General features: G+C 37.6%; 3 protein-coding genes across 9 annotated transcripts; 1 reads left to right on the top strand and 2 right to left on the bottom strand.

The window, feature by feature from the left end:
• Positions 1 to 5,680: 5,680 nt before the first annotated feature.
• LOC129731072 (dolichol-phosphate mannosyltransferase subunit 3) lies at positions 5,681 to 6,961 on the bottom strand. Its single transcript, XM_055690820.1, has 2 exons — positions 6,632 to 6,961; positions 5,681 to 6,567 (listed from the first exon to the last, which is right to left on the bottom strand). The coding sequence occupies exons 1-2, from the start codon at positions 6,779 to 6,781 to the stop codon at positions 6,433 to 6,435; spliced, it is 285 nt and encodes a 94-aa protein (XP_055546795.1). The 5' UTR covers positions 6,782 to 6,961; the 3' UTR covers positions 5,681 to 6,432.
• A 6,405-nt stretch (positions 6,962 to 13,366) lies between these two features.
• Positions 13,367 to 38,142, bottom strand: LOC129717542 (major royal jelly protein 1-like). Of its 7 annotated transcripts, none has more exons than XM_055667514.1 (6): positions 38,017 to 38,142; positions 16,020 to 16,171; positions 14,746 to 14,990; positions 14,485 to 14,672; positions 14,260 to 14,427; positions 13,367 to 14,192 (listed from the first exon to the last, which is right to left on the bottom strand). In XM_055667514.1, exons 1-6 carry the CDS (start codon positions 38,125 to 38,127, stop codon positions 13,425 to 13,427), a joined length of 1,632 nt encoding a protein of 543 aa, XP_055523489.1. In that variant the 5' UTR covers positions 38,128 to 38,142; the 3' UTR covers positions 13,367 to 13,424. The 7 variants fall into 7 exon arrangements, with proteins under 7 accessions (XP_055523489.1, XP_055523491.1, XP_055523490.1 ...); XM_055667516.1 differs by having other exon boundaries at positions 16,020 to 16,174; positions 38,017 to 38,127; XM_055667515.1 differs by lacking the exon at positions 16,020 to 16,171 and having other exon boundaries at positions 38,017 to 38,129.
• An 11,383-nt stretch (positions 38,143 to 49,525) lies between these two features.
• Positions 49,526 to 64,628, top strand: LOC129717541 (LIM domain-containing protein jub). The gene is made up of 6 exons (XM_055667513.1): positions 49,526 to 51,252; positions 51,307 to 51,796; positions 63,016 to 63,156; positions 63,221 to 63,390; positions 63,454 to 63,682; positions 63,742 to 64,628. Exons 1-6 carry the CDS (start codon positions 50,233 to 50,235, stop codon positions 63,984 to 63,986), a joined length of 2,295 nt encoding a protein of 764 aa, XP_055523488.1. The 5' UTR covers positions 49,526 to 50,232; the 3' UTR covers positions 63,987 to 64,628.
• The last annotated feature ends 7,461 nt before the right edge of the window (positions 64,629 to 72,089 follow it).

Here is a 72,089-nt window from a genome sequence, read left to right on the forward strand (position 1 = left end):
CTAATGCTATTGGCCAGACTATAACGACCACTTCCAAAAATTAAAAAGGGGGAATATGTCACAAAATATCAAAAAATTGGTCGCAGTGACGAAAATACCCAACACGGAAAAAAACGACGATCTAATTTTACGCGATTTGCTCCAAATTATGCGATTTTTTTACGTGATTTGTTCAAAATTACGCGATTTTTTTACGCGATTTTTATTTTGCGCGCACGCATCAATCGCGTAAAAAGAGAATCCAGTGTATAGGCTTTAGGCCCAGTATTCACACTTATTATTAAAATACAATAAATTAAACACAAAAATACAATCACTTAACGCTCATGAAGTTGTCCTCCTAAATATAAACTTAGTCTGTTTTTTATGATTGCAGGCGACATGTCGATGTTAACAATATGCTGTAGTTCATTGAATGATCTCATGAAACGGCATGTAGGTTCATGATGTGAATAATCCGAGCTCGTTGCGGAGGATTGAACACTCTTGTATAACCGTATTGCTATTACGATGTATTCGAGCTGTAAGGGTTCGACTATCACTCCTTCCTATTAATACATTGGTGAAGAATACTATGTCAGCAATCCTATGTCGGCAATGCACCGTGTCAATATTAACTAATGCACACTATTCTTGATAAACAGGTAGTTGATCACCATTGCATCTAAGGTTCCGTAAGGCAAAACGCACGAACTTTTTTCGAATTTCTTCAATTCGTTGAATATGTGTTACATATTGGGGACGCCAAACAACGCTCGCAAAGTCCAGCTTGCTCCGTACTAGTGTGTAGGTATACCTGTATCCTGGTATAACCTACCAGGACTTTCTCCAGAAAACCCTGTACGCGCAATTGGCGCGGAATTAATACACACAGATTAACGTGGACTAACTGACTTTATTTTCGTACATCACTACTTAAATATACCCTACCGGTAACTCAGAGAGAGAGACTTTCTCCACTCACTGTTTACCTTACTAATCTCTTAACCTAATCTAGTACTGCTAAAGTACAGGCGGCGTTTTGTTTATAACACAAAACTTGTTTATTTTGGTCGAGTTTGTTTGCCGGTGGCACAGCAGAAGGCTGCGCGAAGTTCTTTGCCACCTATGGCATAATCTGTTGATACATAGAGTGTTGACAGAGCCGTTCGCGGTCCTCTGTCAAGGGAACCAAATGTTTCGCCTGAGTAAAGCATAGCAGAAGGCTATGCCCTCCTGGGAACAAAATTAAACTTTAATTATAAGGCTCGTGACGGAGCATTGGGTTCTTCGCAGGGTGTGACGTCACACTAGCGCTTTGTAAATGGCTAATATAGAATAAGGGTCTTTGAGATCCCGTCCGTACCGTCTCACAGAGAAAACAATTTCAAGCTGTCTGTAACTACGTTGTCAATATGATTTATAAACGAAATTTGTCGGTCAAAAGTAACGCCTACGTCGCGAACTTTTTCTTTACGTGGTAACTCAGTTCCATAGAAATGATATTTAAACTCGATAGGAGATATTTCACGAGAAAATGTCATAACTGAACATTTTTCAGCGTTAACGTTTAGACCACTATCTGAACAGACTTGTCCAAAACTTTGCATGTCCAGTTGTAATTTAGGACAATCGTCATTTTTTTGACAGGCAAGAAAATCTTCACATCATCAGCATAAATCAGAATCAAGGCATTAGTCAATTTGTCTGGAAGTTTGTTCATCACGAGTACAAATGACCATGGTCCTAAGTGGCTTCCTTGAGGTACTCCCGAATTCACAGTGAATGAAGCAGAGACGTGTTTGTTTGCAACCAATTGTAGAGTGGACCGCCAATGCCGAAGTCACTAATCGATCGAAGAATGCTGTCCGTCTTAACCGCATCAAATGCCTTGCTTATACCTGTGTGAATACAGTCGACTTGAAATCCTTTGCATATATAATCGATTACTAGAGAAGTAAACTCGCAAAGATTTGTGGTAACGGATTTCTTTTTTTCAAAATCCATGTTGCACAGAAAAAATGCGTTCAGCGACTACCTCGTAAAGAGAATCGTACAAGAGCCGTTCGAAAAGCTTAGGAGTAGCAGATTGGATCGTTATGCAACGATAATTCTCTACATCTGAGCGAGATCCTTTTTTATGAACAGGTGTGATGTGATGAAATAAGGTGTGATGTGAGAAATTTTCCAATTTAAAGAAAGTAACCGAAAGCCAGTGACTGTCGCTTCCTGACATGTATGTCCATGTTCGCCAGGTACTTTTTCATTGTTTGGCCGGTTACATCGACCTCCCGGCTAAGCGCACGCAGCGATATAGCCACTTTTTCCTTGGTCGTCCTCCTCGACATCTTTTGGAGCATTTTGTTGCTCAGTGTCGTCGGTCGTCTGGAACCGGGTTGTGCAATAGTACCAAGCTGGGAGGGAGAAACGGATACGAAGCTGTGTGAGTGTCAAAATGAACCAGAATGAAATATCATTGACTGTCAATTTGAACCAAGAAAAAAAAAGCATTTTTTGCGAAGAGTATTGTTATAACTAAAAGGTATCGCGTTGCTCGAAAAAATATTCATCGCAAACAGTTTTTGTATTCATTGTCGTTTTACAAAATATTTTGGGTCGTTTTTACGTAAAATGAAAAATTTCATAAGCTTTAAGTAATAATCATGCTAGCGTACTTCGATTAATGAACTTGCGCTTCTCATGATTTAAGGCTTTGGTTACAGATTCGAACACACTTCATCAAGGTCGAACTCCAAACTCTGAAAAAACTTTTATGCAACGGAAAATTAAAAAAACACAGACTCGAAAAATTAGTCTGTAATATTTGCACATTCAGTATTCCTTCGTTTGAGTCATGCATGCGTTACAGCAAGAAGATAGCTACACGCTATCAGAAAACGACGCATGTGCGTGTTCTCTGTTTTGAGTGTAGTATTCGTTTCTCCCTCCCAGGTACCAAGATGTTGTAGATGCCGGAACGGGCATATCCGTAGTCTACGAACTGCCGCACGATGTCTGTTCTCGACGCGACAGGGTGCCGTTCTTTGAACTCGTACACTCCTGAACAGAGTAGCTTCACTGTTTTCGCCATCACGGTTAGAGTTCGACTGATAGAGCTGCCAAATTTATTCTGCTGACTCATGGGTTACTATGATTGATGCTGCATGGGCAGTTTCGTCAGTGCGTGTGAAGGTAAATCCATGACAAATCGGCATTTTTTTTTTGGTTTTTTTTATACCGCAAACTTGGACTTGAAAACAAATTGTCCTAATTTATGAGTTATGCCGTTTCTGGAGCGAGTTGAAAATAATTTCGCAGGCTCAGAGAAATTCATCCGGAGACCCGAAGATCACTTCCCAGACCCGAAGACTTCAGGTGAGACCCGGAGAGGTGGCAACCCTAGATGGAACATAGGTATTCCTTAGGTTCTGGTTTCGAATCCAAGCTCTCGCCTATGTTATCAGGATCAGATTGAGAATAGGATTAGACTATTGCCTGTCACCCGGCTAAATACATGCGCTGCTTCGTTTAACGGAGGAAAAACCGTGAACTTCTCTTAATATTTTTTTCATCACTTGTCTCTGTACTTCTAGGAATTATACCAGGTTGTCCGGGTCTTCTTGTATGCAGTATGAAAAAAAAAATATTTTCTTCAAAACATTGGGGCTTATTACGCGTATTTCCCTGCTTGTTTCTTTTCAATGATTTCATTTTCTTAAAGTAGGGCCTTGAAATCTCAACTTTATTTCCAATATCGTTTCCTGGACATTAAATACTAATTTCCCCGCTGATGTTTTGAAGTAGAATACTTCTCTCAGGAAGTTCGGCTACATAGGGATGTGAAATGGAAATCTAAAACCGAAAAAAGTGAAAAATATGTCCAATTTCAAATGCTAATAAATCGGTTAGTATTCGATGGATTTCCTTCGTTCTTGCAGCAATAGATTGGAAAATCTTCTAAGATTCTTCCCAAAATAAGATAATTGTAATTTTATTATTCACACTATTGTACTATTGAAAATAGTCAAGCCTTGTCAAAACGAAAAATTCGACCTCTAATTGGTCGTTATATGCTTGCTTCCCAAGCACGGTCGACAGAATCATATACCTTGCAATTGAAAACATGCTATTTGGCCTATATAAGAGCCTGTTTCAGCCGGAGCCGCTCATAATAGTTCTGGACAGCGACAACAGCAGTCGTCCTTCCTTAGCAGCAGCACTAGCCCTGTGGTTGGTCACCACGTCTCAGGAGCAGCGCGGTTTTTCTCAGCGTGTGTCGCCAGACAGCCATTATTCCCCCCGTGTTGGGGCAGCATGAAGATTGCCATCAGGAAATCCAATTTTGGAAATCGAAATGCCTTTTTGAAGGCAAATAAACAAGTCATTGAAAGTTAATAATTTTTGTCAACGCAAGCAAGTATTCTGTGTTGCATCCTAGCAATTTAAATTTGTCGCACCCGTCTAATTTACTGAATGTGAAATAGCTTCCACAGTGCATGTTGTCCGTGTATCTTAATTCCACCAATGTTAGGGCAGCTCGAAGGTTGTAATTAGCAACCGATTTTGAACCGCAACATGCTTTTTTCAAGGCAAATAAAAAAATAATTGAAGGTTAATAATTTTCTGGCATCAACACAAGCAGACATTCTGTGCGGGATGCAATCAAATTCTAATGTAGTTGTTTAATTTTCACCTTATTTAGTAAACCCCCCACTGTAGGGGCAGCGCAAAGGCGCGATCAGCATAACCGACATTGAATAATTAACTGCCCTGTTAGTACGCATTCACAAAAGCAGTTAGTTCGACTATGCAGAGCTAATATGAAGTCGATTCAATCAAACAGTATAAACAGAATTTCGTCGTCTCCCAGCTGCCAAGTTGCAACATGATGCAACAAGCAACAGCGAGCAAACGAAATCGCTTGATGTTACAAACCGCAATAAGATACGGGTTAAAATCGTTGCGTGTGTGACTGACACGCAAGCAGCCGGGTTATCTTTCTTGTAAAAGTATTCTACTTCAACCTTGCGGTCGTGGCTTTGCATACAACCTTCTTGTGATTTTTTACACTGACAACTAACCGGATCGACAACCCTATCGTGAAGAAGGCGGAGCTGGACCGGGGATTATCAGCTTCGAAAATTGCGAAACAGATTGGAAGCGAGTTTTCTATTCAACTGACATCACAATCCGTCCGAAATCAATCATTAGAAAGACTAAAAATGTTATGACTGCTTGTTCTTTGCAAAGAATATCAAAAAAGATCAAACCTGGAGTGATGACTGTAATAAGGTGATTTAGTCAGACGAGATGAAAGTAATGCTATTTGGGAATGGGTCCGCACTGGAAGCTTTTTAAAAATTCAAACCTCTCCCAAGAAAAAGCAAGACGTCAATGCTTTAATTTTAACTTTGTCTTCAAGTCAAGAAATGCAGAATGTGTTACAATTAGGTAGAAATTATGAGAATTTATCGGCACACTGAAACTGAACTGCAACTAAACTAACTAACTGGAACTGAAAAGATAATCATATTTTGATATGCGTAAAAGGATAATCATACGTCAAATTGACTCCCGACTTTCGAATGATTGAAAATGAAACTTTTTATTTATAAATTACCGACGAATGGTCATTACGGTGTTAACACATCGATAAATAACAAAAAGTAGGATTTTGGTTTTAATATTGCTTTATTGATAGAAAAAACAAAAAAAAAAATGACGGTCTAATAGGCGAAAAGAGCGCAACATTGCTAAAAACGAGGAGTCAAATTGACGCAGACTATCTTTCCAGGGTTAATAACCCATCACGTTTCTCACAATCAGAAGCTAAAAATCACTGCAGATGGTTTGAAAATAATATATTGTTAAGAATAAAAACCAATTTATTATGGTGTTGTGAACAAAATTTAAAGGTTATAGATTCGGAAATTTTGACATTTGAATACTAACCATGCGTGATGAATAGAAAAAATGTGGTGATTAAACATATTTATAAGTTCGCTATTATGAGTACAGGAAAATGTAGGTGTTGCTGGATGAGTAAATGCTATAAAACATGAACTTAGCAGATTGCAATTTATAGAAAAAAAAAATAATGAACAGTTAAAATTATACGCATCTGCCAACTCTTATTAAATTCTCATGATCACATGTCATTGCTTGGAACAAGTTATTTTTTAATTTCAAATATCATATTTATGTGTATCGTTTGTAATTTTATTATGAAAATTTTATAACCTACTGAGTTTTTATCTTGCGTCTGTAATTTATTAAGTGAATAAAACCTAAGGGGCCATCCACATACCACGTGAACAGATTTTAAACGATTTTGACCCCCCCCCCCCACAAGCTGTCCACGTGGTATGTGGATGGCCCCTAAAGCTACTTCCATCTTTTCAGTTGTACCTGAGACGATAACTTTATCTAAAATCTATTAACTAAAATAACATATTAATCAGCAAACACCATTCCCTTACTCCGTAGATCCGTCTTAGCTTCCTTGATCTGGTCGAGCAGCTCTTTGGCGGCAGCCTCGCAATTGTTGAAGGTAAACGTTCGATACAGGACAACTGATGCTGAGTAAAGCTACAAGAGAAATTTTTCGTTATAGCTTCCGTTACAAATTAAACCGGCCAAGTTATTCACTAACCCCAAAGAGCACCACCAGCACCAGAGGTGAGAGCATAATCTCGTACATGTATTCATCCAGCAGCTCGTGCTGTACTTGGCGGGCGACAATGGCAAAATATACCACGGAGTACGTAAGGGCACCCACTAGCCATTCCATTAGTTTTGTCATCTTAATATTGGGAGAATAACTAAACAAACTATTCCGAAAATGGGGTGAAATGCCGGTGCGAACACGAACGCAAATTAAATTATCACAGTGGATCCGCGTATGCTTAACGAATGTCTTCTAATAGTAAACAAAACTCTGTTTGGAATTTTTTGATTACGCTTTTGCTTTTGACGTGGTAGTTTAGCTGTTTAGCTGCCTGCGATAGGACTACCAGTTCGTAGTTCTTGATGTCACGGCTAGGTTGCAACGGGAATGTGTGTTCAGCTACAGATGTCACTACTGTATGTTATGAGGGCGTGAAGATACTTAGGAGCAATCATAAGTGTAATACAAGTAGGGGAAAGTAGGTAAAGACGGACACTGCGGGTAAGATGGACACTTTTAATATTTCACAAACTAGAATGTATTATGATAGTTAAGTGATGCGAATACCTTCTTTGTAGTGTGTTAATGCTTTTGAGTTGCATCATCGGTTTTCAGCAAGCAAACTGTCAAATTTGTAAGTAAAACAAAGAATATTTTCGTGAACGCGCTATTTGATGTAATTTTTATTCCACGAAAAATAGTGAAAAAATCGTGAAACTTACGTGTTTTCATTTGTTCACAATAGTAAAGTGATTAATTAGCCTTTCCTCGGTGTTCTAGTGAAAATCCAGCAAATTTTCGATGTTCCGATGAAGCGCTACGATCGTTTGAAAAATTTACAACCAGGTCGGGCAAGACGGACACACTAAGGTAGGAAAAGATGGACACACGGATTTTCCAAGAATTTTCACATGTAGCATCTGTTTTGTACTACAGATGTTCACAAAGTACACCCGCGAGTGAAACCAGCAGATATTAATCACTTAGCAGTTTGAACAGGCCATATAGACGGAGAATTTTCGCCTTTATCGAAACCCATCCTCTCACACTGTTCACGTGATGTATAGATGGACTCTAATAACGTAGAGTAATGTATGGCCATCACTTAACACATAAATCAAAAGAATACTTAACGTACTACATCTTTTTTGTGAGTGTCCACCTTTACCTTCGTAGTGTCCATCTTACCCACTCCAAGTGTCCGTCTTTCCCAACCATGTCAAAAAACAGCAATTTGTAGTCTTATTTTTGTAGACCCAGAACACATAAAACTTGGAGGAAGTTCACTAATACCAAAAATGATTATGAAAACAAATGACCTTAAGTCTCAATTTGTATGACTACTGCGATCTAAATAGCAATACCTAAGTAATTATTTAGATTAAACCTTAGGGTGTCCGTCTTTACCTACTTTCCCCTATGTATTGAAAAGGTGTCCCGCATAATCAATAACCAAAAAAACGTGCTTAACAACCAATTCAGAATATAGTACCGAATATGAGTTATCGGTAAACCATATGGTTAATCATTCGTTTATGGTTCCTATTTATTAAGGGAGTTTTTGATTAACCTATATCAATAGAATTCGATATTAATTGACTAAACAGTAGGGTGTCCCAAAAAAAATCGATGTTGAAAAAGTCAAGGTACTCAGCCCTAAATTGAAAGATTATGTTATTTATAGCATTTTTGTAGAACATTTCGACTTTCTTAAAATTTGTTTTCAGGTTGCCCAAACGTGATTTATGAAAAAATGACTTTTTTAAGCTACAAACTCACTCTTTTGCACTTTTTTCAATTCTATTCGATTTCTAAATTTTTCCATATATTTTTTTATTTTTGTGGGGTTGTTTTTGAATATTTTGCATGGTTCAGTTCAGCATTGCATTCAGTTTTTTGACTCCCAGAGCCCATTAAACATCATAAATAAAAAATTTTTTCTAATAATTTTTAGATAACCCTTCAAGACACAAATAAAAAAAATTTGATCAAGAACTGAAATTCTCATCGCAAAGCGGGATTTACGACGGAAATTTACATGAAAAGATACTTGATATCTTATCGGGGAACTGAGATATTGGCATTTTCCTATGGGATGGAAAACTATGCATTTTAACAAATATGTTAAATAACTGTTTTATTTTGGGAGATAAAAAATAACAATGTTCAGAAAACAAATGCAATTTTAGATGACTGATAACTTAGTAGAAGGTTTAAAAATTCGGAAAAATCCACGAAAAAAGTTAGAACGAAAATTGTGATTTTTAGTACCTTCTAAAAGAAAACTCAATGTTACTCGTAATATGTAAGAGATAGAAACATGATGTCTTCGGTAAAGTTTCTTGTTTTCAGATAACCTAAAACTTTGTCGAAGACACCTTGCGTCTATCTTTTTCTGATTAAAAAGTAAATATTTTATCTCACTCATTAGTGGATTTTATCTCACTCGTTAGGATTAATCACCAATCTTTAAGATGCATTTTTGAATATCCTGAAACTTTCCCGAACATACCTTATGGCTATAATCAACATTTGAATCACTATTTAGGAAATTATACGCACAAACGGCAAAATTAAACACTGTGCAATGGAGATATTGAGCGTTAGTGGCATTTTTGAGAAAATGCATAGTTTTCCATCACATGTAAAAACGCCAATATCTCAGCCCCTCGATAAGATATCAAGGATCTTTTTTGCCTTTCTCCTAGAAAGGTATAGCAATCACTTGCAAAACCGAAAGTATAAAAGTGCTCCAAAGGGCCGAATGGCATATATCACTCGACTCAGCTCGACGAACTGAGCATTTTCTGTATGTATGTGTGTGTATGTGTGTGTGTGTATGTGTGTATGTGTGTATGTGTGTGTATGTGCAGATTTTTATTCTCACTCACTTTTCTCAGAGATGGCTGGACCGATTTTCATGAAATTAATTGCAAATGAAAGGTCTTGTTGTCCCATAAGACCCTCTTGAATTTTATTGTAATCGGATTTTAGTTTAGAGGTTATGTATCAAAATGTAAAAATCATGAAACATCATTATCTCGAAAACTACACAACCGATTTGAAGAAAATTGATTTCAAATGAACTGGCTACCTTAAAAACCCTTAACTTTTGAATTTTATAAAGATTGAACTTCGGGTTCAGAAGTTCTGATAAGAAACGTGTTTTGAAGACTGTTTAATCTCACTTATGTTTCTAAAAGATGGCTGGACCGATTTTCATAAAATCAGTGTCAAATGGAAGGTCTAGTTGCTCTTAAAACCCTATTGATTTGTTTTGCAATCGGACTCTTGGTTTGTCTGTTATGTTTAAAAATGTAAAATCCAGCTATGAAAAGTAACATATTCCGAAGACTACTGGGACTCACTCACTTTTCTCAGAGATGGCTGACCCGATTTCCACAAAATTAGTGTCATTTAATAAGTCTAGCTACCTCATTACACCCTATTGAATTTTACTGTAATCGAACTGTAACTTCGTCTGTAATGTACCGAAATGTGAAAATCACGAAACTTCATTATCTTAAAAACTACACAACCAATTAGATCAATATTATTATCAGATGAGTGGGCTAGTTAAGGGTTAACTGATGAACTATGATTAAACACGTGGTTTCAAAGTTTGCCTGCCCTATACGTTCCCATTTCATTTGATTATAATCGAACTAAAGCAACCGTTATGTATTAAATTGTTAATAAAACAACGAAAGTCTATTATCTCAAAGATTACATGACTTTTTTGAACATAACTAGTGTCATACGAACGAATCATCTCTCAAACCTACGAATAACCAACTCAATAACAATTTGATATGTGGCTCAAAAGTTATGGAAAGAAAAGAAATTCAAAGACTATTTAAAACTATACTTGTTTTCATCGAACTATTTGAACGTTCCAAATTCATTGATTCCTTGCGATGTGTTTAAAGTCTGCAAATGCACGACGAATCGGCCATAGGATATGATCAAAGTCAAATAACAAATCGTTTAAAATGATTGGTTTTATCGAAATGACAACATCCTCGACTTTTGGCTTTTGTACATCGCCTTAATTCTGAATATATATATATATATATATATATATATATATATATATATATATATATATATATATATATATATATATATATATATATATATATATATATATATATATATATATATATATATATATATATATATATATATATATATATATATATATATATATATATATATATATATATATATATATATATATATATATATATATATATATATATATATATATATATATATATATATATTGAGTGGTATTCGGCCATTTTCAGCAATTTTCTGGCATCAATCTCGGAAATACCCATATTGTGAGTTATTTAGTTATTTTGGTTGTTTTCCAGAAACTAAAAGTGGTCGTCTTTAAATTTAAAATGGTGTCCAGGGTCAATGTTTGGTTTCTATGCATCATCTCAATTACGAAGATATCCATATTGAGTATTATTCGGTCATTTTCGACTGTTTCCTAGAAGTTGCCATTTAGCAATTCAAAATGATGCCTGAGGTAAATTGTTAGCTCATTGCATCATTCTGGTTCCAGCGATACACAGATTGAATGGTATTTGGCTATTTTTGGCTGTTTTTCACAAACCGGAAGTCGCCATCTTGGATTTCAAAATGGTATGTAAGATAATTTCTAGCCTCTGAGCGTCATTCTGGTTGAAGAAACACCCATATTGGATGTTATTCGATTATTTTCGGCTGTTTCCCAGGAACCGGAAGTCGCCAAATCAAATTCCAAAATTGGGTCTGTGGTCGATTACAGCTGCTGTGTATTATTCTAGATCCGGAGATTCTCATGTTAGACGGAAATCGGCAATTTTTGGCTGTTTTTTAGAAACCGGAAGTCGCCATTTTGGATTTCATAATGGCATTTGGAGACAATTTCTGGATTTTAAACGTCAAATTGGTTAAGGAAAAACTCATATTGGGTGGTATTTGGTCATTTTCAGGTGTTTTCAGAAGCTGGAAGTCGCCATCTTAGAATTCAAAATACTATCTGTGGTCGAGTTTAGCTCCTGTGTATCATTCTAGATCCGGATATTATTATATTGGGTGGAAATCGGCCATTTTTGGCTGTTTTCCAGAAACCGGTACCATTATGGACATATTTGTTACCTCTAAAAACATTCACAAACCAAATTTGGTTGTATTTTTTTGATTGGTTCATGAGCTGTGCAAAATTTGTGTTTCAAAAGAGAGAGGGGTGTTAAAACATTATGGACATATTTTTTACCACTAAAAACATTCCCCTGCTAAATTTGGTTCCATTTGTATGGAACCCCTCCCTTTTAGGAAAGGGAGGGGCGTCCAACTATTAGGGACATATTAGTTACCCCTTAAAACATCCACATGCCAAATTCGGTTTCATTTGCTTGGCTTGTTCTTGAGTTGTGCAAAAATTTATGTTTCATTTGTATGGGACCCCTCCCTTCCAGAAGAGGAAGGGGTCTCAAACTATCATACGAACCTTTATCGACACCAAAAACCCCTACATACAAATTTTCACGTCGATCGGTTCGGTAGTTTCCGAGCCTATATGAATCAGACAGACAGACAGACAGACCGGACTGCATTTTTATATGTATAGATTACAACATCAATGTTTTAGAACCTAAAGAGTGAATATACATTTATTGGATTGAAGCATTCATGTAAATTTATTTCTACAAATAAAAGAGTGAATGAGAAAGGCTGGGTCTGACCGCTAGGTGGATTAATTTAGGTTTTCAAGTAAATTTTCGTCTTGAATCCCGCTTCGCAATTTTTCAGTTCTTGATCAAAAAACTTTTTTATATGTGTTTTGAAAGGTTTTATCTGTAAATTATAAGAAAAATTCACTTTTTGTGATGTTTAATGGGCTCTGTGAGTCAAATAATTGAATGTGATGCTGAACTAAACCATGCAAAATATTGAATATTTAATTTATAAACAATCCCACAAAAATAAAAAAATATATGGAAAAACCTAGGAATCGAACAGATTTGAAAAAAGTGCAGAAGAGTGGTTTTAAAAAAGCCATTTTTTCATAAAGCACGTTTGGGCAATCTGAAAACGATTTTTTAGAAAGTCGAAATGTTCTACAAAAATGCTATAAATAACATTATCTTTCAATTTAGGGCTGAGCACCTTGACTTTTTCAACATCGATTTTTTTTGGGACAGCCTACTAAACAGTTATTTTGCTCAAAATGAGGGCAGTATTGACAATATTGTTTCACTTAGACAGACTGTAGCACTTTTTATTATAAGCATGCCAGATTTGATAAAAGTAACATGAACAAAATGAAAAAAATACTTATTTGGCTTTCTCTGTCTTATATCAAAAATATCAAACATCAATCTGTATAAGTTGCCCGACGTTTCGGCCTCTATTGATGGCCTTTTTCAAGAAAAGTTCTATTCTGTCGTATTTCCAACGAAAAACAACTTTTCAATCAAATGCGAGATAATTTAACTTTCCTTGAAAAAGATCATTAAATTAGATTGATTAGATTGAGAAAGCGAAATAAGAATTTTCCACAGTAAAAAAAACTCACCTAATTTGGTGCACACCATTTTTTGTGAATATTTCTTCTGCGTTCCACTGCAAATTCCGTCACGGATTTACCGATAAGAGTTTCGAGAGCTAAACTTGTAGAGCGAGCGGAGTTTCGGAAAACAATGGAAAACACTAATCCAAAACGGTGCTTAACCTCTAATTTGACTCACATTGTCTTAAGCTAGCAAACGCTGCCGTTCGCTCACCGACTGCCTTTGCACGTCCGCGCCCCGTCCAACAGTTCCGGTATCTGTATCGCTTGTATGCGGAAGTTCGTCTCGTTGAAATTCAGCGAACCGGTCATAATTTTCTGAAACCGACAGGTCAGTACCCACAGCTCCTCAATACCCTTCCGATTGCGGATAACCTTCAGGCCGCTAGGAAACTGCAGTGTCTCCAGATTTTGCGACACTATCCGAAAGTTGTGCGGATTGTAGTTTGTGGTCGCGTCCCAGCACGCAATCGACGTCTGGCTCAGAAGGCCGAAAAAAAGGTTGCCGTTACTGTCCATGGCTTCCGGAGCGCTTTGCGTTGTTCGTCGCCCAATGACACGGAAAGCTCGTGGCATCGCGCCCACGTCTTGCTCCCACATGGTGTCGTTATGCAGCACCGACGTTCGGACGGCATTCTCCGAGATGGATGCCAATGCATGGAAAAAGAGCAACCGATCTTTGAACAATGCTGAGTTGAAGGAATTCGAACTACCATAGGCTGAATTGAAGGTGAAATCACTAGCAGGAATCTTAGGACTTAACGCCATGGTGAGCATTCCATCCATCAGGTCGAAACTCTCGTTTGCGATTGTAAACGTACCATAGTCCGGATTGGGATTCATTAGCCTGTTAGTTACACGCCACGATTTACCACGGGACATATCGTAAACAATCAATCCCGATCCAGTAACATCAGCCACGTAAATCATAGTTCTCGAACAAGATCCTAGCGGGGGCGGATCACGCACATCAACCAACTATTTACAAAAGAATTATGGAATCAATTATCAAAACTTGGTTGAATAAAAAAAAATCATTTCTTACTATGCTAACTAGAAGCGATAAATCACACACAAGCTGTGCGGCCGGAATTTCATATCGATGAATAATCTGATCTGTTCGGAGATCGAAAGCAACGATTTTCGGCAAACAAATCCGACGGTCTCCAATTTTTCCCGTATCAGCAATCCAAAGACGGTTGCAGTCGTCAATCTGTGATTGAAAAATAGATTGTTAAAGCTTTATATAATATTGCTCTATTTAACCTACCATGGTCCTGAACACAGAAACTATCCCGTTACACCTACTGTCCTCTGGATTCGATTGAATAGCCGCATTCGGATAGGGTTCTAACAACGGTCCCCCAGCTCCCACGTGGCTGGAGATAGTTGTAAGTGTTGCCGGAATGCCTTCAATGAAACGTGGTACAGTGACGAAAACTCGTGACCGCATGAGATCTGTAAGGAGTTATTAAAAAATATCTTCAATAATCGGTAATCTAATAAGGGTAGTGGAAAAAAAAACTCTCACTGCTATTGTAATCCACATCCATATCGAGTGGGACGCAGTTTTCCGGAATAAATCGACGGGTTGCGAGTGCGTTTTCCCTTTCCACCGGCGAAGAGAACACAAAATCCAACGAATTCCATTGCGAAACCCTTTTCAGCTCCTTGCCGAGGGTGTATTGTTGTGCCTTCACAAGTATGCAGCGTGCGGTGACGGCTAAACCTGCGAGCAACAGATACGATCGTATGATCATCTCTGATTGTGATACTCTGTAGAGAAGGAGAAAAAAACATGATAAAAACTAATTAACGTTCAAATCTCTTTTTATGTCGACGATCGTACGAAGATAACCTGGTACCAGTTTAGAATGTGAATTCGCAAAACCAGCACGCGTGTCATAACCTTTACAACGGTGCCACCTGTTCTGTGCATGGAAGAGCTAACAAAGTTCACCTTTCTCACGATGACACTAAATCAATCATAGATAGCTACGATTGTTAGTAGTCAAAGCAAATGATCGAAAATTTCATCTAAATCTCGACTCTCGAAGTGGACTTTTACAATTTGTTGCACCACACAAGTTATGGCTGCACGTTAAACTGTGAGTCGATGTGACCTGATGGGGATTACTGGACAGGTGATTGAGCACTTTGTGCTAATGCAAACAGAAGGTAACATATTATTCAATATCTACACATTCAGCAGAACTTTTGCATACGCAAACTTGTTCGGATGCTATATGTCGCGTCCATCATCGTTGATCAATACCTTTTAACGTGTCAATATCATCACATTTTGAGGCAAAGTCTTAGTCAAGAAGTACACACATTCTTCACAGTGTTTAAAGTGTTCAGAAAATGTAGGATTCAATGAATTGCAACTTGAGAAGATGATGTCTTTCATCAAATATTCCAAGCATTAACTTGACAGCCTAACAATAGCATAACTCGGTTAGTTTTCTACTGAAAATTAACTACGCGTTTACCAAAATACGGAAAATTGTGACAAAAGGTCTTCAAAAAATTGATTTTTTTGTTTTAGTTTCATTGAATGCAGAAGAAAAATTATAAGTGCACTTAAATTAGTTCCAGTTGGTGGACCCCTCCCAATCCGCACGAGAATCACAAATGAAAAAGTGCTTTTTTGTTACAATTGTCACCTGAATGATTTTAAAATAATATGGAAACAGTTTTTGTAATCTAGTAACTATTACTTTTTCTAGAAAAATATTGTGCGAATTTTCTAACGAAAGACACGAAAGCCAGTGACCAGAATGACAAGGTAAACTCAATGCTCACCTGATGTTTAGGATGTATCTTAAAGCATTTTTTCTCAGCTTTCCAATGATGCTTTCAAATTCAAAATCGGTGGTTGCGAACTTGCTCAAAAACACGTTTTTCTGATGAAATCCAAGATGGCGGCGAGATCCAAGATGGCGGCCAATTTTTTTCTACTTCAAATGAAAGCTCTATCATTCCTCTTAAAAACGATGTGTTGGTTACAGGGAGTTCAATGACAAATTCAAGAGAAATAAATCAATAAAAAGGTCAAGAATTGCTCAAATATCAATTTTTGTAAAAACCGTTTAACCGATTTGTGCCCGAGGGGTCCATCAATATGAACTAATCAAGGTGGTTTTCTCATTTTTTCGCTACTTTCAATCATTTAGACATTAGGCTCGCTCGCATTAGGGCTCGCTCGCCAAGGGATCAACAAGTTTTTAGAAAAATTAAAAATTAAATATTTTTATGAGCTATATCTAAAAATGTTGCTCCAAAACCCTCTACGAACAACACGTCATTTTGCAGTTAACATCTATAATCCTGAATATGATATATATAGAAAATTGTGGAAAATGACCCTCAATTAATTAAGTTCATAATCTAAAATATGCTTTAAAAGGTAGAAAAAATAAATATTATTACACTCAGAACTGCCGAAATACGCTGAAAATGTCAAAACAAAAACTGATCCAAACTAACGTTTACATTTAAAAAAAAAGGACAAAAATTGCCGATTTTTCACACGCACTGGCGAAACTACCCATGTAGCATAAATCATAGTAACCCATGAGTCATGAGCAGAAAAAAATTCACAGATCTATCAATCGAACTCTAATCGTGATGGTGAAAACAGTGAAGCTACTCCGTTCAGAAGTGTACGCGGCCAATAACGGTACCCCGCCGCGTCAAAAACGGACATCGTGCGGCAGTTCGTGGACACCGGATACGCCCGTTCCGGCATCTACAACATCATGGCACTATTGGACACCAGTCAGCGCATTGGAAGAAAGCCCGGAAAAGACCGAGGGAAAAGTGGCTACATCGCTGCGTGCGCTTGGCCTGGAGGTCTGGGCAACCGATCAAACAGTGCTTGGCGAACATGGACATACATGTCAGGCGAACATGGACGGCCAATACCCGTTCACTAGTCTCGGATCTGCAGGCAATTAAGCAGCGGCAACACCTGAATAAGATGGTAAATCGATTTTCCCGGCAATTCGCGACGTGGCGGTGATGATGGACGACGAGACCTGTCTTATCCTGGATGGCAACGACTGGTAGGGCACTTTGTATTTTACTTCCACCATGAAAGAAGTAAGGGGCCATCCACATACCACGTGGAAAACTTGGGGGGGGGGGTTGTGTAATGTCCACGGTCCTTAAAAAAAAAGAAATTATATGGGCATTTGTCCACGGGAGGGGGGGTAATAATCGTTAAAAAACTGTCCACGTGGTATGTGGATGGCCCCCAAGCACTAAGGTGATATTTCTTTCACACACAAAGTTTCCCAATACGGTGCTGCTGTGGCTGACGATCAGCGAGAAGGGGAAGTCGTCAAAGCTGTTCTTCTTTCGCTCCGGACTGGCCGTGAACGGAGGAATTTATAGTACGAAGGGGACTTTTAACCGGATATACTCGAGATCCGGTTTCCGAAGCCCGGATCACGGATGGGTATTTATTATCCGGATATCCGTTTTTTTTCTGTCAAATAAACGAAAAATGACTTTTTTCACAATCCCCCATCCCCTAGTACGTAATTATTTACATGTTCGAATACAAAATCCGGATACCCGACTATCCGACTATTCGAGAATCCGGATGTCCTGTCGGATAATATCCGGATATCCGTTTGATCCGGATTTCGGATATTTGTCGGATATCCGATGCCGGATATTTTATTCCGGATAGGCACTAGTAAGAAGTACCTGCCGTAAGTTGCGTCGTCCACCAAAAAATCCCAAAAAAGGCCGAAGACACGGTATTTTGGCCGGAACTGGAGTCGGCTCACTATTCGAGGCGATCGTTTGAAGATGGAACGGCTAAATGTCGATGTGGTACCCAAGTTGGCGAACCCGCCCAACGTTCCCAAGTTGCGTCTCATCGAGGATTTGTGGCAAGCTTGAAGCGTAAGATCTACTTCAACAATTTTGTCGCAAAATTTCAGGAGGAATTGATAAATAAAACGAAAAAAGAATTAAAAAAACATGCCTACACGAATGTTTACGTCCGCCATGGCGAATATTCCGGTTAACTGCCGGAAGGCCGCACGCAAATCGTAGATTTTTTTTGCAAGTAAGCTAACATAAGGTCTGTCAGAACTTGTTTTCAGATTGTAAAACTATGTTAGCAAACTTTAACAATCATCAATCGAAGTTACCAATCGAGGGACACTATTCTAATCACCCCGAACCTATTTTAAGCAGTTTCCATCTGTTTTGAAGGCGTTTTTTTTAGCACCCGAAGTGGCTCCTGCATGGCTGCAATATAGGTCGATTTGTTTCAATTGCAATTGTTCACAGATTTTTTTGTGATTAACGGTATTTCTTATATTCGTAAGACAGCTAGAGAATCAAAGTTTTCGTTTCCATCACTGAAATTGTCGATATTGATCAAAATGCAGAAGTTTGAGGCCTGTTTTCTTCGACTGATTAAAATAGGCGCTACTGCTTAAGCCGTTCCCTACCCTACATTCAAATGCTACGAAATTCGCTGGAGAATTCTTATGAGATGAGCGACTCGTCGCTTCCGATTTTTCTCTGCATGCACAATATGAATCCAAATGAACGTTAGATTGCGTTCAACTGTTTGCTTGCGGAGCAAGTAGGTATCATCAATGCTTACGGAAATGGTAGCATGGTGCATTAGCATGTGATATTTGAAATCACTAAGAATTATCGCGGTATATCACGGTGAAAGCACAACGTGGAATAGCCGAATTACGCCTGCAAGCAACCAACATTTGAAAGAATTGTTGCGATCGCTTGAGTGCAATCGTTTACAATTCTTTCGTGAAACACTCGCTATATGTTGCTCGCTCCACCTAAAGCAGGCAATACTGAAACAAAATCATTAAAGAAAGCTACCATATATGAGCCGTTGAGAGCAAAAGTGGTACATGTGCCATTTTTACACTTTTTGGGTTTGTTGCATAAATTGATACAGAACGCAATAATGTACTTAAATATCCAAGAAAAACCGAGATCTGATAACCTAAACCAAAGTTATAGCCAACACAGTTTTTGGTAATTAACATAATCACCATTTCGTTGAGAGCAAAAGTGGTACATGTCCAGTCTGTGCATGTTAGATGAATTGTAAGTCGAGGATCTTAGGATAAAAAACAATCATGTCTTCAGCAAAGTTGGACAAGTGATTGAGTACTTTCAGATGAAGATCTGTCTGCTTTGAAACTTTTCTCACTAGGTGTACCTGTGACTATTTTGTAACAAAAAATATTTTACCTATTTCAGTATCAACTCGTATGCTGTTACCAGAAACATATACAATAGCACCACGAAGAAACAATATTCCTAAACAAACAGATCATCATTCTATAGTACTCAATCACTTGGACAACTCTGCTGAAGACATGAATGTTCTATGTCCTAAGATTAGAGAGCATCCTTAATGCTCACACTGGACATGTACCACTTTTGCTCTCAACGTTTTCTCGTTGTCATTATTTTTCCCATAGAACAAAAATGGTACATGTTTTTCCCTTGAAGTTTGTGTAAGTTTCTCAACCAGAACTCGTTATGCTTTCATGTACCGTCTTTTGAAACCTTTCCAGCAATTATTTAGTGCAGTTATGCTGGAAAAAATCGTTGAAAATAATTTACTATTTGAGTGTTTTCGTTTATCGCGTCTCCTGAAAAATTTACTTAATGGCACATGTACCAGTTTTGCTCTCAACGGCTCATATTTCTTTGCTATAAGTTGTCTCTTGCATGCGTGAGAATGTGTAACTTTTATTAGCGATGGTTTGCTGGGATTGAAAGCTTATGAATAGCAAGTTCAGAAATGATACCCGAATGATTGTTATGCGACACGATTCTTTCCATCCTTGTCACTAACTACTAGTATTTATTTCTATACTTCAAAATAGCATTTGTTTACTTCTAAAACTTTGAAGAACTTGCCCTCCCCCCTAATCGAAATTCTGGCTACGCCCATGTATAGGACTGAATAGTATTTGATTATTTAAGCTGCTGCAAAAACGGAGGAAAAAATGTGTTGTGTTCAGATTAGCAAACTTTAACAATAATCAATTGAAGTTTTCAATCGAGGAACACTATTTCAATCTCCCGGACATATTTTTGACAATTTTCATCTGTTTTGCAGGGACCTTCTTCAGCACCGAAATGACGCCTAAATTAGGTGATTTTTTTCTACCGATAATTATTCACAGATTTTTCTGTGTTGAACGGTATTTTATATATTCGTAAGATAGCAAGGTAATCAGAGTTTTCGTTCGTTATTAAAATGGTCGATGTTGATCAAAATTCAGGAGTTCGGGGCTCGTTTTCAATGACTGGTTATAACAGGCGCCGCTGCTCACGCCGTTCTTTACCATCGAACGAAACTTTTAAATCCATGATGGTTGCGAGAAATACAACTATCTCAAACGAGGTAAAATTGAGCGATCAAACAGGGAACTTACTTATTCCATTGTAGATTCGGACTCGAATTCACCAAATAGAAAACTCGAAGAGCTGGCAGAACATTTTCGTTCCGAATTTATGCACAGTCCCGCATTGAGTTTACCCTAAGACAAGACGCGACAGCTGGTCACCGTTACATGCAACCAATTTGAACCGGCTGCTGATTGGCTGAAACCGATAAAGCAATCGTCACGTAGAAAATACAACGAGGTTACTTTTCACTGTAAAGCAGTGATGCTGGAGAGTCATAATTTAGCTATTATAATTGTTCATAAATAATGATGCAAAAGTATGCAAGGTACATGATATTACCGAGTAATGTATTTCACTGTTATAACTTTAAAAATGCATTGATTAATCGTTTTTTACTATTTCGGTTGAAGTCCAAGAAACTTAGGAAGAAAAAATTTGGGTACCAAGAAACTTAGGAAAAAAAATTTTGATAGTAGAAGTATGCTTTATTGAACATAAAATAATAAATAAAAATTGAGTATTATTCGCCTATATATTGCAATTTTAATTTGTTTTATTTTCATCGACCCGCAGAAGTTGTTAAAAATAATCATTCTGGCATCAACGGTATGGAACGTTCAAAAAAATTTCGACGGGGATGACGACCGTTACGCAAAAAAAAAAAAGAAGCCATCTGTCGCGTCTTGTCTTAGAGTTTACCAATATGCACCACCTGATCAATCAATAATATTATAGTATAGTCACTAATAATAGGTTATAAATTGCGTTAATATAATAGGAGACTATAAAATCGCGAAAACAAGGGTTACACCACAGTGAAGAGCTGGTTTCTATACAACCGGCATCAAACCATTGACGCACAGTATCGCAGGAAAATAATGCCATAATTCATTTCATCAATAAGCCATGAGTCTTAATGATACATGGTTGGTTGTAACTAGGGTAACGGGGGTACTTTGGCCAGCTTTGGGAAGTGTTCGCACAGTTCATTAAAAACAAACACAATTTTTCAACATAAATAACTACTCTATTATACCATTGTTAAAACCTAAGTGTCTTTTTTAATATACACCATTCAACAATGCAAAATATTGAAAAATATCTTAGCAATATGAAAATTTCTACGAAGAACTAAAAACATATTTTGGTCCACCAACATTTTACTTTGGCCCACCTTTATATCTACAGACGTGTATGGAAATAGTTCGGACTAATTATATTTAAGATCATCAACGGTAATTTTAGAGCAAAACTAGTGGGTTTGAGGAGAACATTCGTCTGCTGTCAATTTTTGTAAATTTTAGGTGTCTAAAAATGAAATGATTTGGCTTAAAGCGGTATGACAGGCATTCTCATCTAATTTCATATCATTAAATGTGATAAATTAAGAAGTAATTATCAGTAAATTATCACAAGTTGCTTCTTTGTTCACGTGCAACGGCCGAACGGTAATCAAAAAGTTGTCAAAACTTGGCATGGCCAAAATTTGTTTGCTTCAGAAAGAGGCAAACATATTTCGGCCATGTGTTTAACCCCTTTTTCAACTTTTTCCAACATGTTAGAGTATACCAAATGTTTCTATGACATTTCATTGATATTACTACAACAACATATTTGTTACAATAGCTTCCGGACTTACTTGTATTACTTTTACTTGTATATTACCACTTCCTCTTGACTTTGGGTTGACTCAACAATGACTTTGAATATGTATGAACTAATTCCAAAATAACACTACCTAGAGCCAGTTTTTCGCCGAAAATTATAGTGTAGTATGATTCTTAGGTGTGTTACTCAATGTTGCATGCATAATTTTCTCATATTCATTGAATTTATCAGATAAAATGCGTAAAATGTTACCGGGTGGGCCAAAATATGCATGTGGGTCAAAATACCCCCGTCACCCTACTACAAGTCGAAAAAAATCTACCGACAGTACATTTTCAAGACAGAATAGATGTGGTTCGATCACTTCGATGTCGTTGCTCCTATCCGGAATGCATATACTAGCGTTGCTCCAGGCAGTGGCCATTTAACGTTCAAACGATTGAACTGTTGTGTTCTCGATAAACAGCTATTAATACTCCTGCCAAGCGAGATTCATATCACCGGAACAGGTTGAATGAACTACCAAAAACTGTGGGAACATAATGCGAGTATCTAATCCGGTTTTTGTCAACAATCCGGTGTTTTTAAGAATATGTCGTGAATTTTCGTTACGAAGCCACGCGTATTCTGATCCAAAGCCATTCATCCGCATTCGCAGGTGATTTTAATTGTTTGTTATGCTTCCGTTTTCTGGCGGACGGCGTGGTCAACGTCGGAGGGTGGCAACCATTTATTTCTTAGCGAATAGTGGACAACTTCCTTATTCCCTCCCTTCCTGCTATAAAATCGAAGCCTGGTCCATAATTATGAAAAATAAAAAACAATTTCCAAGCTGTGCTCAGAATCGCCGGACATCTTTGTAAAAAGCCAAAAAAGTCAACGTAAAAAATGATCCAAGAATCGCTTGAATACGTTATTGAAGGCCTAACTAGGAAATGACCTCAAGTTAGGTTTAGAATTGTCAAACTACACTTCAAAGATCAGAGTAAAAGATAATCCTAAGTTAGGCTCAGAATCGCTTACACACGCTTTCAAAAGCCAAACTGCCGAGATACGCTTCCAAATGCTACAAAAATAGGAAATGATATCGAATAAAGTCTCTGCATCAGTGGATAAAAATAAGATGTTTTTGCATTAATTTCCAGGTTAAATTTGGCATGTGCAAAAACAAATTCAATAAAAATTAAAACAAAATAACGGGTCAATAAATAGTACGACTGCGCGTCGCTAACGGCGTGTACGATTTTGGCCTTCCTTTTCATCTGCAACACTAAAAAAATAACATTTTTTAGTAGCTGCGCTGGACTAGTATTTAAATTATCCTTATAATGAACGTAGCTTTGTATAAATAGCTTAAGCAGTTTTTTGTTACCATGCACGTCAATCTAACACTAGCAGCCATTGATGATAAGTCCACCAACTCTGTATTGATTTTCTCACCTTGAAAAATATGAGGAAAACCTTGAAAACCAACACTTTCTTAAACTCAAAATCGTCTAAATGGGCAATGTTTCCGATAAGTTAAATTCTTCTAGGCTTCTCACAGAACAACAAAATGCACTTAAGCAGTACCTACAGGCTTCAATTTTAGTGTATTTTCATCCGGAATCTCACTTAAGTGATTAACTTTCACTAATCACCATGACCCACTTAGATCTCGAGTCGCCGGAAATCGCTTCTAAAGATCAAAAAAATCAAAAGGCCAAAATAAAACATGATCCAAGATAAAGTTCAGAGTTTTTTTTGTTTGAATTGATTTTTGAAGTAGAATACTTCTCTCAGGAAGTTCGGCTACATAGGGATGTGAAATGAAAATCTAGAACCAAAAAAAGTGAAAAATATGTCCAATTTCAAATGCTAATAAATCGGTTAGTATTCGATGGATTTCCTTCGTTCTTGTAGCAATAGATTGGAAAATCTTCTAAGATTCTTCCCAAAAGAAGATAATTATAATTTTATTATTCACACTATTGTACTATTGAAAATAGTCAAGCCTTGTCAAAAGGAAAAATTCGACCTTTGATTGGTCGTTATATGATTGCTTCACAAGCACGGTCGACAAAATCGTATACCTTGCAATTTTAAACATGCTATTCGACCTTTAAAAGAGCCTATTTCAGCCAAAGCCGCTCATAATAGTTCTAGACAGCGACAACAGCAGTCGTCCTCCCTTAGCAGCAGCACTAGCAGACTGCTAGTAGCAGTGCACAGTGGGGCGACTCCATACAAATGCTGGTCAAGCAAAAAACTGTCTTAAAATCATATAAAATGCATGGTTTTTATATAATTTTGGGACGCTGAGTCCGAATTTGATATTATTTTTGCATGAAAATGCGTATTTTTGACACCAGGGGAATTTTCATGTTTTTTATATATATTATATGAGGCAAACTTTACGTCGGTTTCAATATTTTAGAAAACGAAATGCACGATGCTTTCATGAAAAACTTTCATATGACATAAAAAACAATATCGCACGCTAGTCTGGGGGCTAATGCGGTCTCGATCAACCAGATTAGTTGAGAGAATTCGTTATCGATATCGGATATCGTTATCGATTCGGCACATTTTGCATGTTGTATGATAAGTACAACGATACACCGTGCCCCAGTGCTGGGTCGAGAAAATTTCCAGCTCGAAAAGTTCCTCGACCTGATCGGGAATCGAACCCGATATCACAACCGTGTGGGAGAGCTAGCCGACCGACATTGCTAACCACAGAACCACGGGGACCACCATATGACATAAAAAACATAAAAATATTATTCAGTTATTGAGAAAATAAAAAAAAATCAATTAAAAAATATGCTTTGTGAAGAAAATTACTTATGACTTGTTATTTTCAAAGTGACTATATTACAATGCGTCTCTTTATCGCATTCTTCTTTTCTTTCACTTCTACCTTCATCTTCATTTTTGTGTTCATTTTTAATACAGTTTGAATATCTTTGAAGAGAGTGTTCAAAATGCAGTTATTAACGTCAAAATAATAATTCCCTAATTCCTCTGCAGAAATTATCAGGCGATTTATTATGTCATAATTTGTGTTCACACGATTGTTTTTACATGTGACTGGTATGATACAAACTTAAAACATGATTTTGGTACTCAGTGCTGGTGATCCAAAACATAAACAATGATTAGTTTTTGATTCTGCGTTGAATATCGGAATATTATTTTTTTGATTCCGCCTAATTTTTTTGAGTATTACAATGAGATTATACATTATCCAATGATGAGGATTTATTCTCCACTATTTTACAGACAACTTTTCCATAGACGTCATCAAGATTCAAGTTACCCTTGACTCTCTAGCAAATTTCGAAACATTGCATTTTTTTTTTCAAGAAAAACGCTAAAAAACGCTGACTCAGTACACTTTGAAAAATCATAGAAAATTCAAATTTTATCATAATGCTCTAAAAATTTGGATTCTGACACTTAAACAGTGTACAACTATAGGAAAATTTAATTGAAACGAAATTCGCACTTTCAATTTTGGGTCGATGGACAGCGATTCCCCGCTGTGCAGTGCAGTGGATATCAGCGATGGCGGAAAGCGGCCACAGCTGTGGCGTAGCAATGGAAAGCGCACTAGTTGCAGCGGATTCCAGCAACGATAGCAGCTGGGCCAGCTGATGCAAGGACAGTGGATACCAAAGGCAGCAGCGGCTACAACTGTGGCATGAGTATGGGTAGCGCACTAGTTGCAGCGGATCTCAGTATCGATAGCGGCTGATGCAGTGAGGCACTTTAGTGAAATGCAATCTCTGTGCGATAGTGGGCACTAGTAAATGCATTCAATGAAAAGTTGACTCATTTTGACAACACGTGAGCCGTCTAGTTTTGGGTGTTATATCAGCATTTCACTGTTTACTTTATCACAACGAATACTTCGTTCGCACTTTCAGTGATAACGCAAAGATGTAATCGGCATCTTATACGATACTAAAATGGACAACAAATTGTTCTTTTCAGGATGAAATAAAAACCTGATGATTAAACCGTTAATGTTTTCTCTTGAGTTAATTTACATTTTTAAATTTGTAAAAGTTATAAATTTTACTTTATTTCCGTGTCTCAGAACGTACTGAATTATCTTTCCCTTTAGTCATGAGCACGACATCCGAAAAAATTCCATCTCAAAATTCAAAAATTGTCAAGCCCCAACCATGACAAGCAACTTACTATATTATTGAAAATGGTCAATCCTTGTTGAAGCGCAAAATTCGATTGATCTGATTAGTCTACGTTTATTTGCTAAAAAAAATACTGACACGCAAGCAGCCAGGTTATCTTTCTTGTTAAAGTATTCTACTTCAACCTTGCGGTCGTGGCTTTGCACACAACCCTCCTGTTTTTTTTTTTTCACCAATCACGGCAAATTAGTTCACCTTTATATTAATATATGCATCGATACACGCCTCGCTATTTTCCGCCAGACGAACTGTTCAACGCTCTCAGAGTAAAAATTATTGTCTTTCTCTCTGTATTTTGTCAGTCGAGTGGTGCAATTCAGGTTGACACTGACATTCAGTATGCATTTCAAGACTTGTTTGTTAAAAATCCAGTCCAAATAATCAGGTGCCACGCGCTCTCCCTAGTCCCTACACAGAATCGCGTTAGCACGTTCCTTATGAGACAAGTCCCGCGAGTTGCAGGAGATAGGACAGCTTAACAATGTATTTTTTTTTACACCATCACGTCATCGTTTTGTATAGTAATCCATTAACAAAGTTGCGTTCGCTAGGTTTTTGCTTAAATTATTTACCACATTTTACCTACAAAGACCAGCCTCCAGAGCTAGTTTGTGGCCATTTGATATGCATATGCAACAACGGCTGCAAAACCAACGCAGCACGGTTTAAGGGCTATTCCCACTGCTTCCGTTCCGAGGCCGGGCCGGATCCGGGTCGTGTCCGTGTCCCGTCCGGGACTTTAATGCATTCACACTGCGCCGTGTACGAACCGTGCCTGCGCTGCGCTCTGGCTGAGAAAACACAACACTTTTTTAACACAACACTTTTCCCGAACTATAATTCAACGTTTGACTGTGACGGCAATATGCATGAATGCAAATGCAAAGCAAAACCGAAAATATGTTACTACTACATACACGCATCTACCCGAATGCCTTCCGTGCACTCTCCCGGCAACACAAAGTATCGTCGGCAACGATAGTTTTTTTCTCGCACGGCGGCAGCACGACGGCAACTCAGCGCTGCTCCGGTCTGGGCACGTCGCGTCGGTGTGAATGCGTTCGTAAGAACGCATGCAATCAATCTCAAACGAGCCCGGATGACACACGGATCAGCCACGGCCCGGTCCCGGATCGGAAGCAGTGGGAATAGCCCTTTAGTCTGGGTTCAGCCGGTGCTTGCTTAAGGAGGCTAAACATTAAATGCCAACCCCGGTGAAGGGTAAATTGTGTCTGACTTAAACGGGGTTCTGTTCTGACTGGTACCTACAGTAAGAACAGCGCGCCGCCCGGTGCCAAACGGCATTCCTATCGGGGCGACTGCAGAATTACACCCCTCGGGGGCAGGAGAGTCGTTTGGTTACGCCTTCCTTTGTGCATTTTCTAAGGTCACTCTAGCAGTGATTGATAATGGAAGTGTTTAAACTCTATCTGTTGCCGCTCGGATCGGGATTAGTGTAATTTAAATGTTTGATAGATCTATCGCGACCCGTTCGATCGATTTATTACACAATCAATCCAGCAATTTTAGGTCAATGGTAAATTATGATTGCGTTATCGTTCGCACGTCGAAATAAACTGGAATTTCTGGTCTTGCCATATTGTAAATTGCCTCGTGCTGTTGGTAGCACATGTTCTTTTCCAGTTATGAACAAAACTGTCACATTTCGGCAAGGTTTGCTTTCGCAAACCGGTGCTTGGTGTAAATGACTCTTGCCAAATTGCAAATGTATGCGGGCTCACCAGGTTCGAAAATGAGTTTTTTTTTTTATCAATCAGCTGTCTACCTGATAGGCGCATACGTTTCGAAAACAATAAACCGTTTTTTTTTTAAGAGGGAGATTTGTTAGTAGCTTAAGTATTTATGATAAATATTAGTAAATAATGAGTATGTGTGTCCAATCACAAATGGTGACTTCTCAACACTGTTAGAAATTTGTAATTTTAATTGTTAGGATTTGTTTGCTTTCGCAATTAGGACTTATCATTCGTAGGAATTTGAACCTACTTGTCAGAAAAGGGGAAGTAAATTTATAACTAACTTAATTGCTAACTTATTGGCTATAAAGAGAGCTTATCGTAGCAATTGAGGATTGCAACGATTTTTGTCGAAAATTGTAATAATTTTATTTGACATAGCTTCTAATAGTTCAACACCAGTAAGTCTATGTAATTCGAGTGTACCAAACCAAGGAGCACGCTTAAAAATCATTTTCAGAATTTTATTCTGAATCCTTTGGAGCGTTTTCTTCCTTGTTGAACAACAACTTGACCAGATCGGTACAGCATAAAGCATTGCTGGTGTAAAAATTTGTTTGTAAATCAAAAGTTTGTTCTTTAAACAAAGCTTAGAATTCCTGTTGATGAGAGGATATAAACATCTCGTATATTTGATGCACTTGGCTTGTATACTCTCAATGTGCTCTTTAAAAATGAGTTTTTGAACAATAAACCGATATTTGCCTAAGAGTTTAATGATTATTTTATCGCAGCTAGAGTTTATCGATCAAAGAACGAATACACAATCTAGACAATATTCTGTCGGTAGTTTTTGCGAAAAAAAACCATAAATTTTTATGTTTTACTCGAAAATCTTATGCTTTGAATTTTTTCTTTTTCCTTCTTGAAAGGTCCGTGAATTCCTGCTAAAAGTAATATTTTCACGATTTGTTCGAAATTGTGCAACAATATGAATGAGACTGACATGTTTTTTTCGTACTCCAATACATAAATCAAAGTATAAATCCATAACAATCACAGCATGCCGTTGTCTAACACAGTCATTGATTTCATTCCAAAACATTATTCGTTGCGGATTTGACAGTTCACATGGCGTGCATTTGAATCAACTGGCGACCAGTTTTTTTTTTTTTTTTCTAAAAAGTTTTCCTGCATCGTGGATTTACTACTTGGAATCATAGGAAGATTTTTAGATGGACACAAGAAGTGATTTTGATAGATTATTATGAAGGAAGCTTCCCTGCGAATGACTATCGAAAAATTGGAAGTACAAAAGCGTCGTTATAACAGCGAGTATAAATAGAAATGTTGTTCAAGCATTTCTAAAGAAAATCATTTGAATGCAATATTTTAAGCTCTTAACCCAAGGCAATTGGGGACCATCCTGACATGACTTTCGCCAGAACATGCAGCGTACAACAGCGATACGGGTATAGTTTTTTAAACACTTTTGACTATTAAGACAGTTGCAGGTGAGGTACGCAAATATGACAGCTAATTACGCAAGCCTACACCACCTACCATGAGTTTCGATTCACTTCATTCAATATTGCAACACCCAGAAAAGTTAAGCATCACCTAAAGTGTATTCTGCCAGCTACTCCTAAGATGGCAGCCCCATCAGCAGGATGTAGATATTACTTGGTAAAGTAGCATACCGATAACCAAAAATTGGGTACATGGAACGTCCGATCCCTCAATGAATCAGCGCGAGCTGGCTTACTTGCTCTAGAACTTCCATAGCAGGAAGTCGAAATCGCAGGAACTTCGATGGCCAAATTGCCTGATTCTACTAAGATTCGAGCCCACGACCGCTTACCAAAGCGGATTCTGGACCCCGCGGCTACGGAGCTTCCATAGAGAATGACATAAATAGGCTGTGAAGTAGTATTGAAACTACTGCGCGAGAGGTGGGAGATACGACGCGTGGAAGACAGCTTTGATGCTGATGCTGAGTACCAGAGAGCGCTGGGCGAGGAGAACCGCGCCAGAAGCCGCATGATCACTGCGGCTACTCGTCAGAACAAGGAGGCAAGAGTTGCCGAAAATAAAGTCCACCGTCGGAAGAAGCTCACCAGCGCAGAAAACAACTTCGCTAGGAACGAAGTAGGGGTCTTCTATATAACAGTCAACAGAGTAAGAAGCAAGAATTTCCCAATGCCGGTGATGTACAATGACAAGGACGGCAACTTTCTTACGCATAAACCGACGGTTGCAGCGAGGCGGACGAAGCACTTTCAGGCGCCATTGAACGGTGCGGAGCTAGATGAGCAAAACAGGAAAGAGATAAGGATTATGAGCGACGAATAAGTTGTGGAGTCACCAACCCAGGAGGACATTAAAAAGGCCTTTTAAGAGAGAAGCGGCGAGATTGAGATATTAACTCTGCTAGAACAAAGCACATGATAATTGGCAGGACGCTGATCCTTCCGGTTACCCTTTACAGATATGAAGCATGGACGCCGAAGGAAACTGATCGATGAGTGCTCGGAGTTTTTGAGCGTAAAGTTCTTCGATCGGAACTAGGCGGTGAATTGGAAGTTGCAGGTGTACAGATAGCAAAGCAAACGAAAAACCAACGCTAAAATAGAACGCTAAAGCCAAATTGAACCGTACTGACCCGTTTTTTCGCCCGGCAACAAATAAATAGTTTAAACAGACATAGCGAAAATAAAGTTATAACAAATTATATTAGAATTGACGCCATTTAAGTAAGGAAAACAGATTAGGACAAGTAATACTACATGCATATATACATTAACAACAAACGATATAGCCTCTTATCCTTGAAAAAGATAAAATAAATCATCGAACGTCTGATAGTTGATGCGAAACATCGTTTAGCTGCTCTAAATAGACTGAATAGCCGAAAATCCTCCCCCCGCGTATTAATAATGGTCGATAAAATTTCTGCGTATGTATTTTCAGATCATTTGGCATGGAAACGCTCAAAGATATACAACCCCTTACGAATCAAATATTTGGACCAAAAGAAGATGCTTCAGAGGACTTAAAATGAACTTCGCATAATGATTTCGAAGCATCTTCTCTGGTTTTACACGAAAGAGCACCATTGGTTTACTAATGTAGAAGCATTGGAAGGTACGTCAATCAAAATTATCATGTTAAATAGGCACCAAGAAAATAATGTATTTTTTCATTGGAGGTCAGTACTCTGCTCCACTTGACTGACATCGAGAGTGTCACAAAAATTGTTTCTAATGCTAATAACTCAACAGCCACAAAACAGCAACCAAAATTCTCGACAGATTTGCTTCATTCTGATTCTATGATTGTAACTATTGCACTATTTAGTTATGTAAAGCCTTGGTTTAAACCTATATTACGACCAGTCAGAGCTGGAAACAAGGTCAAATATCACACAATCAAGGTGTTTCCGGATTTAAGACGATGCCCCGATGCCGAAACTCAATTCCAGACGATTTTGAAGTTCAAGATGGTAACTTCCGGTTTCTCTGGAACTGTAAAAAATGACCGATTATCACATAATATGAATGCTTTTGGAACCGGGATGATGCCCAGAGACCTGAAATCGACCTCATATGACAGCCCAAAAATTGAGTGATACCATCTAATATAAGAATTTCCGAAATCGGAATGATATCCGGGGGCCGTAAAACGATCCCAGTTAGTGTTACAGGGTTGAAAGAAAATCATTAATGAGATTTATTGCTGTAATTCTATGTTAATCTTGCGGTCGCGTTTCATACACAACCTCATCAATTATTCATAATTTTCACTGCTCTTTTTTTTTTTTTTTTTTTTTAAGGGAGGATTTGTTAGTAGCTTAAGTATTTATGATAAATATTAGTAAATAATGAGTATGTGTGTCCAATCACAAATGGTCACTTCTCAACACTGTTAGAAATTTGTAATTTTAATTGTTAGGATTTGTTTGCTTTCGCAATTAGGACTTATCATTCGTAGGGATTTAAACCTACTTGTCAGAAAAGGGGAAGTAAACTTACAACTAACTTAATTGCTAACTTATTGGCTATAAAGAGAGCTTATCGTAGCAATTGAGGATTGCAACGATTTTTGTCGAAAATTGTTAATAATTTTATTTGGCATAGCTTCTAATGGTTCAACACCAGTAAGTCTATGTAATTCGAGTGTACCAAACCAAGGAGGACGCTTCAAAATCATTTTCAGAATTTTATTCTGAATCCTTTGGAGCGTTTTCTTCCTTGTTGAACAACAACTTGACCAGATCGGTACAGCATAAAGCATTGCTGGTCTAAAAATTTGTTTGTAAATCAAAAGTTCGTTCTTTAAACAAAGTTTAGAATTCCTGTTAATAAGAGGATATAAACATCTCGTATATTTGATGCACTTGGCTTGTATACTCTCAATGTGCTCTTTGAAAATAAGTTTTTTATCATAAATTAGTCCCAAGTACTTAACCTTGTCGGACCAACTTAAAATAACCCCATTCATCTTGACAACGTGATTATTGTTTGGCTTGAGGAAAGAAGCCCTAGGCTTATGAGGAAAAATTATCATTTGAGTTTTAGAAGCATTGGGAGAGATTTTCCACTTTTGCAAGTAGGAAGAAAAAATATCTAAACTTTTCTGCAATCGACTGCATATGACACGAAGGCTTTTTCCTTTTACGGAAATGCTTGTGTCATCGCAGAACAATGACTTTGTGCATCCTGGAGGCAAATCAGGAAGATCTGAAGTGAATATGTTGTACAGGACTGGACCCAAGACTGAACCTTGAGGTACACCTGCTCTGACAGGAAATCTATCAGATTTTGAATTCTGATAGACAACCTGCAGAGTTCGATCAGTAAGATAATTTTTTAAAATTTTGATTAGGAAAATTGGAAAATTAAAAGTTTGCAATTTCGCAATCAAACCTTTATGCCAAACACTGTCGAATGCTTTTTCTATGTCTAAAAGAGCAGCTCCAGTGGAATAACCTTCAGATTTGTTAGCTCGTATCATATTAGTAACTCTGAGCAATTGATGAGTTGTGGAATGCCCATGGCGAAATCCAAACTGTTCATTTGCAAAAATTGAATTTTCGTTGATGTGTGACATCATTCTGTTAAGAATAATTCTCTCAAACAGTTTACTTATTGAAGAAAGCAAACTGATTGGTCGATAACTTGAAACTTCAGCTGGGTTCTTATCCGGTTTTAAAATGGGAGTAATTTTTGCATTTTTCCATAATTTGGGAAAATATGCAATTTTGAAGCAGCAATTGAAAATTTTCACTAAAAATTCCATTGTGCTCTCAGGGAGATGTTTGATTAGTATATTAAAGATTCCATCGTCACCAGGTGCTTTCATATTTTTGAAATTTTTAATAATTGATTTAATCTCATTCAAGTTAGTTTCAATTATTTCTGCAGGTAAAAAATTCTGGGAAGAAATTAAATCAAATTGACGTGTGACTTCATTTTCGATTGGACTCACAAAATTCAAATTTGAGTTATGAACACTCTCAAACTGCTGAGCAAGTCTTTGAGCCTTTTGTTCATTGGATACAAGAAAACGTTCACCATCTTTTAAAACTGGAATAGGCTTTGAAGGTTTCTTAAGAATCTTCGACAGCTTCCAAAATGGTTTTGAATATGGTTTCAATTTTTCAACTTTAGTCTCAAAATTTTGATTTCTCAGAAGAGTAAATCTATGTTTAAACTCTTTCTGTAAATCTTTATAAAAAGTTTTAAAAACAGGGTCACGAGAACGTTGACATTGACGTCTGCGGACATTTTTCAAACGAATTAGAAGTTGAAGATTTTCGTCAATTATTGGTGAATCAAATTTCACTGGAGCCTTTGGAACAGAATAATTCCTGGCATCAACAATTGCACATTTTAATGCTTCCAAAGCGGAATCAATATTCACTTCGTTTTGCAAATCAAGCTCATTATTGAAATTTCTCTCAATATGAGTTTTGTATCTTTCCCAATTAGCCTTGTTATAATTAAAAACAGCTCATAGGGTTTAAAACTGATTCATGTGATAAAGAAAAAGTTATTGGAAGATGGTCAGAATCAAAGTCAGCATGTGTGATCAAATCACTACATACATGACTTTGATCTGTTAGCACCAAATCAATTGTTGAAGGGTTTCTTACAGAAGAAAAGCATGTAGGACTATTCGGAGACAAAATAGAATAGTATCCTGAAGAACAATCATTGAATAAAATTTTGCCATTGGAATTACTTTGAGAATTATTCCATGAACGATGTTTAGCGTTAAAATCGCCGATTATGAAAAATTTCGAACGATTTCTGGTGAGTTTTTGTAAATCACCTTTAAAATAATTTTTGTGCTCGCGTGTGCATTGAAATGGTAAATATGCTGCGGCAATAAATAAAATCCCAAGTTCAGTTTGAACTTCAATTCCCAAAGTTTCAATAACTTTCGTCTCAAGATGGGGAAGAGCACGATGTTTGATTCGGCGATGAATAACAATTGCAACTCCACCGCCGGAACCCTGAATCCTATCATATCTATGAACCACGTAATTGGGATCATATTTTAATTTTATGTTAGGTTTCAAAAATGTTTCAGTAATAATTGCAATATGCACATTATTTACTGTTAAAAAATTAAAAAGCTCATTCTCATTGGCCTTCATTGAGCGAGCATTCCAATTTAATATTTTAATTGTTTTATTTAAAATCATTGCTAAATTTTAAATTAGAAACCATTTTTCATAGTAAAATTTGTGCCTATTTGAATGGCTTCAAACATTGATTTTGCCTGCAACATGGCGTTCATAAGATCGAACATTGCCTGTTGCAAAAAGAAAGTTTACCTGCCGTAATAGGCCCCAGGCAGTTGACATTAGAAAAAATATTTTCGGCAGCAATATTAGCTGGAGTAATAGGTGTACAATTATTTTCTAGCGTGTTTTGCTTACCCATATTAACGGTCATTTTCGAACTACCAACACTAGGCGGTATAATGTTCGAACTACCTGTAACCTGTGCATAAGTTGAACGGGTATGCAAAGGAGTAGGTAAACTATGCGTCATTGGTACGCTTGGAGAATTTTGTTTTGAAGTTGGTTTTAATTGAGAAATTGAATTTTGTTTACCTTGCCTTGCCTTAACAATTGCTAAACGGACTGGGCATTGATAAAAATTTGACATATGGTTGCCGTTACAATTCGCACAGCGAAAATTTTTACTCTCTTTCACAGGACATGTGTCCTTTTTGTGAGTAGAGTCTCCACAATTAAGACATTTTTGGTCCATGTTACAGAATTTGGAACCATGGCCATAACGTTGGCAAGTACGGCATTGGGTGATATGCTTTTCACCTCCGCCATACTTCCTATAAGTTTCCCACTTTACACGCACATTATACAAAGCATGTGCTTTTTCAAAAAATTTTAAGTTGTTAACCTCATTGCGGTTAAAATGAATTAAATAATTAACAAGGGAAATTCCAGTTCTCTGACTGTTTTCGCCTCGTGATTTTTGTTTCATTAGAATTACTTGGGTAGGGGCTATGCCAAGTAATTCTGTTAAAGTAAGTTTGATCTCATCAACGGTTTGATCGTTGGTGAGACCTTTCAAGACAACCTTGAAAGGCTTGGCGTTCTTGGTGTCATATGTAAAAAATTTGTACATCTTGTCAGTTAAATACTGAACAAGACGATCACGACCCTTTACTGAGTCGGCTAATAAGCGGCATTCACCTCTACGGCCAATTTGATAGGTAACTTTAACGTTAGAAACAAACGTTGAAAGTTCCTTTTTGAATATATTAAATTCAGAAAAAATAGTTACCACAATAGGTGGAACTTTCTCCTTTTTAAAAGATTTTATATTTTGTATAGTTTCATTATTGGTAACTTCCATTTCACCAGCTTCTTGCTCAGGCAAAATATCAAAAGGATTGTCACTACAGACACTCGATGTGTCAGAAAGAGATGCCTCTCTTTTCCTCCCCGCAGCGATGCGAGGTTTCTTTTTCCGTCCAGCCATTTCAGGTGATACGAAAAAAGTTAAAACAAATGTTAAATTTAAAGTAGGTAGTCTTGAGAAAGACTGATGGGAAATAACTTTCAGGTAGTCTTTAAAAGACACACTGACAAAACACAAACTTTGAAGCTATAGGCAGTCAAAGACCAGTCCACAAGCAACCGAAAAAACGTCTGATCTGTAGGACAGTTCAAGACACACTGATTTTCACTGCTCAATTCAATGCTGTTCACAGTGATTGTTATCCAATCTCTGAAGCTTCTCTCTCCTAAAGTTTATTATAAAACTTCACAGAATTTTTCACAGAACACAATCAAGAATTTATGTATAAGCTTAAAACAGTTTTAGACACTGTGTCTAATTTACAATCTATCCTTGCCCTCCACAGTAGCAACATTGTAACGGACGCTATCAAGTCCTTGAAGTTTAAGGTCCGACGCGATCCAACGCTCCAACCGACCGGCAAAGGCAATACTCTCTCGACCACGATAAAAACAAAACGGAACCATCGGATATGCGCGAACATGCAGACCATTAGCGCCGCTGACGGAAAGCGCCTGTAACAGCCATGCAGAACAAGTGAATTGATTTGGTTTTTTATTTTTTCAAGGTCTACGTCGATCAAAAACGTTTCTTGTTGGCACGCTTCGCGAGGTGTCATATTTTTTAGGCCGAGCCGCCGCCCAAACTCATCAATAACAGTGTCAAGTGCATGCTGCTACAACTTGAAAACTCTAACATTCCGAGCACTGCTGTTACGCCATCTTCCTTTCGGGCTTCACGCGCCGTAATTTGTGTTATATCCGGTTCACTGACAGAAGAAACGCGGCGACGACTAATTCGTTGTGCATCGACGGTTCTTTTTTCCTTGGAGTTTTTGGCTAATGTAAGCGTGACCCGATTTAATAAGTAATGACAGTCTATTATCTCGGGTAATTACCAACAGCACGAGTGCAAGTTGCTAATGATAAGAATCTACCGTAAACACCACCAGTTCGGATCTGCTGGAGTAAGCAATCCAAACGATAACGTTATAAATAAACTTCGACTTACTGCACAAATTATTCGCTCCACACGCTCGACATCAGCTTCTGACCCAAACAATTAAACTTGATAATATTACCTGCATGTAATCACGCACATATTTTTTTTTAGCTGGAAGCCAACAATCCCAACAGAGCCAACACAAACAACCACAAACTAGAATGACAAGTGAAAAATTCTTCCGAGATGCTCCTGAACTCCCTGTGGAGAGCCACAACAAAAAAAAATCAAGAGTCGGGAGAAATGTACCGAAACCGGATTTTGTAAGTCGAGCACAACTAAGGTGAACTTGTCATGTGAAGAAACCGAACTGAAGAAGCGGTGAACCGTCACGACAATTAGATAAAATATTACAGTGACCGTCGTCGGCCTCATCCTTGGTCACGTACGCAATCAATTAACTAACAGCTCCGCCAAATCGAACCACTTGTTTGTTGCCACACAGCATTCAATTAGCCACCTTTTTCCGATTCAGCCGATTTTCGAAAAATCACTTGCAATCAGCCAGCCGACCTAACGCGTAGCCAACGGTCAAGTCAATGCACTCCGTACACTGCTCTCACGTTTTACAGAACTCTGCCTGCACCCACGCCAGTTTTCCTTGATATGCGGCGCCTTTTCTGCTCGAAAAATAGTGCTTTTCAAGATCACAACTGAAAAAACCGCACATCCGACACGCGCTCGAAGCTTGACTTTCAAATCAGTAATTAGGTTCGCACTGGCGCAGAGTGCAGCGAAAGTTCGGCAACGACCTTTCGTAAGTTTGACACCGACACCGGCATGACAAACTCGCTGTCGAAGCTTTTCCTTTTACCTCAGTAGAACTCTCCAAAATTTTAATCAACACTAACTGCAGACGTTTTCGAAACGATCGAGAAAAAACAAACCGACAACGTCCGAACGAACCGATCGCTATGTCGCTCATGTACCGACTAAATTGACAAGCGGCCAGAAAGCTGTTCTTTATTGTTTTTTTTTTCTCTTTGCGGGCGATCAAGCACGTGTGAACCGAACCCGAAGCCGCCACGATCGGAAACGCGAGAACGTAAACGCGAAGGGTAACGGATTAACGGGGGAACGGATCGGAGTAATGCACCGGCAACTGCTAACGGGGTGTATACTAAGTGATAATCACCGGTTTCGGAGAGTTAAAAGACACGTCTCTACGTCGCAATTAATCAAAAGCTCCGCAGAGTGATGCAATGTTAGAATCAAGGATTAATTCGTCTTAGTTGCTAGTTGGATTGCTCACTTTGCTGCTTTGCTAACCCCTAGTACGTGATCAAAGTGAGCTACGATAAGGGAAGTAAAAAAGAAGCTTTTACCCCACACCTTGTGGGTTGCACTAAATCAGTAGGCCGGAAAATATTTATGGGTGGTAATGATTTTTTTGTTATTCACATTCCGTACGTTCCAGTATCCGACGGAAAGATGATTTACTAAACCAAATATTGGAAGTCACAAACAGAAGAAAAATCTTGAGGTTAAGAACCGCCAGAGTTGTTAGATCAATTATTATTATTTGATCCACAGATGTGAATAAACAAAGTTGATTACTCGACGTTGTTTGGGGTCGAATAAGATGGAATTTCGCATGGCAAAGTGACTGATTAAGAGTCAACGTTTTCGCTTTCGTTTGTTTTCACTTTTCCAACATGAGTTTTAACATCATTATTTTTCAAAAATTATAATAATGCAATTGAGTGCAACCTCAACGTACTTATGAATCATCACCCAGCAGAAAACCGGATACGAGAATGCAAACCCTTCCTCCTTCCCGCGCTTTTTTTAAAGTCATTAATGGAAATGAAAAATCCCCATGCAGTTTCTGAGTAACGCATTTATGATTTAAAACTCGACTATAATCGGGTTCGTTAACTCATCGTTATTGAAACACGTTATCGAATAGATTATAGCAATAAATTTATAGTGGAATGATCGTCTACTCTATCTTCTTGCGTTAAGCAACAGAGTGTGTGCGTGTTTTACTGAAGATGAAAACATCTTCATAAACGACGCACAATTCTAGACGTGTGTGTGTCGATCTTCGCACCTGTAATTTAATTTAAACATAGGATTGTTCTGATTTGCATATTTTCAGTATCGTTCGTCGGTTCGTTTGGTAGTTCCCCGGCCCCTCGGAACTGGCTATCTCAATACACGATGACGTATTGCCGACAGGCCGAAGGATTGTTTCATCTGAAGGTGACATGCGTCGAGTCATCCATTTGCGACTTAGATAAAAAGACCTTTCGGTTTCTGTTTTTGACCCCGGTACCGATGCTAGGCAATTGAAACTAAAGGTGTGCGTATTTCCGCTAGTTTCACCTCTGTTTGTTTTGTTCTCCGCAAGAAGGAGAGGGTTGTCCAACAGACATCGTTGGTGTGGTCGAAATTATCACTTAATGGGATGAAAGGAATGGGATAATGTTCATTTGAATAAGAGCCACGTAAATTGTTAGGTGCCTCGTGGTGTCTGTACAAAAAGGGTAATAAAAACTAACGTCGTATTGTTGGCGAGCTTAATAATCGATATTCCAATTAGTATGAACCTATTTGTCCTCAATTGATTCCATTGAAATAAACCATATCATTCACTTAAAATCCACATACAGACCCACGATACTGTGTTGAAAACTGCTCTAGTTACAAATGGATTGCCCCATAGCAGTTGCTTTTCCGCCAGAGCATTAACAATCAGCAATGGATTGTCCACCATTCACCGCCACAAGGTTTCTAGGATAGGATTAGAAACCCTATACTCTAAGAAAATTTGATAAAACGTACAGTTAATCAGCCTTCCATCTAAATACAAAAACTACACAATCTATATAATGGATAGAAAAAGATTCCAAATTAAGCCCAGAATCGCTGAAAACCCCTTCTAAAGGCCAGAAAAGGCCATAATAGAAAATGATCCCAAATTAAGCTCAAAATCCCTGAAAAGTGCTTCTAAGGGCCGAAAATCCCAAATTAGGCTCAGAATCGCTGAAAACACTTTTTGGAGGCAAGAAAAGGCCGATATAGAATATGATCCCAAATTAAGCTAAGAATCGCTGAAAAGTGCTTCTAAAGGCCAGAAAAGGCCGAAATATAAAATGATCCCAAATTAAGCTTAGAATCGCTGAATACCCCTTCTAAAGGACATAATAGAAAATGATCCCAAATTAAGCTCGGAATCGCTGAAAACCCCTTCTAAAGGCCAAAAAAGGCCATAACAGAAAATGATCCCAAATTAATCTCAGAATCGCTGAAAAATGCTTCTAAAGGCCAGAAAAGGCCATAATAGAAAATGATCCCAAATTAAGCTCTGAATCACTGAAAACCCCTTCCAAAGGCCAGAAAAGGCCATAATAGAAAATGATCCCAAGTTAAGCTCAGAATCGCTGGAAAGTGCTTCTAAAGGCCAGAAAAGGCCGGAATAGAAAATGATCCCAAATTAAGCTCTGAATCGCTGAGAAGTGCTTTTAAAGGCCAGAAAAGGACATAACAGAAAATGATCCCAAATTAGGCTCAGAATCGCTGAAAACCCCTTCTAAAGGCAAGAAAAGGCCATAACAGAAAATGATCCCAAATTAAGCTCAGAATCGCTGAAAACCCCTTCTAAAGGCCAGAAAAGGCAATAATAGAAAATGATCCCAAATTAAGCTCAGAATCGCTGAAAAATGCTTCTAAAGGCCAGAAAAGGCCATAATAGAAAATGATCCCAAATTAAGCTCGAATCGCTTGAAAGTGCTTCTAAGGGCCAGAAAAGACTGAAATTGAAAATGATCTCAAATTAAGCTCAGAATCGCTGAAAACCCCTTCTAAAGGCCAGAAAAGGCCATAATAGAAAATGATCCCTAATTAAGCTCAGAATCGCTTAAAACCTCTTCTAAAGGCCAGAAAAGGCCATAATAAAATATGATCCCAAATTAACCTCAGAATCGCTGAAAACCCCTTCTAAGGCCAGAAAAGGCCATAACAGAAAATGATCCCAAATTAGGCTTAGAATCGCTGAAAACCCCCTCTAAGGGCCAGTTAAGGCCGAAATGAAAAATGATCCCAAATTAAGCTCAGAATCGGTGACTTCTAAAGGCCAGAAAAGGCCATAACAAAAAATGATCCCAAATTAGACTTAGAATCGCTGAAAACCCCCTCTAAAGGTCAGTAAAGGCCGAAATAAAAAATGATCCCAAATTAAGCTCAGAATCGCTGAAAACCCCTTCTAAAGGCCAGAAAAGGCCATAATAGAAAATGATTCCAAATTAAGCTCAGAATCGCTAAAAACCCCTTCTAAAGGCCATATTAGAAATTGATCCCAAATTTAGCTCAGAATCGCTGAAAACCTCTTCTAAAGGCCAGAGAAGGCCATAACAGAAAATGATCCCAAATTAAGCACAGAATCACTAAAAACCCCTTCTAAAGGCCAGAAAAGGCCATGACAGAAATTGATCCCAAATTAGGTTCAGAATCGCTGAAACCCCCTTCTAAAGGCCAGAAAAGGCCATAACAGAAATTGATCCCAAATTAAGCTCAGAATCGCTGAAAACCTCTTCTAAAAGCCAGAAAAGGCCATAACAGAAAATGATCCCAAATTAAGCTCAGAATCGCTTAAAACCCCTTCTAAAGGCCAGAAAAGGCCATAACAGAAATTGATCCCAAATCAAGCTCAGAATCGCTGAAAACCCCTTCAAAAAGGCCAAAATAAAAAATTATCCCAAATTAAGCTCAGAATCGCTGAAAAATTCTTCTAAAGGCCAGAGAAGGCCATAACAGAAAATGATCCCAAATTAAGCTCAGAATCGCTGAAAACCCCTTCTGAATGCCAGAAAAGGCCATAATAGAGAATGATCCCAAATTAAGCTCAGAATCGCTAAAACCCCTTCTAAAGGCCAGAAAAGGCCATAATAAAAATGATCCCAATTTAGCTCAGAATCGCTGAAAACCCCTTCTAAAGGCCAGAAAAGGCCATAATAGAAAATGATCCCAAATTAGGCTCAGAATCGCTGAAAACCCCTTCAAAAAGGCCAAAATAAAAAATTATCCCAAATTAAGCTCAGAATCGCTGAAAAATTCTTCTAAAGGCCAGAGAAGGCCATAATAGAAAATGATCCCAAATTAAGCTCAGAATCGCTGAAAACCACTTCTAAATGCCAGAAAAGGCCATAATAGAGAATGATCCCAAATTAAGCTCAGAATCGCTGAAAACCCCTTCTAAAGGCCAGAAAAGGCCATAATAAAAAATGATCCCAAATTTAGCTCAGAATCGCTGAAAACCCCTTCTAAAGGCCAGAAAAGGCCATAACAGAAATTGATCCCAAATTAAGCTCAAAATCGCTGGAAACCCCTTCTAAAGGCCAGAAAAGGCAATAATATAAAATGATCCCAAATTAAGCACAGAATCGCTGAAAACCCCTTCTAAAGGCCAGAAAAGGCCATAATAGAAATTGATCCCAAATTAAGCTTAGAATCGCTAAAAACCCCTTCTAAAGGCCAGAAAAGGCCATAACAGAAAGTGATCCCAAAGTAAGCACAGAATCGCTGAAAACCCCTTCTAAAGGCCAGAGGCCATAATAGAAAATGATCCCAAATTTAGCTCAGAATCGCTGAAAACCCCTTCTAAAGGCCAGAAAAGGCCATAACATAAATTGATCCCAAATTGAGCACAGAATCGCTGAAAACCCCTTCAAAAAGGCCAAAATAAAAAATTATCCCAAATTAAGCTCAGAATCACTGAAAAATTCTTCTAAAGGCCAGAGAAGGCCATAATAGAAAATGATCCCAAATTAAGCTCAGAATCGCTGAAAACCACTTCTAAATGCCAGAAAAGGCCATAATAGAGAATGATCCCAAATTAAGCTCAGAATCGCTGAAAACCCCTTCTAAAGGCCAGAAAAGGCCATAATAAAAAATGATCCCAAATTTAGCTCAGAATCGCTGAAAACCCCTTCTAAAGGCCAGAAAAGGCCATAACAGAAAGTGATCCCAAATTAAGCACAGAATCGCTGAAAACCCCTTCTAAAGGCCAGAAAAGGCCATAATAGAAAATGATCCCAAATTAGGCTCAGAATCGCTGAAAACCCCTTCTAAAGGCCAGAAAAGGCCATAATAGAAAATGATCCCAAATTAAGCTCAGAATCGCTAAAAACCCCTTCTAAAGGCCATATTAGAAATTGATCCCAATTTTAGCTCAGAATCGCTGAAAACCTCTTCTAAAGGCCAGAAAAAGCCATAACAGAAAATGATCCCAAAATAAGCTCAGAATCGCTGAAAACCCCTTCTAAAGGCCAGAAAAGGCCATAACAGAAATTGATCCCGAATTAAGCACAGAATCGCTGAAAACCCCTTCTGAAGGCCAGAAAAGGCCATGATAGAAAATGATCCCAAATTAAGCTCAGAATCGCTGAAAACCCCTTCAAATGGCCAGAAAAGGCTGAAAAACCCCTCCTAAAGGTCAGGAAAGGCTATAATGGAATAAGATCCCAAATTGAGCTCAGAATCGCTGAAAACCCCTTATTCCCAAATTAAGCTCAGGATCGCTAAAAACCCCTTCTAAAGGCCAGGAAAGGCCATAATAGAATATGCTTACAAATTAAGCTCAGAATCGCTGAAAACCCCTTTTAAAAGCCAGAAAAGGCCGAAATAGAAAATGAACCCAAATTAAGCTCAGAATCGCTGAAAACCCCTTCTAAAGGCCAGAATCGTTGAAAAGTGCTTCTAAATGTTAGAGAGGCCGAAATAGAAAATGATCCCAAATTGAGCACGGAATAGCTGAAAAGTGCTTTAAAGGCCAGAAAAGGCCGAAATAGAAAATGATCCCAAATTAAGCTCAGAATCGCTGAAAACCCCTTATAAAGGCCAGAAAAGGTAGAAATAGAAAATGATCCCAAATTAAGCTCAGAATCGCTGAAAACCTCTTCTAAAGGCCAGAAAAGGTCATAAAAGAAAATGATCCCAAATTAAGCTCAGAATCGCTGAAAAGTGCTTCTAAAGGCCAGAAAAGGTCATAAAAGAAAATGATCCCAAATTAAGCTCAGAATCGCTGAAAAGTGCTTCTAAAGGCCAGAAAAGGCCGAAATAGAAAATGATCCCAAATTAAACTCAGAATCGCTAAAAATCCCTCCTAAAGGTCAGGAAAGGCTATAATAGAATATGATCCCAAATTATGCTCAGAATCGTTGAAAACCCCAATTCCCAAATTAAGAATCGTTGAAAACCCCAATTCCCAAATTAAGAATCGCTAAAAACCCCTCCTAAAGGTCAAGAAAGGCTATAATAGAAAATGATCCCAAATTATGCTCAGAATCGCTGAAAACCCCTATTCCCAAATTAAGCTCAGAATCGCTAAAAACCCCTTCTAAAGGCCAGGATAGGCCATAATAGAAAGTGATCCTAAATTAAGCTCAGAATCGTTGAAAAGTGCTTCTAAATGTTAGAAAAGGCCGAAATAGAAAATGATCCCAAATTAAGCTCAGAATCGCTGAAAAGTGCTTCTAAAGGCCAGAAAAGGCCGAAATAGAAAATGATCCCAAATTAAGTTCAGAATCGCTGAAAACCCCTTCTAAAGGCCAGAAAAGGCCGAAATAGAAAATGATACCAAATTAAGCTCGGAATCGCTGAAAACCCCTTATAAAGGCCAGAAAAGGTAGAAATAGAAAATGATCTTAAATTAAGCTCAGAATCGCTGAAAACCCCTTCTAAAGGCCAGAAAAGGCCATAATAGAAAATGATCTCTAATTAAGCTCAGAATCGTTGAAAAGTGCTTCTAAAGGTTAGAAAAGGCCGAAGTAAAATATGATCCACAATTAAGCACGGAATCGCTGAAAAGTGCTTTAAATGCCAGAAAAGGCCGAAATAAAAAATGATCTTAAATTAAGCTCAGAATCGCTGAAAACCCCTTCTAAAGGCCAGAGAAGGTCATAAAAGAAAATGATCCCAAATTAAGCTTAGAATCGCAGAAAAGTGCTTCTAAAGGCCAGAAAAGGCCGATATAGAAAATGATCCCAAATTAAGTTCAGAATCGCTGAAAACCCCTTTTAAAGGCCAGAAAAGACCGTAATAGAAAATGATGTTAAATTAAGCTCAGAATCGCCGAAAAGTGCTTCCAAAGGCCAGAAAAGGCCGAAATAGAAAATGATCCCAAATTAAGCTCAGAATCGCTGAAAATCCCTTATAAAGGCCCGAAACGGCCGAAATTGAAAATGATCTCAAATTAAGCACAGAATCGCTGAAAACCCCTTCTAAAGGCCAGGAAAGGCCATAATAGAAAATGATCCCAAATTAAGCTCAGAATCGTTGAAAAGTGCTTCTAAAGGTTAGAAAAGGCCGAAGTAAAAAATGATCCACAATTAAGCACGGAATCGCTGAAAAGTGCTTTAAATGCCAGAAAAGGCCGAAATAAAAAATGATCTTAAATTAAGCTCAGAATCGCTGAAAACCCCTTCTAAAGGCCAGAGAAGGTCATAAAAGAAAATGATCCCAAATTAAGCTTAGAATCGCAGAAAAGTGCTTCTAAAGGCCAGAAAAGGCCGATATAGAAAATGATCCCAAATTAAGTTCAGAATCGCTGAAAACCCCTTTTAAAGGCCAGAAAAGACCGTAATAGAAAATGATGTTAAATTAAGCTCAGAATCGCCGAAAAGTGCTTCCAAAGGCCAGAAAAGGCCGAAATAGAAAATGATCCCATATTAAGCTCCGGATCGCTGAAAACCCCCCAAATTATGCTCAGAATCGCTGAAAAGTGCTTCGAAAGGCCAGAAAAGGCCGAAACAAAAAATGATCCCAAATTATGCTCAGAATCGCTGAAAAGTGCTTCTAAAGGCCAGAAAAGGCCGAAACAAAAAATGGTCCCAAATTAGGCTCAGAATCCCTGAAAAGTGCTTCTAAAGGCCAGAAAAGGCCAAAATAGAAAATAATCCCAAATTAAGCTCAGGATCGCCGAAAAGTGCTACCTAAAGCCAGAAAAGGCCGAAATAGAAAATGATACCGAATTAAGCTCAGAATCGCTGAAAAATGCTTCTAAAGGCCAGAAAAGACCGAAATAGAAAATGATCCCAAATTAAGCTAAGAATCGTTGAAAAGTGCTTCTAAAGGCCAGAAAAGGCCGAAATAGATAATGATCCCAAATTAAACTCAGAATCGCTAAAAACCCCTCCTAAAGGTCAGGAAAGGCTATAATGGAATATGATCCCAAATTAAGCTCAGAATCGCTAAAAACCCCTTCTAAAGGCCAGGAAAGGCCATAATAGAATATGATTCCAAATTAAGCTCAGAATCGCTGAAAACCCCTTTTTAAAGCCAGAAAAGGCCATAATAGAAAATGAACCCAAATTAAGCTCAGAATCGCTGAAAACCCCTTCTAAAGGCCAGAATCGTTGAAAAGTGCTTCTAAATGTTAGAAAAGGCCGAAATAGAAAATGATCCCAAACTAAGCACGGAATCGCTGAAAAGTGCTCTAAAGGCCAGAAAAGGCCGAAATAGAAAATGATCCCAAATTAAGCTCAGAATCGCTGAAAAGTGCTTCTAAAGGCCAGAAAAGGCCGAAATAGAAAATGATCCCAAATTAAGTTCAGAATCGCTGAAAACCCCTTTTAAAGGTCAGAAAAGGCCGAAATAGAAAATGATCCCAAATTAAGCTCGGAACCGCTGAAAAGTGCATCAAAGGCCAGAAAAGGCCGAAATAGAAAATGATCCCGAATTAAGCTCAGAATCGCTAAAATCCCTTATAAAGGCCAGAAAAGGCCGAAATTGAAAATTATCTCAAATCTCATAATAGAAAATGATCCCAAATTAAGCTCAGAATCGTTGAAAAGTGCTTCTAAAGGTTTGAAAAGGCCGAAGTAAAAAATTATCCACGATTAAGCACGGAATCGCTGAAAAGTGCTTTAAAGGCCAGAAAAGGCCGAAATAAAAAATGAACTTAAATTAAGCTCAGAATCGCTGAAAACCCCTTCTAAAGGCCAGAAAAGGTCATAAAAGAAAATAATCCCAAATTAAGCTTAGAATCGCAGAAAAGTGCTTCTAAAGGCCAGAAAAGGCCGAAATAGAAAATGATCCCAAATTAAGCTCAGAATCGCTGAAAACCCCTTTCAAAGGCCAGAAAAGACCGTAATAGAAAATGATGTTAAATTAAGCTCAGAATCGCCGAAAAGTGCTTCCTAAAACCAGAAAAGGTCAAAAGAGAAAATGATCCCGAATTAAGCTCAGAATCGCTGAAAACCCCTTTTAAAGGTTAGAAAAGGCCGAAATAGCAAATGATCCCAAATTAAGCTCCGGATCGCTGAAAACCCCCCAAATTTAGCTCAGAATCGCCGAAAAGTGCTTCTAAAGGCCAGAAAAGGCCGAAATAGAAAATGATCCCAAATTAAGCTCAGAATTGCTGAAAACCCCTTCTAAAGGCCAAAATAGAAAATGATCCCAAATTAAGCAAAATAGTAAATGATCCCAAATTAAGCTTAGAATCGCTGAAAAGTGCTTCTAAAGGCCAGAAAAGGTCGAAACAAAAAATGATCCCAAATTAGGCTCAGAATCCCTGAAAAGTGCTTCTAAGGGCCAGAAAAGGCCATAATAGAAAATGATCCCAAAATAAGTTCAGAATCGCTGAAAACTCCTTCTAAAGGCCAGAAAAGGCCATCATAGAAAATCATCCCAAATTGAGCTCAGAATCGCCGAAAAGTGCTTACTAAAGCCAGAAAAGGTCAAAAGAGAAAATGATCCCAAATTAAGCTCAGAATCGCTGAAAACCCCTTCTAAAGGCCAGAAAAGGCCGAAATAGAAAATGATCCCAAATTAAGCTCAGAATCGCCGAAAAGTGCTTCGAAAGGCCAAAACAGAAAATGACCTTAAACTAAGCTTAGAAAACGGCGAAAAGTACTTTTCTCTCCTAGCGGTTGGCATTAAAGTGGTTTTTTTATTTAGTTTTTTAATAGTTTTTCTAAATTCCATTTCCACAACTGAAGAAAAATTAAAATCGTCGCTTGGATGAAATCAATGACTGCATTAGGATTTTTAATTCGTGAGGAAATATAAAAGGTTCGCCGGATAATTTGCTAAGCGCCATACTTATGAGTCAATCAATTTTTTTGAGTCGTTGCATTTTCCATGACTCAGCTGTACCCTTATTTAGGCGGTTGAAAGGTGTTTAATTTGCTAGTAAGCAATAGTTTTGATCGATTTAAGGATATTTGTACATATTGAAGAAAAACACAAGGATTGAAAGTACTCATCAAAACAAAACAAAAACGTAGAAATAAAAAAAAAATCCGTCACAAGGCTGGGTACGCAAAATTTTTATGCGTTTTCAACAAATTCGAAGAGAAATGCAAATTGTATTTCAGAAACATGAATTATTGTGGAAATGAAGCTTGTTTCTGGTTTAGCAAGGTGCAGTTTTATACTGGATAAAATTGGATAAAATGGGTGCAGGAAAAAAATTTGAGTTAAAGGTTCGAAAAACGTATAATCAGTCCAGGCAAACTCGGCTTGTGAATCCCACAACGTATTTATGTCTGAGTAAGCTGCCGGTATTATGGTTCCCTCTTTTATTACGTTCTTATTATTTGAAGAGACTATAGATGAAAATTATTGTTAATTGTTATAGTTTTTGTCGACAGTTTGGAAGGCGTTTCAACAATACCATATTCATTTCAGAGAGCGAGTAATGGCGCTATAACCATAAGCTAGAAATGCTAGGACTAGAGTTAATACTCAAGTTCCAACCGTAGCAGTGGAAGCGAGTAAAGGCGCTATATCCTTGGTTTCGAAACCCGAACATAAGGAGGAAATACCTATGTTCCATCCCAGGAGATTGGTCAACAAAGGAGTGTACTTTCTTAGCTTTATCACTCCCAACGAATTAGGTATATTACTTCTTACACACGGATCGGTTGGTACGGATTGTCCCCGTTCTTAGATTACATTGTATTATATTGCGCTACACAGTAGGCCTGGCCGTTGACAAGAAAAATGTATGGAAATCATTTTTTTAAATGGTGGATATCATTTTCCAGGATCCTTTCAAGTACTGGCTGTGTTAGTATAGACTAGACTAGACTAGACTAGACAGTTTGGAAGGCGTTTCAACTATCGTTCATAAAATTAGTATACTGTTCAGAGTGGTAGATAAAATCTATACATTTGAGAATGATACTTTTTCGTTATTCTAATGAAGTTACGAGTAGGCCTGCGTGAAAAATCACGTACAGATGGCGTAGCACGTTACAAACGCGAGTAGTCGCAGTTCCAGGAACCCCTCGACTGTCAACAGCTCATATGTGAATATTACTCACACACGCTCCACTGCAGGCCACAGAATGGTGTATAGGTATGCAACAACGCGACGATGTCGCCTGTCGTAGTGTGCTGCAGCAGAAACGATAGAGTGACGAGACTGGTGAAGACTTTTCTCCAGTAAACTTGCTTCTACTTTTCACATGAATAATAGCTGAACTCCGCCCAGTGCAAGTTTTGATCGATCCACAATCGATTATCGCGTTCCGTTCAGATATGCGCCAGGTTCTGCATTAATTATCCAACAAAAAGCAGAAATTTTGTGTGGCCCAAATTCAACAAAGACTGATTCACTCCTGCCAAAAGGTAAGCGCGACACGGAACGAAGGTGTAAGGTAATTGAGGAAAGAAATAAGGCTAAACGAAACACCCAACAACCATCGGGAAGAAGAGACACACCAAGTGAGTAAGAGAGGTCAAGGGAAACAAAAAAAAAATACCTTTATCGTACTTTCTTCGTCTGCACGAAAATCGCCCAGTGTGAACTAATATAGACAGTGCAGAGGGAAATTCTAGTGCTAATACTGCAAGGATAGCGCAAATAAATGGTGATGGAATAATGCCGATGCGAAATTATCTTGAAGGCAAATGGGAATTTGATTTTCTTCTGTATGACATCGTTCGCCGCAGAAGTATGTTTTAGTTAGTTTAGTGAAAGTGCGAATTGGCCTGAATATTGAGGCTGACATTTTCTCATTCATAGAGAGGGTAAGAAGGATTTTCTTTCGGCAGGAAAATTCCAACAAATAGTGGAACGAAAATGTCCAACCATATTCAAAACGTCGATGCAGCATTGATTGCACAAATGCATCAGTTGCGACTAGAGGGGAACACCTCAGGAACAAGTGCAGTACGGATGGTACCACCCCAAGCAGTAGCACTGCAGGGACTACCAAGAGCTCAACATATGGGTCAATTGCAGATGGAAAATCATTACGTTCCCGTTACAGCCGCACTCGGGCAGGACAATTCCATAAAAGATCCTCGAATTTACGAAAGGTTTCGGATGATGGAAGCTTCGTCAGCCGGTAGAAAACCAAGTGATATTGCGCATGTTGGATATTATCGTGTAAGCAATAGCCCCACCCATTCGCTAGGAGGGTCATCACATCATTCAGGTGGTGGAGGAAGTCCACGAACGATTGCACCCCCATCAATGCCACAGTACTATGACCCTCGTTATCAGGCAGTGTACGAGAATATAGACTACTATCCGCCAGTGCAACCGCAGCAAATAGATAACTTTATATACGATCGAAAATTTGAATCGAGCAACGTAAAAGCTCAACCTCAAGTTCCAGTCGGAACAGGAATGCCTCAAATAGCATCAAACGGAAGCGCTGGTCGATATGCTCATACTCCTCAGCCTCCCGAGCTGCATGAACCACTTCCCATCTATGAAAACCTTCATGGCGCTACTGGCCAACAAGCTCAACCACAGGCTTCCAAAGCTTCAACGCAAATCTACTATCATAGGAATGAAGCTAGCAGCCCGCAAGTAGCCCAGAATCAGCAATATCAAAGTGGTGACCTGCCGATCTACGAAACAACCGTCGTAAATCCCAGTGCAAATTCGCGATACGTTACGGTCAGCCAGGGAGTCCCGGCGGGAACCTATCAGCATTCGCCAACCAGCAGCAATATTTCGTTGAAAATTGCTCAACAACCTCAGCCAGTTCACTTGCCGAATGTAAAGTACCACGCGACCGGCGTTCCAATTTCAGCGGCACTTCCCTATGACTACCAGAAATCACCCAAACATTCATCAGCCCCATCTTTGGTAAGAATTTGAGTTTCAAGAAAAATCAACTTAATTTTGAAATAATTATTTCAGCCACCGAAATCCGCCGATGCTGGCAAATCCCAGCAAACTAAAACCAGCTCTCCCTCGAGAAGCAGTTCCACTTCCGGGGCAGCCTCCCTCAACAAGTCAGCTGTCGAAGACATAAATGGATCCGATTATGTTTGCATGACCGGTGGTAGTAAGTATCAGCAGCATACCCAACAATCTGGCAAATCCTTTCCAAGTGGTGCGACAGGATCCACTGGACAAGCGTCATCCCCTTCTTCGGCCGGTCATGAACGTCATTACGCAACGTTGCGCGATTTAGACAGCGCATCCGGTGGCAAACCGTCGGCTGCAACGAACTCAGCTCCGGGCAGCAGATCTGGCAGTGCCCAAAGCTCCTTTTCCGGGTTACCGACAAGCAACACTAACCACACTGGGGGTGGTGCCGGTGGTGGTGGAGCGAATGTTAACAGAAACACTTCCGCAGTTTCGCCAACTCCGTCGCAGCTAAGTACAGGCAGTGGATCCGGCAAACGTGAGTAGCCTCTTTTTCAATTTTCAATGATTAACAATCGTTTTCTGTGTAAAATTGTGCGCTGAATTCGGATTTAGCGTTGAAAATTTTAGATGTAAAATCGATTTGGAGATTTACTAGATATTTTAAATGATCAGTTGCCAGGCAAAATTATTCCTTTTTATTATCAACATGTTAGATAATCTCTCTACACAAAATGTTGAAAGTATTGACATTTTTTCATATCGTTTTTGTGTCATACAAATAGTACCCAATCATTCTCAAGTAAACTTTGCATTACTGTCAAATTGCTTAACTACATACATAATATATTTGAGCTAAAACATTCAGAAAACAGAGAATTTGGTTTAGATTCAATGACCTCAGTAACCGACTAAAAGTAATGCTCAGACCAACACAAAAATCACACAGAAATTGACCCTGAACATCTTAGCTTCTTTCATAAACAACTTTTTGTTTGCCTGGTAACCGTCATAACAACGGCGCTACTCCGAGTCAAATTTGTTGTTTATCGCTTGTATTCCTCAGGCGCTTTTCTGTCCGTGAATGGTGAAAAAGGCATAGAACACATCATATAATACCAAACAAGTCAAAAATGTGGCAAAATGTTGCAAAAATTTGAAAAGCTCACTTCTCTAAGATTTACATAATGTTGTATGATTATGATTGTATATATATGAATTTTTCCAAATTTTTTTTTCATTATTCTATTATTTTCTATTTTCTATTCTTTAAAGAATAGAAAATAGAAAAATAAAGAATCATAATTATCAGCTCATATATTTTAAGGGAGATTTTGAATTCCGGAGTCTGGCGTTAGACATAAGTATTTTGCAGGATTTAAGTATTTGGGATATCGAGCTTTCTATATTTCAAAATTTCTGGCTTAAAAAGTGTGTTCTGAGTTTAAGTCATAGTGTGAATAATTTTAGGAAACAAATTTAAAAATAGAATTATCTGGATTCACAATGTTTTTTTTTCAGTTTTGAATACACTAAAAAGAAAATAACAGCCTTTGAAAAGATTGCAGAAAAGAGGGACTATAAGAAATAAATAGAAGAAAAATTACAGTAAACAAAAATGAACTCTTGATGAGGTTAAATTTAAAAGGACATACATCAAAATGATAGATTTTGGAAACACGAAATCCAAAATTCTCAAAATCTACAAATTTTCAAGTACACCAAATACACTGGGGTCTTTTTTTACGCGAGTTATTTTTATGCGGTTATTTTATACGCAACTTTTTTACGCGATTTTTTACAATAACGCGGATTATTTTTACGCGGTTTTTTTAAATAACGCGGATTATTTTTACGCGATTTGGAAGATTATTTTTACGCGGTATTGAATAAGTTTAGTATAAGTAAATCCAAAAAAGTGAAAATCAATCGTATGGTTCATGACAATAAGGTATTCTGTTTTATTAATCTAAATAATGCATATTTTTAATATATTTGCTGTTATTATCAAAAAACAGGCAATTTCCGGTAATTCAGGAAGAAGGAACAAAAATACATTAATAATTGTACAACGATACGAGTCAGGGTCGGTGCGATTTACTTCCGTTTAAGAAACGAAAGCTTAAACATGTAGCAAAATTATTATAAAAAAGTTATTGTCATGTTCTTCAATGAATTTTTATTTGAAAAGCACTAAAAACTCATTTTGTGTGTTTCGTTACCATTTTTATATCAAGTTTATATTTACTTACGTGCCATTATTTTTAATCGGATCTTATTATTGAATGGAGTTTTTTTTTACGCGATTTTCTGAAACTACGCGGTTTTTTTATACGCGGGTTTTTTCAACGCGGTACAACCAACCGTAAAAAAGTCAAGGTGCTCAGCCCTAAATTGAAAGATAATGTTATTTATAGCATTTTTGTAGACATTTCGACTATCTAAAATAGTAGGAGGGTGGTATCCAAGACACGACCGCATAGTTGACGTAGGACTACAATAATTTTATATTTTTATTTTGAAGCTATGTTTGACTTGAGCTCGTTTTACTTTTGCAGTTTGCTTGATTTATTTTAACCAATTTAAGCTCAAATTCTTCCAAAAGGAAGGTAATTAGTTCGGGTGGTAATAACAAGTATGTAGGTCGGCAGCCCAAATTCATCAAGCGACACCTCAAACGACTTGGAACTAAAACTAGTTTATTGGTGGCCATTTCTACTGTTAAGGTCCATTTAAAAAGTAAAAAAAGTCATGAAAAAAGAACCGTTCATTATTGGCATGGTTTGATTTTGACAACAGAAAAAAATCTGGCGTGTTGCCAAAATCGATTGGGGTCTGTATTTTGATTATTTCTTTGCAGCACTCTATCTTAGCAGAAAAAATATTCTTTTTAACATTCACAATGGTTCAGAAACCAAATTTAGGGGGAAATTTGGGTCTAGAGCTCTGCAATGTTTTGGAGAAAAACTTTTTTTTACAAATTTACTAAAAATTATTGGAGCGATAAAATTGTAAAACAAGGATTTCTATCTACAAAAATAAAAAAGTTAGATACTTGATAGCATCGAAAATTTTGGTCACCCTAATTTTTGATACTTTTTCAATAAGCGCTTTATCATATGTAACATCTTTGTAGAACAAAGTTTTTCTCTAAAATATTGCTATAGAGCTCTAGACCCAAATTTTCTCCCAAATTTGGTTCCTGGACCATTGATGAATACCTTTCATTCTAATACAGCGAATTTTCTCTAATACGCGAAAAGGCAACCTTCTATAAAATATTTAATTGAGTACGATTTAGTAGAAATTAAACTTCCTTCTGTATCTATTTGTCTTGTTGAAGTTGGCTCACTCACCGATCACAAAGCGGCAAAGATGTCACATAAATTTTTTTCCTGTAATTACAAGCTCGTGGAAAAAATATCGATAACGAATTACAGTTTTAGTAGAAAATGTATATTCACTGAAAATTTGAAATTGACATACAATTTTATGAACATGTTAACATTCAATTCAGGTCAGTTAAAACATTTTATCAGTATACAGAATCAACCAGGAAAAAATTGATCAGTTTCAAGATACCAAAGAACAACGAAGATACCATATTTGAAAGTTATATGTCTGTTATCTTCGAAAACAAAATGGGCTAGAGTGATGCACAACATTAGCTTCAGCAATTTATGTTTGCATAGCGTTGTTCAATTACAAGTAAGGTTATGGAAAGTAATATTTTCTTGCAAATGCGAATTAAAAAAAATGGAAAAATACAAATGATAATGTCGGAACTCCAATATCAAGATGAAATGAATTTGGTTTTCTTCTATACCGCCAACGCGGGATGCAACTAGTATTGTCATATGGGGCTAACTTCATTTAGCTAGTAAAATATAATCATCAGTACTCGTTTAACTACCTATTCAAAGATCTGTACGGAGCATTTTGGTTTTCTGTTGTCTTTTAATACCCTATATTCAGTTATTTAAATAAATCTGAAAAAAGCAGAGTGTAGAGTGCCTGTGCCATCAAATTCTCTTTCAAGACATCTGTTTTATTAACATTAACATATTCACGGTGCTCCCACAGACCGTTATTATAAAAAAAATGCACCAAAGAATCTGAGTACACCATTTCATCGTACGGTACATTTTTGAGTAATGCCCTTTTGAAGGTCGTGAAGTACAAAAAAAATGATATAAAAACAACAAAATACTTATTGTGAAGCACGTTTTTCAACCACCATTTTATTTACCAAATAACTTCCAAAATAGTTTCTACACATTCCAAGGGTTATATCATTACACCATTACAGACAAAATTATAGACAAAAAACTGATTTTAAGGAGGGGTGTTTCACAAAAAGCTCTATTTTGTCATGTTCAAAATACAGATAGGACATCCAGTATTCAGCAATTGTTTTTCTTTTAAAATTTTCCATAACTTTGCTAAAAGAAGCAATCTGGTATATTGAAAATTAGAAAAACTAATTTTTTGTTCTAACTGTTAGGTGGATTGATAAAAAAACTAAAAACGCCAGAAGTAAGGCCTTGTTCTATGGAATAATTTTGCTGAAGGCATTGAGTACATAAAATCAGTTTTTCACAGTCAAATCTAGAACGATCACGATTTTTCGAGTTTAAACCACTGTGCACTGTGGGATTTTCAAACAAATCTTTCCACCAATTGCTAATGTCTTTAAATATAACCCTTGGAATGTGTTGAAACTAATTTGGAAGTTATTTCATAAAATGGTGGTTGAAAAACGTGCTTTACAATAAGTATTTCGTCTTTTTTATATCACATTACGACCTTCAAAAGGGTATTACTCAAAAATGTACCGTACGATGATTTTGAAGTTTTGACCAGAGACTCTGGACGTCATAACAAATCGAATGGTGTACTCAGATTCTTTGGTGCATTTTTTTATAATAACGGTCTGTGGGAGCACCGTGATATTTGTTAACAGCAGAACGTAATACTGTCTGATAATGGAGGTGGTTACGAACTTTCCGAAAAAGCTTCACCTTCAAGACATCAAAATAGTCTAGGCTCATGGAAGCTAACATTAGTTGACCTATTGGGACGGGGAGATTCTGTCTATTCATGAAGTTCAGTTGGTGTCTATTCATGAAGTCTGTGCCAGGCGTGCTCGCATATGATTGGTACATTGTTGGTGAAAGTTCGACCTTGAAACTTCTATTCGATTTTCACTGTTTAACAATGAAGTGATAATGAAAATTTAAGAATCACTAAATTGTCCATCATTTTATCAATCCAACGACATATTTATTATTGTGATCCATCATGTGGTTACATCACTATAACCCTTTGAAATCTTTCATTCCGACGTTACATCTTGGTTTTAGTTTTCGCGGAATGTATCTCGATATAGTGCGGTTAGACGTAGTCCTACGTCAAAAAGACCCCAGTGTACGAGATTAAAACACTAGAGCCTCTGAAGCTTCAAATCTATAAAATATCTAAACTGCAGTTTATAAAATTTCACGATATTGACAATACTACAAACTCAATAACGAAGAGTACGAGGTGATAAGCAAGTTGAGAAGGGTTAAGAAAAGTTTAATATACCAAAACAAAAACAAAAATATAAACAAAACAACAAAAGTCTAAAATACATAAGAAAAGTTAAATTAAATAACAGCTGAAAACCCCGTAAATAATACATTAACCTTTCGGCAAAAAATGACTTGAACGTCAGAAATGTCAAAATGTTAAACATGTCCAAGATGTCCAAGATGTCAAGCAGGCCCAAAATGTCGTTATCGTCTTGAATGTCAAAAATGTCTGACGAAAAACGTGTCTAGAATGACCTAAATGCCAAAAATGGCAAAAAAACTCAACACACTAAAGTCGCTTTTTATGCGGGGGATACGTGCCGCGTGAAAAAAAAAACACCTAAATTCCGGAATCCGCGGAAAGACATTCCGGAATCCGCGTAAAAAAATACCGCGTAAATTTCGGAAAAACGCGTAAATCCCGGAATCCGCGTAAAAAAACCGCTTAAAAAGCAACCTTAGTGTACTGTTACAAATGTCAAAAACTTCAGCAGTGTTAATAATGCCAAAATTATTGGTCTGTTCTGTCTTAAATGTCAGGAATGTCTTGAACGAGCAAAATGTCTATACAAAAATATCTTGTATTTCAAAAATGCCCTGTGTCCTGAATGCCAGAAATGTCAAAACGGTCAATAGTGTCAAAGAAGTTAAATATAGTTGAAAATATCAAAAATTTTAATGTAAAAATTGACAAAAATATCAAATATGTAAAAAAAGGTTGAAAATATCGAAAATAACAAAAAAGTCCATTGTCTTATATACGACGCAATTCGCGTCAACTCGACTGAAGGGTTGGTAACACCCTCTCGGAAATTATTGAAACTTTGTAAGGCTTTACATATGAATTAACATTTGAAAAAGAAATTCAGACAATTCTTCCCCCATCCCTTGACAACTTTTCTCTAACTCTTATCACGGTAACCACCAGAAAAACAAAAACAAGTTTTTGCTTAGCTTAGCTTAGTTCTGACTGTACATATCAATGGTTGCTACTCCGTGATGGGTCCGAGCCATTCAAGATGCACAATGAATCAACTAAAGAAACGACTTGGAGTGACCATTCCTCCTCACTGTGCATCATTCAATGACCCGATGTTTTATAGACCAATAACGGCGCCGGCCACGTTAGAAAAACAAAAACATTTTTTTGTTAGAAAAACTTTTTTTTACGTGGGACTACGTCTTCACTATACTAAGGTACATTCTGTGAAAACTGAATTCTTCACTATACTAAGGTACATTCTGTGACAACTGGATTGAACATGTAACGTTTTTGGTTAACGGAATGGAAGATTTTAGATGCTAATAGCGCTCGAACAACTGTTCTGATTTCAATAGCTAAAATTGCGGAAAAGTTTGAAGGTCGAATATCCACATACATTTTTCATACGATTGGTATATTTCCCTAACGCAGACTTCAAAAACATGGACGAAATGATTTCACGCATTCAGTCCACGTGATTAGTTCTTCTCCCAATCACCCAAGTTCCCCACACTGGGTGACGCTATAAAAGGACATTCCGTGTTGGGAGAAGATCATTCCCTGGTCGACCGTCAAAGCGAACAGTTCGGCTTCCCTTCGATCTGAGTTGGACCAGGACCCCGCCAGTGGTAATCTAATTCAGATATCGTTGTTCGAATACAGCCCGAAACTGGACGTGATCGGCACTGTTTGTCTGTGTGTGTGTGCGTGTTTGTCTGTGTGTGTGTATGTATGTGTGTATGAGTAGTGTGTGTGTACGCGTGTGTGTGCGTGCGTGTGTGTGTGCGTGTGTGTGTGTGCGTGTGTGTATTACGTGTATGTGTGTATGTGTGTATAACATGTGTGCAAAAATGCATTTATCCGAGGTAAATATATTTATGACAAAATACTTGTATAGGCAACAAGTTAACTATTTTTCCTATTAATACTTCAATTGGTATTTCTATGATAGTGACTATAATTTTATGCGAGTTGTTTTCAGCACTGAGCTTGTTTCGTGTTTATTTGTAACATGGGACTGACCAAAATTCATATTTTTCTAATCAATTTAGCAACAAAAAGCTTTTTCTTGCGATTTTTTGAGAGCACCGGGTATGTGGAGAAGTTTTCAAGGTTTAAGCAAAAAGTGATGAGAAATTACATGGGACTGTTATGCATTTATGGGCAGTTCATGTGGGTTTTGGTATTTGTATGCTGTGGTTTATGACAGGTGTATGTGGTTTTTTGTGAAATGTTCGTGGATTATTGTGTATGGTATTTGTACGTTTGGTGTGTGTTATATACTATGGCTATGGCAGAATTAAATCTTTACACCCACCATAGTCCCACGGCAAGCCTACGTTTGTGCACTCAAGCACATACCCTTTAACCTTTTTCCTAGAGAGCACTTTGATTGATTCAGAAGAGTTTTAGGCATCTAAATTGTTCCCCAATCAATGAATGCGTGGAATCATTTCGTCTACCTTTTGATGTCTGCATTAGGAAAATCAGCCAATCGCATGGAAAATGTATGTGAATATTTAACCTTGGAACTTCTCCACAATTTTCACCATGTAAGAAGAAAACCGCGGGGATTTTTTCCCTTGTAAAAGAAAACCACGGCAACCATTTTTTGATTTATTTTGGTATGCTTCATCTTACTCTAAGTGCGTACGAGCAGGTTCATCACTATTTGGCGAGTTGATGTCCTTACTACATTGCACATTTATCCCAGTAGGGCAGCGCACTTCGTATGAAGTTTATTACCTCACCGGGAGTTTCCCTCCAAATTTCGGTAGGTTCTATGTGTCCCTTACCGAAGATACGCAATCTGCGTTGTATTATTACTCGGCATTCGCAGAGTAGATGTTCTGATGTTTCGCATTCGATGCCACAAAGGCGACATTTATCATCATCAAGTTTGCCCAGCTCCTTGAGATGATACTTACTCGAACACTGCCCTGTAATAAGACCTTTGAATGTCCTCAGGTCTTTCTTATGCACCTGAGCAGCATGAGCGCGATTTGGCTCTATGGATCTTTTCGATTGTCATAATCCGCTTGTGATGTCTCAGTTTGTTTATATAGTTGCTTTCTACCATTCACCGAGTTCAGCTCTTAGTGCGCTCGGGGAAACTCCACAGAAAGGTTCTGGGCCAACAAAGTTAGTGGATGACCCTTGTCTGGCTAGTAAGTCAGCCTTCTCATTTCCTTTGATTCGACAATGACCAGGAATCCAGTATAAGTTAACCTGCTTTTTCATAGCTAACAGTCGGAGCGACAGGATGCATTCCCACACTAGTTTAGAGTGGCTTAGTTTAGAATTCTGAGCTTTAAGTGCTGCCTATCACAGAAAATGCAAATATTTGCGTGTCGATAATTGATCTCCCTTACACACGCTTATGAGATAGAGCAAAATCAGTTTATTTGTGACACCTTCCCATGCTCGACAACCCCTGAGTAGAATTTTTTCGCGTTCCATTTTAGAGGTAGGACTACGTCTTTCTTCTGAGGTAGGACTACGTCTTTCTTACTGTACTAGGGTACATTTTTGTGAAAACATGTAACGTCTTTGGTTGGCGGAATTGAAGTTTCCAAATGCTTAAAGCTTTTGGAGCATGTGAGACGTTTGGAAACAGTTTCGTGAGACATCTGTGGCATTGACAATTTTGAAACATATTTGACTTATTATTGAAACAAATTGGAAATATGTATTTTCGAATTATTTCTTAGGTACCGTGCTGGACCGAAATCCGTACACCTAAGCACATGATAATCTTCGACGGTCAATATAAAATCAAGAAATCACGTATTGCTTTAAACTGACATGTTTACTTATAAGTCTACTTATATATTATCACTATTTTCAAACAAAATGATTAAAATCACTCTGAAACTCGAAAAAATCATGTTTTAATAGAACATGTTTTGAATCGAAATCCGTACACCTAAGCACATGATAATCTTCGACGGTCAATATAAAATCAAGAAATCACGTATTGCTTTAAACTGACACGTTTACTTATAAGTCTACTTATATTTTATCACTATTTTCAAACAAAATGATTAAAATCACTCCGAAACTCGAAAAAATCATGTTTTAATAGAACATGTTTTGAATCGAAATCCGTACACAGATTTTTGTCTGAATCAAAACCCGTACACTTTTGAATCGAAATCCGCACACACGCGATATAGACTGGATTAGAGTCCATGCAGAAATAAATCAAAATCCGTATAGATATAGAAGTACATAAATGAACATCTTTTATTAATAATTTATCTTTAAATTTACGAATAAATATATTTTGAGGATCAATTTGTTCCTAAAGTTTCACATGGTTTTCTAATTTTTTATATCAGCTGAAATAGTGCAATTTTTCGTAGCGTTTCGTTGCGGCACTCTTTATTGTAGCAACCGGAACGCCGGAACCTTTTGAAGCTTCCCGGTACGACTTTCCCTAGCGCACCTCAGTCACAGCTCCTTCGAAATTGTTTGCCGTATATTTATACTTGTTTTCTTTCATTATATGCTGAAAACAAGAAGAAAATTCAACAATATATGCATGATACACACGCTGTACGGAATTCGATTCAAGCAATTAACAAGAATCAAAATCCGTACGGCACAGTTTTTGTTGAATAAATACAATTTACACTATTCACCAGACAATATACAGCTCGAAAATGACGAAGACTTACCTTTTCCATCAATTTCAAAAAGATTCACAGAGTAAAACACGTATATCCAACTTGAAAAACGTTTTCATCTGAAGAACGTTTTCTTAGTAAATTCTCTAACGATACAACGAAATGGCAACTGAAACCGATACACGATTGATTTTTTATTTTTATTATTTTTGTTTCATGGCCTACTGACGCATAGTTTAATTTAACAGAAGGCCAACAGCTCAACGGACATGTACATGTAACTATCATATGAATTTTTATTTTTATAATGCTTAAAATTTAAGAAAAACGTCAAGGTGTACGGATTTCGATACTGTACGGGTTTCGATCCAGCACGGTATTTCGAGATTTATTTCGAACATTGTTGAGGTGATTTTCAATCATTCCTTACATATTTTTAAAATATTTTTGAAACATTACTAGAACATATCTGAAAAATTATTGAGGCATTATAACCACGTTTTTGAGACGTATTTGAACATTTATTAATTGATATGTTTTTTTATATATTAAACATTTCTTAGGGTAATATTGAGACATTTGTGCCATAGTTTGAACGACGTTTTTGTGACATTAGTAGCCAATGTTTTGCGATTGTTTTGAAACTCTTTCGAGACATTCCTAAAAGGTTTTGAAATAGTTCGAGCCACAGTTGAGGACATTTCTAGAATGTGAACATAATTTGAGAGCATTTTGAGATACTTCTGCCGCATTCTGTGCGAAGTTTTTGTTTGAGATATGATCAAGACTTTTTCGCGACGGTTGTTGAAAAGATGTTTTTGAAACGTTTCAGAAACAGTTTCTAGTTTTGAGACATTTTTGTCATGTTTTTGCGACATTTTTAAAATATTTATGCGACATTTAAAGACATTTTTAGCAGTTTTAAGACATATCTGGATAATTTTTAAAGCGATTTTGAAATTTACCTAAGAAATTTCTGAGACAATTTGCAAACGTTTATGTGACTTAAAAATGATGAGAGTGGGAGGGGGGCTGCCTCCCACTCTCATCATTGAGCAATGTCAACCTTCAATGATTTTAAAACCGCTGAACCGATCATTATTAGTTTCGGTATGTAGAAGCTATAGTAGCTGATGTATCCCATTGATTATGAATTTTATTAATGTCATTAGCGTTGCAACAAAAGGGAGGCAAATTATTTATTTGTTAACTCCCAAACACCTGAATTGATCATCGTGCCAATTTGTATACGTGTTCTCAAGCCTGACATTAATTTTCCTGTATCTCAGAGGCGTAGTCAAGAGGGAGACGGGAAGGTATTTACACTTTGCTTTTTGAAAACTATTAAAAAGAAAATTTGCAAACAGGCGATTTCGAGTGTGAGTTGTGGTTTTGAGATATCACCCTATCATTTATATTTATAAAACTACAACCGAAAAAAGAAAAAAAAAACAATAAACTACCGAATAATGCAGTAATATTAGACTTCATATCGAATGTAAGTGGATGATTTTACATGAGAACAAATGGACCAAAAATTGTGACACAAACTGTAACCGTGTTTCTCCTCCAGGCTTGACAAAGAATCTGCTGCCCTACAACGTGACTCCACCGCGTCCAACGGGGCCAACCGAGGCTGAGAGAAAGATCGAGGAACTTACCAGACAGCTGGAGGAAGAAATGGAGAAAAATGAAGAACAAGGGGAATATTTCGGTATGATCTTTTTTGTTAGTTTTTATATTTTTTGTGATAATCCAGCTTGACTAATGCTTTTCAGGAATTTGTCACACCTGCAAGGAAAAGGTAACCGGGGCCGGAGCAGCATGCCAAGCTATGGGGAATTTGTACCACACCAACTGTTTCATCTGCTGTTCCTGCGGTCGGGCTCTGCGGGGTAAAGCGTTCTACAATGTTCACGGTAGAGTTTACTGCGAGGAGGATTACATGGTGAGTCTTAGCAGATGGGACCGAACAAAATAGTAAACGTTTTATTTCGAACTATTGTTTCAGTACTCGGGCTTCCAGCAGACGGCCGAAAAATGCGCCATCTGTGGTCACCTCATCATGGAGATGATCCTGCAGGCTATGGGCAAATCCTATCATCCGGGATGCTTCCGGTGTTGCGTGTGCAATGAGTGTTTAGATGGCGTCCCTTTCACCGTAGACGTGGACAACAAAATCTACTGCGTGAATGATTATCACAGCATGTTTGCGCCAAAATGCGCAAGCTGCGGCAAAGGTATTGTTTCATGTAATTGGTTGACCTTCTCAAGACTTAAACTTGGATAATGTTTTCAGGAATCACACCGGTGGAAGGCACGGAGGAAACGGTTCGGGTTGTTGCTATGGATAAAGACTTTCACGTGGATTGCTACATCTGTGAGGAATGTGGCATGCAGCTGACGGATGAGCCAGATAAGCGGTGTTATCCGTACGATGGAAGACTGATGTGCCGGTCGTGCCACATTCAGAAAATATCCTTACAGGACATGCACGGACGGATGGTCGAGCCGGTTTCGGCCACATATCAATATATGGGTTAGAGGGTAGATGTGAACTAAGAAACATGAACACCATCAGCGCTAATGGCTGATTGGATACTTATCAATAATGAAAGCATTTTTTAACTCTAGAAAAGGGTACGAAAACTAAGGTCACCAATAGGAAACAATAGCACACTGCCAAGAAGCTTTACTGAAAAACACGGCTGAATGTAAACCGAATAACTCAGTTTTAATCTGCGCTAGTTGCTTCCCAACCGAATATCACTTTCCAAAGTTAAAGTCAATACTATTACGATCAATGCAAAATTTGAGCTAGAAACATTACATTAAATCTTGTCTTTATATAACCATTGAACTTTTAAACATACATACTCATACATGTATTGGAAACCAATCGCTTCATGCTGCTTCTTTTGATCAAGTTTATGTATTTATATGGTTGGAACGAAACATTCAAACTTACATTTAAAAAAGTGAAAGAAAAAAAACATTCCATTGCTGCCCCGTCCCTCGTGGGGGAAAAAAAATCCTTGCAGTTTAGATTATTGTTGTTCGCTTACTAAAAACTCCTGTAAACTGTGCAAAAAAAACGAAACAATAAAATCATTATTGTGTTACGCTTCTGTGTACGGCAAGCATTCTTTGAATTGTAATTATTAAAGTTGGATTTATACTCGACAATGTTGTTTGGTTTTTATTTGGTCTCACTTCTCCTATTGCCGCTAATAATCGTCATGCGTCGACAAGTTTTATCATCCTTCTCGAAAACGGAAAATCGAAGGAAGCTCTGAACAAGTGCAGTAATGTGAGCATTTAGGTATAAAGCGACTATTACACGAAGCAAATATTTGCTTGAAATGGTGGTCAATATTTAATTTTTGCTTCAAATATTCACAAAAATATGTTTGCTGTTGTGTTTACTAAACAAAAAAAAATCACCTAAATATTTGCTTTGTCCAATGTCGTTCTAGATATTATGGGGAATAATGGTTTGCAAAGGTAAACTAAAGTGAAATTTATTGATTAGAGCTTACTATCTGTACTAGAAACAAAAATGCCTGGAAATACAACACCCAAAGATTTAGGAGCATTAAAGTCGACGGAACTTCCGTAACAAAATGTTTGGTTTGGCAACCAATTCGCATCTTTGGCAGAAAAGGACGAACGTTCATCACCGCAACCACAATCAACAAGTAATCGTATTACTATGCTCAAACCGTAATAAAATAATATAAAACCTATAATGTCAAAAAAGTGACAGTCAATCAGGGCCGGATTTAGGCGCTGGGGGGCCCGGGGCAAATTTGTTTGTGAGGCCCTGTTTTCTTAAAACATTTAGAGGTAACGTTCTGGAAATTGACGAGCAAAAAAAAAAAAGGTCGCCCCAGGTCTAGGGGGGGCCCTTGAACCGGGAGGCCCGGGGCATTTGCCCCCTTTGCCCCCCCTCAAATCCGGGCTCACACACTCTTCCTCTCTTTCTCCATCTTTATTTCTCTATTATCTTTCTCTCTGTCTCACGCTCCATTATTCTCTCTCCTCATCTCTTTATTTCTCTTTTCATCTTATTTTTAGATATTTTGACTCTCTCTCTCACATCTTCTCTCCTACTTTCTTTTTCTATTATTAGCTGTTCTCTTATTTTTTTGGGACCTCATATTTCCCTCCGTCTCTCGTTCCATCATTCTTATGCTGACCCGATTTTCTCGAGGTGAAAATGGGACAAATGGGCTAAAAAACGGGACACATGGAAAGATTAATATTTAAAAATGTTTTGAAGCCAAAGCATTCAACTGATTTATCATTGCTTTGGTAATCCTGCCGATTCCTATGCAATATTTAGTAGCATTTAATGAAATTTCACGCAGGTGAGTGTAAAATGGTCAATGATGAATGATCAAAAAACGGTACAGCCTCGTTCAAAACGGTACGTCTGGTCAGCCTAATCATATTCTCTCTTCATCTTTCTCTCTCTCCATCTTTTGACGTGGGACTACGTCTTTGTTTTCTATACTGTTGTTGTATAGATAAAATGTTGAACAATTTTGTAATACGCTAGTTATCATTATTTTTCATTGCAAAGCGGTACAAATCATTAAAAAGCGTCAGGGACAAATTTTCGCAAACAATGACCCAATCTCATGCGAGCATTCCTAGCACAGACGACATGAATAGACACCAACCATTCCCTGAGATATTCTCTGTATCAATAAAAAAAAATGACAGTCTCCCCGTCCCAATAGGTCAATTTATATTTGCTTCCATGAACCTAGACTAATTTAATGTCTCGAAGGTACAGGTTTTTCGGAAAGTTTGGAACAACTCCTTTTCTTGAACAAATTCTAAACCTGCTGTTAGAGCGTAATAGAAACTGATGTCTTGAAAGAAAACATGCTGGTAAAAGCAACAGTACTGTAGAGTATATGTGGAGCAGAGCGCCGCTATTTTCTTTCCGTCTATCATTGCAGCGGGCACAACTTCTGTTCGCGTGCAATCAAAACAACAATGCTGCTACTGATGGTGATTCAAAATAATTACTTGTGAAGTAAAAAACAAATATGAATCCTTTTTGACTTTAACTTCGTTGTAATTGTTAAATGCTGTTTGCACACAAAAAAACACTACTGGCACAACATCACCAAGTGTAAATGAAGTTCTTTCGAGTGTAATTAAATATAGTTCTGAAAAAATGAAGGTGAGGCTTGAAATTACAAATACGTAAATCACTGAACAAAAACAAACAAATTTATTGTGTCTGTATTTACAGTAATTACGGTGTTTAGTCCCATGTCACCATTTCATACAACCATGTAGTATTTATCTCTCTTATCATCTCTTCATCTCTCTCTCTCTATCCATATCCTTATCTATTTCTCTCTCTCATCATCTGTTCATCTCTTTCTCTCTCCTCATCTCTCCATTTCTCTTTCTCTTCATCTCTCTCTCACTATCTCTTCATCGCCCTTTTTCTCCATCTTTTTATCGCTCGCTCTCTATCTCTTTCTCTCCACTCTCTCTTTCTCTATCCCTTCATCTCTCTATCTCTACTTCCTAATCTCTATCTCTCTCACAATCTCCTCATTTCTCTCTCTTCATCTCCTAATCTCTCTCTCACTCTCTCTCTCTCCATCTCTTCATCTCTCTCTCTCTCTCCATCTATTCATCTCTCTCTCTCTCCATCTCTTCATCGCTCTCCCTTCATTCTCTTTCTCCACTCTCTCCACTCTTTTTCTCTCCTTTCTCTCTCTAACTCTTCATCTCTCTCTCTCCACTTGCTCATCTCTCTCTCACAATCTCATTTCTCTCTCTCCACCTCATTTCTCTCTCTCCATCTCCTCATCTCTCTCTCTCTCTCCATCTCCTCATCTCTCTCTCTCCATCTCTTCATCTCTCTCTCTCTCTCCATCTCCTCATTTCTCTCTCTCTCTGTCCATCTCCTCATCTTTCTTTGTTACTTATGAAGCACCCAAAGGAGGATTTCCGAATTTTTAACGCTGCTTTATTCGTGCGTAGTTTGAGACGTTTTATATTCCTGTATAGTAAATAAGTTTCATTTGCTACACACATAAGATTAAGTTTAAATTTAGCTTGCGTTCAATTCTCCGTTTCAACTCCTTACGATCGTAATGTCTTTGCCTATCCTTTGCTTTCAGACCTTAAACACAATTTTCACATTAGATTTAGGTAGATTATTTTAGAGCTGTACACTAAATTTAACCTGTTTTAGGATTAAGTTTGGTGTGGCAAAGTTGGCTCTATTGTTCATGACAATTGAGTAACGAACTATTAGGCAGTATTATACTAAATTACCAAGAGTTGCGTGAAATAACTCTCAAGTTATCATATGTAATAGGGCTCTACCTAGTAGTATATTCTTGACAAATTTTGGTAGTACACCTTGAATTTATTCGTAGATTTCAAAGCAGCGCACGATTCAGTTAAGAGTCAAGAACTGTGACAAATAATGCTTTTCGCCCAAGATAATTAATTTATTCCGTACAACGCTGACTGCGATCAGTGAATTTTGCGGTCAATACAGCTCGGGATTTGATTACCCGCATTATCTGGATGCTCAATTATTGGGAGCTAGAAGATCTGGAATAAGTGATTCGATTATCTGGAGTCCTTTTTTTCTAAGAATCGCGAGGAGAGAAGACAGTTGTTGGCAATTTGTGAGAATATTCTTGACAAAGTTTGAACAGCTGTGACTGAATTTTAATGAGCATTCTACTTGCATTTTTCAAGACACCGGAAGAAGACGAATATAAAACTCGAATTAAATCCTATAAACTATTTCCTCAACAACACCCCCCGTTGGATAATATAAAAAAATTTAAAAACAAACATGAACACGGACTTTCGGAGAATCCGGTTATCCAGAGTGAAGTTTTTTTTAAAACTTTGGACAATATATAAAGCTAGCAAAAACGTGATCGAAAACATTTTGACCCAAAAAAAATGATTCTAGAGCCGCAGTATCTTCAGTAAAGTTGTTTCATTATTTAATCCATGTTATTAAAGTTGCAATTTTGTGATTAATCCACTTAACCATGGGAAACGAATTTTCTTTCTATTATTTTGGAATATAAAAATCCACTTTGGTCGGCAAAGTTGCAGCACATTTTAAAAGAAACAACTTTGTTGAGGACATCATACTTCTGTGTACGTATGGAGTTTTCGAAAGATTACCCCAAAAAACTTTTTTTTCTCTAATTTAACTTTTTATAGCGATTTTCTACATTTTTTTCATGTTCTACAATATTGTTCATTATAACAAAACAAACAATTTCTCACATGTTTCTTTGGTTATTGGTGATTTTCACTAGAATAATGCACTAATTTACACTAATTACTTTTTGCTAAAAAAAAAAAGATTTTGATGCCGTGGTGTCTTCAGCAAAGTTGTTTTTCTAATTATTCTACATTTTATAGAAGCCTAAAAGTGAGAAACGAGTTTTATTTTTCTGATTTTTGCGTCTATTTCGCTGAGTCAAGTTGCAGCACATCTTATGAGAAAAAACTTCCGCAAAGACACCATGATTGAGATTGAGATTTTCTAAAAATGTTCAATATTCTACAATGTTGTTTACTGTAATAAAATACACGGGTTCACCGAAGAAAGTTTATTTTTATCACTTATCTTTGTTTAGATATTTAAGATTTTTATCAAAATAATGCACTAATTAAACTAAAGATATCTATACAGAGAGAATGCTAGAGACAGCGAGAGACAAAAGGCTGTATCTGGATTGAATGATGTTTTATTTATACTTTAACAGAAAAATAGTTTTGCAGGTTTTCAAAGATATATGCTGGTAATTTAGCGCCTTTTTTAAATAAAAATTGTCAATAATAAAAAAGACTTCTATAAAATGGAGGCAAATTATTGGATAAACTTTGCTGAAGACTCCATGTACAGTTCCAAAATCGATTCTTTAGGGTCAGAATAATTTCGATCACGTTTTTGCCGTTTTGGAAACAGTGTGAATTGTGCACTTGATCAGGCAAAGACGGTTACAGTGGGCTGGACATGTAACACGAATGCCGGAGATAAGATCAGCGAAAATAGGGTTCAGCGCAGAGCAGAGAAAGTCAGTAATATTATCAGTCAGTCATTTACAACATCGGAATTAGAGTATATGCGACATCGTTTTTTTTTTCTTTTTAAAGTTCATATATTTCCTCTGAAAAGTTAATGTTTCAATCCTACCTGTGTAAATTCTTTCCTAATCAGTCGATCCTGCATAAAGAAGGAGCCTTCCTAGTAGACTGCCTACCTTAAAAGGTGTCATCCGTAAAACGAAATCACGTTGAAAATATCCTAACAATAGTGGGAAAGAAACATAGAAACAAAAGAAGGGAGGTGGCGAGAGTAAACGGAGAACGACGTTGAGAGTTAAATTAAAAAGAATAAAGAATAAAGATTTTTAAAAGGTTGAAAACGTTACAGAAAACAACAAAAATTGAAAAGAGTGAAATTTTGTTGACAAAAGAAATAGTAAAACTATAGTTAACGATAAAGAGTTTAAATCAAAAACAGAGTAAACGGGTAGAGTTCAAATGTCAAGATCCCTAGAGAAAAAAAGATTGCTAGATAAGAGAGCATAGCAAGGGTAGAGTAGCGAAAGACAAAACAAAAAAAAAGACACAAAAGTGGATATATTTTCTTTCAGAAACTCAATTTGATTCACCTCATGTTACGAAAATATTTTATTAGTTCAATAGTTTTAATTTTTTCCATCGTTCGTTTTACTTTTCTTTAAAAAAATCAATTTAATCCTTAAAACAATACAACTTATGACCTGTTGGAAGCTGGCAATCTTTTATTTAGTCAGTATTGACTTTTTTGGAGTATTTTCCTTTCATGTTTGTGATCTGTGAATTTTGTAAAACTGCTGCAACTATTATTATTAGCTGTTCTAGCTGGTAGTGAAAATTACATTGGAAAATTTGTTCAATACAACATTACTTAAGAGAAATTCAAAGATATAGTGAGAACATAGTCTGACCAGACATTCAAAAATAATAAGACCTCCTAGTGACGTATACTAACTCTTTTGTACGGTATCGTAAATCATATCGGCCCCTTCAACCGTTGAATCCGCTTGGCTTGGGTGAGGAAAACTGCAGTAAAAGTCACCCGTGAGCACAGTCACAGTAAACACAGAACTTGATGCGCCGGGTAAGTCGTCGCCGCGTTAGCGAGGGTGAGTTACCGGTGTTTTTCCCAAACAAGACAGCACGGCGGAGCGCACGGCTCACCGCTCTCGCGAGAATTAAACTAAGTGGGATTAAACCCACGGTATTACAGTCCTGGTAGCGAGTGTTTCGTTTACACAAACTCATTCATACGACATTGTATAATATAAACAAATAATTATTTTTAACTATTGAACCGAGCGAGTAAGTTCCGTTACACAGCTGTTTGTAATTAAACTCCCTTAGCCAGTACTCACCGGTGTATGCACTAACGACCAACCCGCTACGCAACGATCGTGTTGTAGAGCGAACACCAGGCGAGCGTTTGAGTTTTCATGCTTAATGTCTCCAACCATTTCCTATAGGAGCCAATTTGGCCATAGCCAATACACACATAGAATTAAGCATTTCGGCAATTGCATTTGACTATAAAAACAAACCAATTTTTATAAAGAATCAATAATTAATTAGCATTCCGCAGCGACTGGTTCGTCTTACCGGATAGCTAAAAGAACATAAGATCTTAATAATGCGAACGGGTTGGCTTTCGTCGACTCCGTCACCGCAATTAAACAAACCCGCAAGTCGAGATCTGATACAGTAAACACTACAGTGACAAGTGTGTGACGCAACACCCCGCGAAAATTAACCAATGTTTCGTCACGAAGCAAGAGAATTTAACCTTTGGCTGAATTTTAGTGAAAAGTAAACTGGAGCTTGCTACCGGGTTTACTTAACACGCAGAAAACACGTTTCACGTTTTTTAACAGAGCATTATATAGGCTAGAATAGAACCGCTAGGCAGGCGTTAGCTTAAGACTGGAGAGGAAAAGCCTCTCTGATCTGAGTTACCCAGGGTATTATTTAAGGAGAATTATAATTTAATAAAGCTAATCATTCCCAATCATTTCCATCGGCATCTAGTGGAGTGGTTCCGTGTACTAAGTGCACATACAGGACTTTGTATGCTTTATTTCTAAGTAATCACAAGTCCTGGTGGCGAAACGCTTCAGTGACAAGTGTCGTATACCAACTCTTTTGTACGGCACCGTAAACCATAAACAAACAAATTTCGATTCAAACCACAGACCCGCGCAAGTAGGTTCCGTTACTTACTGAAAGCCTAAGCGTTACAGCACACTCGCTACCATGCCTTGCTGAGTGTACCGCAACGTTTGGTGCCTGATTCATACAGCACGCAAAATGCAGCGTTGCAATTTTAATGCTCGTCTCTCCAGCTGTTTTCCAGTAGGGGCCCAAGCTGGCCACACATGTAACACATAGAATTAAATATTTTGGCAATTGCATTTGCCTATAAAAGCGAATGATTTTCAATAAAGCGATAGAATTAATCAATGAGCATTCCGCAGCGACTGGTCTACTCCAGTTCGTCTAACCGGAATAGCTTTAAGCAAAAGAGGTTTTATCATTGCGAACGGTTTTGAC

This window comes from Wyeomyia smithii, chromosome 1 (genome assembly GCF_029784165.1).
Source record: "Wyeomyia smithii strain HCP4-BCI-WySm-NY-G18 chromosome 1, ASM2978416v1, whole genome shotgun sequence".
Taxonomy (NCBI): Eukaryota; Metazoa; Arthropoda; class Insecta; order Diptera; family Culicidae; genus Wyeomyia; species Wyeomyia smithii.

Coding starts and splice junctions, on each gene's coding strand:
- LOC129731072 (XM_055690820.1), bottom strand. CDS start 6,781: ATGACAAAACTAATGGAATGGCTAGTGGGTGCCCTTACGTACTCCGTG. Junction 6,568..6,631: donor TGCTGGTGGTGCTCTTTGGG/GTTAGTGAATAA, acceptor TTTCTCTTGTAG/CTTTACTCAGCATCAGTTGT.
- LOC129717542 (XM_055667514.1), bottom strand. CDS start 38,127: ATGAGCGACATAGCGATCGGTTCGTTCGGACGTTGTCGGTTTGTTTTT. Junction 14,991..16,019: donor AGATACATCCTAAACATCAG/GTGAGCATTGAG, acceptor CCTTCTCTACAG/AGTATCACAATCAGAGATGA. Junction 14,673..14,745: donor GGATGTGGATTACAATAGCA/GTGAGAGTTTTT, acceptor AACTCCTTACAG/ATCTCATGCGGTCACGAGTT.
- LOC129717541 (XM_055667513.1), top strand. CDS start 50,233: ATGTCCAACCATATTCAAAACGTCGATGCAGCATTGATTGCACAAATG. Junction 63,391..63,453: donor ACTGCGAGGAGGATTACATG/GTGAGTCTTAGC, acceptor CTATTGTTTCAG/TACTCGGGCTTCCAGCAGAC. Junction 63,683..63,741: donor ATGCGCAAGCTGCGGCAAAG/GTATTGTTTCAT, acceptor TAATGTTTTCAG/GAATCACACCGGTGGAAGGC.